We start from the raw sequence: 71,364 nt of genomic DNA, 5'->3' as shown, positions 1-71,364 counted from the left end.
GTATCTTTTACGATCTCTGTTGGGTGGGGCTCCCCTCTTAGAATTCGCTGTAGGGCTGTTTTTTTATTCACATACTCCTTTAGGTTGTCTTTGGTGTGGAAAGATCTGGTTTTTCCTTTGAATGTGAACTCTAATTTCGCTGGATATTTGATCCGGGTTGCATATTGTTAGCCTGAAGTACTTGGATGGTGTTCTTCCACTCACTTCGTGCTTGGTAAGTTTGTGTGGAGAGGTCTGCTGTTATTTGGATCCTCTTCCCATTGTAGAAAATTTCTTTCTTCGCTTTGGCTGAATTCAGAATTTGCTCTTTCATCTTGAGATCTGAAGTCTTGAATATTATGTGCCTTGGGGTGGCTTTTCTGGGGTCTGGCCTGCCAGGTGTCCTATAGGCTTCGGTTACCTGGATGGGGTCCCCTGTGAGATTGGGGAAGTTTTCTGCAATAACTTTATTGAGAACATGTTTAAGCCCTCTGCTCTGGTATTCGGCTCCTTCTTCTATTCCAATTATGCGCAGATTATATCTCTTGTCTTTGTCCATTAGTTCCTGGATTAGTCTGTCCTGAAGCTTCACCGTTTCTTGGAATGTGGTTATTTTCTGGTTGTTGTCGGCTGCTTCATCGTCCAGGCGAGAGATTCTGGATTCCATATGGTCCACTCTTTGTGTTATGGTTTCAATTGCGGAGTTTATGGATGTCAGAGAGCTATTTATGGTTGTCATATCAGCTCTGATCGTGGAAATTTCTTCCTTTAAAGAGTTGTATTTTAGGGGCTGGGGATATAGCCTAGTGGCAAGAGTGCCTGCCTTGGATACACGAGGCCCTAGGTTCGATTCCCCAGCACCACATATACAGAAAACGGCCAGAAGTGGCGCTGTGGCTCAAGTGGCAGAGTGCTAGCCTTGAGCGGGAAGAAGCCAGGGACAGTGCTCAGGCCCTGAGTCCAAGGCCCAGGACTGGCAAAAAAAAAAAAAAAAAAAAAGAGTTGTATTTTAAATCTATTTTTTCATGCATTTCAATTCTCAGGATGTGGAGATTTTCTTTAAAGAAGGCTTGCATTGTATCCATTTTTGCTTCCATTTCTTTCTTGGCTTCCTGGGTGTCCTTCAAGATTTCCGCTCTAAACTCCTGGAATTGTTTTCTCATTTCATTTCTGACACTTTCCATCATTCCTGTTAACATGGCCTCATTTGCTTTTTTATTCTCCATCTCCTCTTCGGTCGTGCTGCTTTTTGGAGCTGGTGAGTTGGCTTGCCCTTTGATGAACTGTGTTATGTTTCTTTTGATTTGCGCATCTGGAGATCTGTGGTTAGCTTCTCAGGTTTGGTTTGTAGCTCTTCCCTCCCTCCTGTGTAGGCGTATCTACAGCAGCAGGTGCTGTCCCAACCCATTGCTTTCAGTTGCAAGAGTTACCTGGTTCCTTTTTCAAACTGAATACTATAATGTATTTGTCTACTCTTTGGTCTAGTCATTCATCTCTCTGAGCCTGACTTATTTCACATAATATTTCTTCCAGATCCGTATATATTTCTGAAAATGATATTAATAGTTGTTTTTATTTCCTGATAGATGAGTGAAATTTCAATGTGTCCTGACAGATGCATAAAATTCCCATTTGTGTGTGTGTGTGTGTGTGTGTGTGTGTGTGCCAAATTTACCTCTAGATTTAGGTTGTCATGAACCTGTTTCTACAACTTGCGTGTAGTAAATCGTGCTACAATAATCAAATGACATGTAATGCAAATTAATTTATTGTATCCTGCCATGTAATCATTTGAATAAATGCCCAATTGGGCGTTATTCAATATTACTGCATCTTAGGGTAGTTCTATGTTAAGATTTTGGGGGAAACACAAAACTGCTTTTCATACTGGTTGCACGAGTTTATATTCTCACCAAGAGTATAATAACGTTACATTTCTCCCACTTTCTCACCAGAAGTTGTTTTTATTTGTTGTGTTTATTTGTTTTCCTAATAATGGAGACTTGTACTTAAGATGGAATTTCAGAGTAGTTCAGATTTGCATTTCCATTATGACCATTAAGATGAGCATGTGTTTGTGATTCTTCTTCTGAGAATATTTAGCTACCTTACTCATTTAGGTTATTTGCCATTTGTGATCTATTTTCTCCTATTCTATAGATTGTCTTTTTTGCTCGGTACCTATGTTTGGCTATAGAAAGCATTTAGCTTGATTCAATCCTATTAGTCAATTCTTTCTCCACTTTGCCTGGGCACTATAATTCTACTTAGATGTTCCCTTTTCTGGCAAATAGGGTATCGGGTCTTACATTAAACTTTTCATTGGCATTAATATTAATATGTACAAGGTAACAGAGAGGGATCAAGTTTTAGTCTTCTACATATTGTTATCCTGATTTTCCAGCACAACTTGTTGAAGATGCTGGCTTTTTACTACATATATTTTTGGCTCTTTTGTCTAACATGAGATGGGTTGTAGGAAATACAATAGACTGTTCTGTTGTTTTTTAAGTCTGGTTTTGTGGCAGTAATCACTGAATAACTATAACCAATAACTATAACTCACTGATAACTATAACATTGGGGAGTTTGTTTATCTGTTTTGGTACATGATTGCTTTTGCTCTTTTAAGCCTTTTGTGAATCTGTAGGAAAATTTGAATCTCTTTTTTATCTCCATGAAGATTTGCATGGAGGTTTTTATGTAAGTTGCATTGAATATATAGATCACCCTTGGCAATATGGCCATCTTCATAATATTAATTTTGCCCATTCATAAGCAAGGAAGGTCCTTCAGCTCTCTTGAATCTTATTCAAAGATTTATTGTTTTTGTTGTAAAGGTCCTTCACTTCTTTGTTTAGGTTATTTCTAGATATAGGTAGGTAGATAGATAATTTTTTTATTATTATTGCCAGTCCTGGGGCTTGAACCCTGAGCCTGAGCATTTTCTATGAGCTCCATATTTTGCTCAGGGATAGTGCCCTACCACTTGAGCCATAGAGCTACTACCAGCTTTTTCTGTGTTTAACTGAATATAAGAGTATCATGGACTTTGCTGCCCAGGCTGGCTTTGAACCACAATCCTCAGATATCAGCTTAGAGTAGCTAGGATTATAGGTGTGAACGACCAGCACCTGGCTTATTTCTATTTTTTGAGTGTATTGTAAATGGAATTTTCTTCCTGATAGTCCTTTCTATCTAGCCATTTACAGAATCAACAATGAATCCAGAACCACCAGAAGTTGTTGTTATTTGTTTTGATGATGGAGACTTGTACTGTACTAAGATTCTAGTAAGATTCCAGGAACTTCTAAATAGAATTATGGGGGCCAAGCAAAGTGGAGTGGGTTAATTTTATATCCAGATAATTTACCAATGGTACATATTAACTCTAGGAGCTTGGTGTGCAGTATCTAGGGGAATTTTGATTTAAGATCATATCTATAAATAGAAATAGTCTGCATTCTTCTTCCCTATTTAGAACTCTTTTATGTTATTGCCTTGTTTTATTCTCTGGATAGGAATTCCAATACTATACTGAAAATGAGTGAAAAGAATAAACATTTTTGTCTTACACTAACTAGTTTGTATGATGTTAGCTATGGGATTGGGGACATAGGTAGCTTGTTATATGTTCAGGTATATTATTTCTATTCCTAACTTTACAAGAGCATTTTTCATAAAAAGATGTTGATGTTTTTAAAGTTTTGATTTGAATTTATAGTGAATATAATCATGGAATTTTTCTCCTTGTCTCTATTAGAGTGCTGTGTTCTATTGAACCAGCCTCACTTCTCTGGAATGAAATCAAATTTATTGTAGTGATTTTTTTCTATAGTTGAATTCAGTTAGCCAGTGTTTTACTAAGGAATCTTCCCTCTCTGTTCTAAAATATTACTTTATAGTTCTTTTTGTTGTCTTCATACAGTTTTGAGATCAGTATAATTCGGTCTTCACAGAATGACTTTGATAGTAATTCCTCACCCATTGTATTTTATTTTTAAAAGTTTCAGGAGTTGATGTTTGTTCTTTTTTTAAGGTATGAAATAATTCAGCTGCTTATCTTTGAATCATGGATTTTCCTTTCTTGGTACATTCTTTTTTGCTATTTCAATTTCATCACTTCTCATAATTCTTCTAAAATGGTTTATATCCTCTCTGTTCAGTTTCAGTACATAGAGATTACTTAGGAATGCAACTGTTTCTACCATAAATTTCGGTTTGTTGGAATAAAACTTACAAAGAATTTCTTATGATGGTTTAAATTTCACATATATTTGTTGTTCTATCACATTTTAATCTTAATTATAGTTAATCAGATGATGTCACTTTTGTTCCAATTTGCTAAAGACTGATTTTGTATTCTTTGAATTACTTTTTGTTTGTTGATTTTTTTTTGTATAGGTCTTTTAGCCTCTAGTTCACTTATTTCTGCTCTACTCTTTATTGTTTCTATTGGTTTGAAACCTTTTTATTATATTGATAAATATAACCTTCCCATTTAGAACTACCTTTGGTATGCCCCCAAATTTGTTATGTTGTGTTTTTGGTTTTTGTGGGTGTGTTTTTGTTTTGTTTTGTTTTGTTTTGTTTTTTGCCATTCTTGGGGCTTGAACTGAGGGCCTGAGCAATGTCCCTGGCTTCTTTTTGCTCAAGACTAGCACTCAACCACTTGAGCCACAGCTTCACTTCCAGCTTTGTCTGTGTGTGTGTTGCTGAAGAATCGAACTCAAGGCTTCATGAATGCTAGGCAAGCACTCTACTACTAAGCCACATTCCCAGCCCCATGTTGTGTTATATATTTTTTATTTTATTGTCAAAGTGATGTACAGGGGTTACAGTTTCATAAGTAAGGCAGCAAGTGCAGTTCTTATCAAACTTGTTACCTCCTCTTTCATTTTTCTCCCACTTTCCCTCCTCCCCAACTACTCCCCCCACCCCAGTTGTATGTTTACAGCATATTGTCTTATAAGTATTGCTGTGCCATTGGTTTGCCTTTTACCCTTTGTCTCTCTATTTTGATGTTCCCCTTCCCTTCCCTAGTTCTGATAAACATACATACAATACCCAGGGTACCAAAATCAGTTACAGTGACATCAGAGGTAAGACTATGGGGAAGAAAGACAAAAGAAAAAGGCATAATCTCACATGGTATGTTGAAAATAACAACAATGATAAACCACTTATGTTCATAACTTGGAGTTCATTTACCTTAGCATCATCTTATGTTCATGTGTACTAGCAATTGAGCTATTGTGATCTTCTGCTAGAACTATCCTAGACATGTAGTAATTATTACCAATGAAGGAAACCATAGAATCTAGCTTACTTCACTTAATATGATTTTTTCCAAGTCTTTCCATTTCCTTACAAATAGGGCAATGTCATTCTGTCTGATGGAAGCATAGAATTCCACTGTGTATATGTACCACATTTTCTTGATCCATTCATCTATTAGATTCTAGGAACTTTTGCATTTCCTCTCATTTCTTTGATAATCTATAGACCATTCAACAAAGTACTGTTCAGTCTCCATGAGTTTGAATATTTTCTGTTTTCTTTTATTATTCTAATTTTACTACATTATATCTGATAGAATATTTTTGCTTGTAACAATAAAAATAGGTGTTGAAGTCTCAAAGTGTCATTTTGCTGGAATTGAGGTGGTTTTTGTTTGTTTGTTCCCAGTTGTGGGACTTGAACACAAGGCCCGGGCACTGTCCCTAAGCTTTTATGCTCAAGGCTAGTACTCTAGCACTTTGAGATATAGTGCTATTTCTGGTTTTCTAGTGGTTAATTGGAGATACAAATCTCATGGACTTTACTACCTTGGCTGCCTTTGAACAGCAGTCCTCAGGTCTCAGCTAGGATTAAAGGTGTGAGCCACCAGCACTTGGCTATTTGTGTTTTTAAGGCCAATAGTATATATTTGACAAACTTGGATTTGCAAGCATTTGGGGAAATGCTAAGAAATGTTATTTCTTGCTAAATAGTTTCTTTTATTGATATGAAATGACATTTACCTCTTATAATGTTGATATTAACTCTATTTTATCCATTGTACATATCACTAGTCCAGCTTGTTTAGAATCATTTGCTTGCAAGTTTTTTTCCCAGCCTTTTGTTTAAGGAAGTGTTTGTTTTTGTTACCTAGATGTGTCTCTTGTAGATAACAGATATTGAATAACATGTCATTCTACATCTTTGCATAAGAGAACTGAGTTCATCTTTTTTTCTTTTAAGTAATTGTGCAAAAGGGTTTCAATTCAGTTTGTCACAATATGAGTATACACCCTTCATGTTCTCCCTTATCTTTCTTGGCCCCATCAATACTGTCAAATTATGTAGTTCCATTTTTACACAAGTATATTGAATAAAATATTTGTATTTGACCACCATTTCCCCTCTATTGATCTGCTCTCCTTCCTTTTGCTCATCAAGAAAAGATATTTCAGATACTTGGTGTTTATTTGTTAAGCTGTTCATTAATTCTTCAGGAGAGTTACACCTTTAGAAATCCCCAGTGAGTACAGTGTTGTATATATGATATGTGCATAATCTTTTTATATAATTTATATCTATATGAAAGAAATATGTGCTATTTATTTCTCTGAGCCTGAGTGAATTCACCTAACACTATTTTTCTGGTCCATCTAATTCCTTGCAAATGACACTGTATCCATTTTCACATATACACACCGAATATTCAGTTTTCAGTTGTTGTTGATTGTGGGGCTGGGCACTGTCCCTGTGCCTCTTTGTGTTCAATGTTAGCACTCTACCACTTGAGCCACAGTGCCATTTCCTGTTTCTGAGTCATTCATTGGAGATAAGAGTCTAACTGGGACTTTTCTGCCCCAGTTGGCTTTGAACCATGACCCTCAGATCTCAGCTATCTGAGTATCTAGGTGGCATGAGCCACCAGTGCCTGGCTTACACTGAATATTTGATGGCATTTGACCATCTTTCTATCTCCTTTTGTTTATCCCCCCCCCCTTTGACTATCCCCCGCCACCTACAGTTTCCTGGTACTCATTTTGTTAAACTGTTAGTTGTTCAAAGAAATTACACTGTTGTCTCATTTCCCATGGATGCTCCAGTCTTCAGAAAGCATATATACTTAAAGTGACACACTTGAGTATGCATGTACGAGCCTGTCATACTAATCATTGGGTTCCATCTGTCTACAAGGGATCCATGCCCATCTCCTCCAATCAAACTGCACTTGTTCTCAAGGACATTTCCAGTTATATATCTTCCACAAACAAGTGAACCTAATAAAATTTGGCATGAAGGTAGTGTTTCAGATCATGGAGGGCTTAAGAAACAACATAAAATGCTATGTGACTTCAGCTCCACTTACAAATTGAGACTAATCAATCAGTTTTTAGATCCAACTCCAAGTGACAATAACAAAAGTAAAACAGCAGTGTCTTGTCAAACAAAGAAACTTGATTTTATCTTGCATAAAATAACAGCTTGATTGTATAGAGATTTTAAGGCACTTAGTTATATTAGCTGCCAAGATAATGTCTATCATGCTTCTCTACCATTTTATCTTGATCTCATGCTCTAAGATGGCAGCACAATAGAAAAATAAAAGATAAAATTTAAGAGTGTGAGAAAGATGACTATTATCTATGGGAAATGATAAGTTCCAAAAAGAATAATAATAATCTTAAGTCAAACACCATGCCTATAATCCTAGCTACTCAGGAGACTGAATTCTATGGATCACAATTTGAATCCAGCCCCATCATAATTCATTCTCTGTCTCTCTTGCTCACTCTCTCTCTCTCTCTCACACACACACACACACACATGATAGAGAGATCCCTTGCCCTTTCATAATGTGATTTTTATATGCTTCCAATCAAAGATGAGATCATTGGCCCTTCCTTTGAAATGGGACATATTTTGTGGCTATTCTGACAAATATAATATATCTAGGTAGTGGAAGTGAGCCCAATAGATCACATGGAGCAGTCTCAAGACCTGCTCCAGCCACTGTCTTCTTGCAGGTGCATGAATGATGTAGAACCAACAATATTTGTTCCCAACCCACAGCAACCACAAGAGATACAAAAATTATTGCTATCATTTTATGTCTCTAAATTCTACAATAATTTATTAGATAAGAGTAGATTATCTCAGTGTTTTTCAGTTAAAACATTTCTGTTACTATAAAGGTAATGAGAGGTTACCATCTCATAGACAGGTAATGAGTACATTACTTTTTGGACTATGTCACCCCATCCTTGTTTCTCTTCCAATTTTTCCCTCCTATCCTGATCCACAAATGATATATTTCATTTTCAACATAGCGTCTAATGAGTAATGCTGCTTAATTTATTGTTTTACTGTTATAAACGTTATATACAGAGAGGTTACAGTTACAAAATTCAATGAGTACATTTCTTTTTTTTTTTTTTTTTTTTTTGGCCAGTCCTGAGGCTTGCACTTAGGACCTGGGCACTGTCCCTGAGCTTCTTTTTCCCAAGGCTAGTGCTCTACCACTTGAGTCACAGCACCATTTCCAGCCTTTTCTGTGTATGTGGTACTGAGGAATCAAAGCCAGGGTTTCATGAATGGTAGGCAAGCACTTTGCCACTAAGCCACATTCGCTTGCCACTAAGCCACATTCCCAGCCCCATGAGTACATTTCTTTTTGGACACCATCACCCTTGCTGTCTTCCAGGTTTTTCCTACCATTCCCACCCACAAATTGTGTAGTTTATTTTCAACATAATGTCTACTGAGTACTACTGCGTCATTTGTTCACACTTTGCCCCTCCATTTCTGTACCCCTCTTATCCTCCCAAAGACAGATTAAACCAACAAATAAGACAAAAGAAAAAGAAAACAACAAAGAAAAACCCACTTGTTTCCATTTCCTGGAATTCATTTCCATACATATTATTTTATATTGATATTTTATATTTATATTGAGGCACATAGGCCTTGTCCCTTTGTATTTCTCCCCTGTGAGTATCTTCTTTTGGTCTCATTATATGTAAATGCCTAGAATCCTGCATAATTCATCATGTCCTGGTATATTTTAGATCTACCTTCCACACATAGGAGAAAACATATACTATTTGTCTCTTTGAGGTTGGCTTACCTCACTTAACATGATTTGTTCTAGGTCAATCCATTTCCCCTGCAAATGACATAATATTCTTCCTAACAGCTGTGTAAAAATCCATTATGTATAAGTGTCACATTTTTGTAATCCACTCATCTATTTAAATGCTGTCTCTTAAAGACATTTCTCCTTAATGCATGCAACTACTGTGTAAGTGTCCAGAACTTAGTGGTATCACCAAAGCTAGCTACAGGAGTCTGGTAAGTAATGTATTTTGCAAGGCCATGTGACCAGCTGCAATCCTGTTACTTGGAGGAAAGGAAGCAGTAGGTATTAGGGAACAGCTTATACTCTGCTATAGAAAGGAAAGGAAATCTTTACTGCAAGTGATACATGAGTACAAAATACTAATTTTAGTGAAATAGTTAAAGATCACTTAACATGCCTCCTAGTCTATATCAATTATTTGTTTCTAAATACCTTGTTCTAATGAAGATTTAAATTCATTTATTGAAGTAGTTTTAGAAGGACATTAAAAGAATAACTTTGGTTCAAACTAGTGAACACAGCTTATTACCTATTGTCCACATCTTCCCAACTTTCCAAATTCTCAACTGACATAGTCACAGAAATACAAGGGGTTGGGGCTGTGTGGGGGCTGTGTTTTCAGGAGACATAACTCTCTGTTTTCTGGAAACCACTGAAACTCAATAGCAACATGTCTCTAATATTGGGAAATGTCAGGTACAGTGGCAGTCATGATAAGATAATGAACTAACCTAAAATTTCTCTTTCAGACTAAGCAGAAAACACCACTTCCTCCTCTCTAGCAGAACACTAACATTCCCAAGCTTGTAGTAGCTTTGTATATTTGATCTTCCTCTTAATTCTCTGGAATACTTCTAAAATCCTTGAATATATGAAATGATAAAGACATACCAGAGCTTGAACTTGGGGTGCTTATAATGGGTATTCTACGACTTGAACTACACTTCCAGGTAAGATTTTTGCTGGTTAATTGGGGATGGAGTATCACAGACTTTTCTTCGTTGGTTGTCTTTGAACCAGGTTCTTCTCTGATATCTTGTTTCCTGAGTAGCTGGGCTTACAGGTATGAGTTACCAATACCAGCAGAACTGTGCTTGGTATACTAATGAAAGGACTAATGGATAGGGCCTCTAAGCGATCCAAGATAGGGATCGTTCACTGAAAAAGCTATGGCATGATTAGATGGTTGTGACTTTTAGCCCCGCTCTTTGGCCTGTAGGAAGGAGAGAGGGGATGAAGTTTGATAATCAGTGGCCAATGATTTAATCAATCATGTCTCCATAATGATGGTTATTCAAAATAAATAAAATAGAATAAGTAGGATATATGAGGCTTCCAGATAACTGAATACATGGAGGTTCTTGGAGTGAAATATACCAAGGGAAAATATGAAAGCACCACAATCCTTGTTCTTTGTATCCTGGGGCTTGGACTCAGGGCCTTGGCACTGTCCCTGGCTTCTTTTTGCTCAAGGCTAGCACTCTGCCACCTGAGCCACAGTGCCCCTTCTGCCCATTTTCCATATACGTGGTGCTGGGGAATCGAACCGAAAGCCTCATGTGTAGGAGGCAAGCACTCTTGCCACTAGGCCATATTCCCAGCCCCCGGCTTTTTCTTTTTATGTGGTACAGAGGAATTGAACCCAGGGTTTCATGCATGCAAGGTGAGCATGCTACCACTAAGCCATATTCCCAGCCCTATATGTATCTTTTATAATTACTTAAAGTATTTCCCTGAGTCTTGGGAACCACTATAGCAAATAAATTGAAGCCAAAAATGCTATGTGAATCCCATTGTGTAACTGATTATCAGAAGCACAGTCCCCAACCTATACATTGGCTAGTATCTGAGATAGGAGTATTCTTAATGTGACTGAGCCCTTGACCTGTAGGATCTAACACAGTATCCTGGCAGACAGAGTCAGAATTAACCTGAATCAGAGGATACCCAGCTTGTCCATTGGAGGATCTCTTATGTCAGAGAATTAAATGATGGCTGGTAGAGGCAAATCTCTTCATTTTTGTGACCAAAAGGACTAGAAGTTGTGACAGTGAAGTTGTTGTGAGAGTACAGAACAGGAAAAAGACATTGATTCTTTCTCCCTATCCTTCCCCATTTCTTACAAAAAGGACTAGAGGTAAGGACTGATAAGAGTGATAGTTGTTGAGATGAATATATCTCCATCCTTCTTTTGGAATTGGACCAGTTTCTTTCACAGGTTGTACAAGGTCACAGCATTGTTTTCCAGATTATGTCTTCATGACACTTAAATCGAGCTGCTAAAATTAACTCCTGCTAAAGGTCTTCATACAAGTCAGTAAGGGAAGCAATATCTGTAAGCTGACCTTTATGGAGGAAGGCTGCATCACAGTAGGTCCCTCTGTACCCCCATCCCCTTTAGCAACAAGTTGACTCTTCCAGTAAGAAGAAGAGGAAGAGGAGGAAGGAGGAAGAGGAGGAGAAAGAGGAGGAGAAACAACAACATTAGCGAGCTAAAGCAATTTCATTATCCCTTTACCTTCTCCAAATAATTTGAAGTCACATTATATAATCTGTAAGATAACTCCCTTCAGTAAAAGTCAGCAGGGAAAAGCTGTTAAGCACATTAAAAAACACCAACAACTATCGCTCCAACACATAAAACGATTTAAACAATCTAAATATTAAAGTAAATACCCACTCCTCCCTCAAGAACAGAATTACTACAAGAAGTGATCAAAAGTAAACAACGACCCCCAACCAATAAAAGCTTAGAAGTTCCCTAGAATTTCCCTTAGTAACCCTACAAGATTCATGAGGCTGCTACATCAATATATTTTTTCTGTTACATCAAGAAATATAAAAGTGGAAAAAGGATCAGATTAATACTTGATATTTCTCTGCTATAATTCCAGAAGGCATTGCATGTCAATACTCTGCCTCTTACCTTGTATAAAAATCAACTCTAAAGGTGGGCACTGATGGCTCACACCTGTAATCCTAGTTTCTCAGAGCCTGATATCTGAGGACTATAGTCCAAAGCCAGACCAGGAGGAAAAGCTCTGGAGACTTTCATCTCCAATTAACTACTTTAAAAAGCTAGAAATGGAGCTGCGGCTCAAGTGTTCATAAAGCACCAGCCTTGAGCAGATAACTCAGAGATAGCATCCAAACCCCAGGACTGGGACACATACACACCAATAAACTCCAAATGGATCAAAGATCAATATCTATAATTGTGAAACTACTACAGGAAAACGTTAAAAAGTTATAGGCACAAAACTATTTTCTGAATAAGTCTAATTGCCCAGCAAATGAACCGACAAACTATACTTAAATTTTAAGTTTCTACACATCAGAAAAACCAATTACCAGAATCAAAGAGACAAACTCGGAATGGGAATTTTTTTTTTTTTACCAGCTAATCAAATGACCAAGGAATAATACCCAGAATACATAAAGAGCTCAACAAACTAAGCAGCAAAAGAACAAATAGCCAAAGTAGGCATCAGTGGCTTGTGCCTGTAATCGTAGCTGTTCAGGAGGCTGAGATCTGAGAATCACATTTTGAAGCCAACACTGGCAAGAAAGTGTGTGATACTCTTATCTCCAATTAACCATTGAAAAGCCAGAAGTGGCTCAACTGGTAAACAGCAAGAAAAAAAGCCACACACCTCAGGAATCAAGCCCAGGCCCTGAGTTCAAACCCCAGGACTGGCATAAAAGAAAAGAAAAGAAAGAAATGAAAGAAGGGAAAGAAAGGGAAAGGAATAGCTTAATCAACTAGGAGAGAAATGAATTGAACAGATAATGCTCAGGAGGAAAAGAACACAAATGGTTAATAGACACTGAGACTGTATGGGGATTTTAAAAGCCCCTTTTTCCCCTTTCTTCCTTCTGCCTTCTTCTTGTTGTTGTTTTCTAAATATAAAACAAGCTTTGCTTCTGGATCTTTCTTTTTCATCCCTTGGCATGGAATGTACCCAGTTCTCTTTTAGTCCAGCAAAGGCTCTTAGACCTACTTTTACAGATCTTTCAAAATGTATGCACTCATGACACCTCCTCCTGCTCCTAGAGAACCTAGCACCTGTCCCCACAGTATGATCAGGGTGTCCCCTATGTAAGTAAAGCACTGACTAGAATATATTAGACTCCCCACCCTCTGAAATAGTTCCAACTCAGGAACTATTTCTACTTATGTTTCTGATGCTGGAACTATGGATAAGCCAGGAATAAAATAGATCTAAGTGTATATATATATATATATATATATATATATATATATGTTAAGTTACACATAAAAATACATAATAAAATACAATTGCATTCCTGAAAACATACTCCTTGCCCTGTTTTTCCAAGGGTGTAAAGATTTGGCTCATCCCACTGTATTGTTGGACTGGTCTGGTACCCAGATTTCTGGAATTCCACCACAACATTCCTTTGCATGAATTATCATTTTTTTTAATCAGGTAGACACTCAGTAACCAACCAAGAAATCAGTGAAAGCTATTCTTGCACTGGTAGAAAATGAGCAGAAAGATGCACAAGGGAGACATCGAACACTGCCTTCTTCTGACACCAACACAACAGAGGCAGTTACAGGATATATACAGAAACAAAATTAAGAGGCCTCTCTTGACAGATTACAGTGTGTTCATAAAAAGTAGGGCACAGATACACATTCCATTTTATAGCCTCAAAGGTATTTGGGCACTGGATTCATCTTGAACCAGGTGCCCATGAAAGTTCTCTCCTATTCTAGCACGCAATTTATGTAAACTTCTCAGACATCTCTATTTCTAGGCTTTCAGATATTCAGTTACTGATCTAATGCCCATCTGTTGTCCAGATGTTGGTGAGTTGATTCTGCCTTCTTGGCAGGATGCCATGGTCCTTGACATGGTCCTTGAACTGAGCATCATTACATGTCATATAGCTCACACAGTCTTAGTTCTTCATTTTTTGGCAGTCTGGGCTCCTATACCAAATTTACATAACTAGATTGTAAGCTTTACAAGACTGAATATCTCATCACATCTTGGTTTCGTGTCTTTAACTGTGAATAATAACATTGTCTGAATCATTGTTTGCTGTTTAGGACAAATGAAACATGAAAGTGAAGCACATAAAGTCACTTCTTTCCCATCCATATTGGGGGAATCATAGTGCATGAAACTTACACATTCTGACATTTTGGGTGGGAGCGTTGAGCTAGGTAGGGAACAATGCATCTGATTAAAATTACTTGGTGCCTGGTACAAGGACAGAAACATGAAAACTGGCAGAGATGGACAGACATGAGCAAACAAACCATAGTAAATGTGTTCTTAAGATGTTAAGACCCTAACATTGTTCATGGCTATGAAAGAAGGCTTCACAGGGGAGCTAGATTGACCGAATACCGAAAACAAGTTGGCCACAGTCTCTCAGGGAGAATGAATCACAGAAGAATATTGGTTTGATTCTGGGGTCAGGATCAAGTTCTGCAGTCAGAAGGACTCTGGATCGCCATATGCCATCTGGGAAATGAAATGTACCTGGCTAAGGTAACTATTTCATCCCTTAGCAGACGGAGTGTTCTAGATGAGTCTAATAAGAAAAGGGAATATGTAGGTCCTATCTGATTATCAGTAAAGCACCCCAGATAGTGGCCAAGTGGATGTAGATGTAAGGGGAGAGGATGTAGGTATAAAGATTATTAAGGCAGGGGCTGGGGATATAGCCTAGTGGCAAGAGTGCCTGCCTCGGATACACGAGGCCCTAGGTTCGATTCCCCAGCACCACATATACAGAAAACGGCCAGAAGCGGCGCTGTGGCTCAAGTGGCAGAGTGCTAGCCTTGAGCGGGAAGAAGCCAGGGACAGTGCTCAGGCCCTGAGTCCAAGGCCCAGGACTGGCCAAAAAAAAAAAAAAAAAAAAAAAAAGATTATTAAGGCAGTAGCTAAGGCAAGAGATAGTAAAAGACTAAGTTTAGGCAGCAGTAAGTGGGAAGGAAAAAAAGATCAGCTCTAGACTCTTAAGAAGACATGATGTGGTAATTATCCGATGTGGAGTGGAGTAAGGAACTGAAGAATGAACAAGGAACAATATTGGCATTTCTAAGCAAGTTTGGGTGGGGAAACTGATGACCTTTGGGGGTGAGAAAATTGTCCACAGAGAATAGAGGTAAAAATAAGGAGCAAGTGCTGTCAGCAGTCTTTAAGGATGACCAGGAAATGTAGCAAATACATCACATACAATATAGACTAAAAGTAGCCAATGGGTCGGCAGAATAGGCAGTTTTAGGGATATACAAATGAGATTGCCACAGATTAAGAAACAAGAGGTGGAGAAAAATCATAATTGACCCTTGAGAAACTTGATTTTGAAAGAAGAAAACACAAGAGTGGTATGTGGAAACATCATTCTAGTTAAATTGAGATAAATAAGCTAGTGGAAGAGAAGTAGAACATATTTATCGTACATAATTTTCTGCAGACCCCATTTTAGCTTCTACTCTCGCCTGTACTCACAGCTCTCACCTCCAATGCCCCAGCTATGCTGATCTTCAGAGATAAGACCGACCTTCACATAATTTGGACAGTCTTCCTGTCGTCCCCTTGAAGACTCTGAGGGTGGGTGGCTGACGCATGGAGTGGGCAATCCTTACCAGGAGGAGGGGGGAGGCACTTGACTCCTGTGTTCCCTAGTTAGTTGATCAATGTTTCTGTGCAGGTATACACTCTACCAACCCAACTCAGCCTGGCATGACTGAGAAACAGTTTATTTTTATTTCATTTTAAGTAAATTGAAACAAGCCCATATGGCCAACTGATTACTACATCAGATGGTAACTCTAACCAATCAAAACCAAGTGGACCCCCTAACAGTGCTCTGGATCTAGGGAAGGAAAAGGAAGGTTGCTCCCTGTGGACATGGTACCAACCTGGAACCTAGCAAGCTCCAAAACCTCCATTAGTCCCTTTTCCTTTATCCTAATCACCATGCAGTTCAGTAGAAGAATCCCTAATTTTTAGAGGGAGAAACTGATGCCAGGAACAGTAGCTGAGTAGTCCAGGGACACATATTGAATATACAGCAGACCTAGTCTAACTCTCAACCCCACATGCTGTCCTTCCCTCTTTCTGACCAGCTCCACTAAAGAAAGGCAGAGCCTCGCAATGAAAACTGAATGTAGACAATGAGCAAGCAGAGGGAGCCCCAGAGGAGGCACCAGCGAAGGGAGAAGAAGTTGTAGCCGAAGCCGACCTGGGCTTTCAGCTTGGAGGCATCCGAGGTGTACGTGGCCTCCTCCTCCAGCAGCTTCTCGCTGGGCTTCCAGTGCACGATGCCCTCCTGGCAGGCCTCGCAGAACTCACTGCGGTGTGACCCGCTGTCTGGGCGGGTGGCCACATGGATGCGATACTGACCCCCATCTTCTTCATAGCACTGCTCGCGCAGGCTGGTGATGAGGTTGTCCACCAGGCTCTCGATGTTCTCCTCCAGCATGCTCGACTCGTCCAGCCGCGCCGTGCCACACTGGTAGCACAGCTGCTTGAAGACACGCATGCGCACGGAGCCCATCCGCTGGGTGCGATCCAGGTGCATGTGGAAGAGGATGACCACGCTGGCCGACTGCCAGGTGTGCCAGCACCAGGAACAGTGGAACCTGCAGGGAGGGGAAGGAGCAATGAAGAAGGTGAGTCTCCCCATAATAGTAAACCCCGGGGAGACCAGAAAGGAAAGGATTATGTACCTGAGCCTGGAAATGAAGTCAAATGTTTACCACTCCTTGAGTTCATTAGTGCTCCAAGGCTGTCTGCTACCACCTCCTCTTGGTGAATCCTCTTGGGACCAGAGCAGCCTCCTTAGACGCCCAGCCCTGGGGCCATCTGGCAACCAGCAGTGCTTAGCTCGCCTTCCTGCAGCCTCAGCAACCCTAAACCTCACACATGCAAAGTTTGCACCTGGATGCTGCACAGGTCACTCCTCATCGATGAGCTTCACTTCTCATCTGAGAAACGAAGTGGCTTTCTACTCAGACCTCCTGTGGTTCTGAATAAGGGGGAAATGCACCCTCTGACTAGTGCATCTCACATTCTCTGAGACGAGATGCCAAGAACAGATTTGAGCACACTGTAGATCCTTAGACTATCGTCAAGATGGATGGGCAGGTGTACTCAGACTGAACAAGACAGGGACTACCAAGTCTGGCCTCTGTATCTCTCCAGTGAACACCCTCCTGTCCATGGACAGTTCATCCCTAGATTCCACTCCAGCCCTGTAGTGAGGATGGGAAAAGTGGCATCGGGTCCCTTAATCCCTCCACTCCTCTCACAAAGCACCCACTTCCATACACACATGCAGCATTATCTAACCTGTACCCCTTGAACTCCAATCTCTAAGCATGTAGGGAGGTCCTGGGGCTCATCTAGCCAAGCCCCACTTGCCCCACCTCTGACACCTTCAGTGACAGAGCTCTCATTACTACAGTAGTTCCCTCTATTCTGGAGATCAACCTCTTCCAGCCACCCGTTACAAAGGCTTCAGACTTCAGAGTGTCTACTGCCCTGATTCTGCCCTCATCACTGTCCCTTTCAGGTATGGTGGTTGTGAAAGACATTTAAGGAACTTGTCAGGCATCTCTCAGCACCTGCTGTATAGCAAGCACTACTCGACCCAGGCTGTGGAATAGAGAAGCCAAGCCACCTCCTGATTCCTGGAGGCCACTGACAGTGTGAGCTCAGAGCAATCCTGAACACCACCCAAGTCAGAGTAGCTGACTTGTTCTGATCCAGAAGTAGGTCTTTTGCCCCATCCCCCTCTGGGCTAGTCTAAGACCCCCCGGGTCCAGTAACCTTGAGGGCTAATTAAAGACAGTACGTCTGTGTACTGAATAAGCACAGTAATCATGCTGAAGTCCTGAGGCCAGCAGGGAGCCACAGCTGCAGGTCACATAGGACCTGAGGCAAGAGGAGCCATGGAGCCTCTGGAGCTCAGTCCCCAAAGTGCTAAAATGCTAAAAGATGGCTTTTGTTGTTGGGTTGGAGGGGGGCGGGGGGGGGTCTCTTGTGGTTGCTGTTTTTGTTTTAGCTGAGAAACATCAGCACCTTGTGTGGGCTCACAAATCAAGCAAGAGTAAAATAAAGGGTAGGCATTTTAGACTCCTCCATTTAGTATCTAAGTCTCCTCCTCTGACCATTCTCCTGTGGTTACTTTGCAGTCATCTTCAAAGCCAAGAAAAAGTGGAGAAGAGACCTAACTACTTATCAAGTGTCAGTGATTTGTTATAACTTGATGCAATGATATATCAGACCACCTCTGAGCCCCTTCTGCTCACCTCTGACCATCTCTGAGCATGTTCGTGGCTGGGAACTGTTTTATCTGCATACATTCTCCCTCCTGCCTCCAAAGATTGCTGTAGATGTGCTGAAGTGCTTTCTGTCCCATGGCATGCCTTTTCCTTGTAATAAATCTTTCTCTGCCTTTCACTATGTCTCTTACTTAGTGATGTGGAATTCATAGATGCTAAAACTCATTTCACCCCAACACAGAAGTGTACAGCTTTTATACCCCTTTCGTCAGATGGCTTAGATGATTCACATTTTGAAGCATCTCCTCCTGCATCTCTTTAAATAGCACCGTTCAACTCATGTATTAAAATGCCTTAGCACAGTTGTTGGGTATCAACCTCTCTTGCCGTGCCTTGCAAGCTGTAAGGAAGATGGCACCAAATTTCCTTTTTTGGAAGGTTTTAGTACACTAATAATATACAAAGTTACTAGTGAAGGACAAAGACTGGATGTCAAGTATGTGTTGTCAATTCTTAGAGTGTAAATAAAATGAGTTATTTTAAAGACCGTTGTATGTAGTGCCTTAAGTTAAAGTAAAATACATCTTGACTATATTGTTTGAGTGCACCGCTAATGATTTATGACTAAAATTTATGTCTACCAATAACTTCTTACTGTAATTTAATTTTAAAATTAAAAGAATCATTTTTGAGGCTTTAAAAAATAAAAATAAGTAAATAGCACAGTTCAGACTTACTTCCTTTTTTGAAAGCCAGACCCCAGATTGTAAATTCGAATACATCATACCTGGGTGAGCAAGAAATTACAAGTCATTATAATCTTGCTGAAGTGGCTCAAATGTGTAGCAGAAAATGGGATGTCAGTCAGTTCCAGGCCAGCCCAGGCAAAAAGTCCTTTATGAGACTCCATCTCAACCAATGGGTGAGTGTGGTAGTTGTGACTGTTATCTCTGCTTTGGGGGAAGCCCACAACTGGGTGCAATAGTACATGACTGTCATCTCCAATGACATGGGGAAACACAAGTAGAAGGATTTGTAGCCCAGGTATAAAGTAGAACCCTACTTCGAAAATAGCCACTGCACAAAAGGAGACTGGATGTGTGGCTCAGTTGGTAGACCTCCTGCCTAGTAATTGCAAAGTCCTGAGTTCAATCCCCAGCACTGCATACACACACACAAATTAGTGAGGCTGGGGCACAGAGAATAAGAGAGCTGTTCTGCTCTCTACTTTTTATCACAATGGGTTGAATCTAATGTTTGCAGGTCTTGAAACAAGAAAGAGCATAATTTGTCTCCATCTGTTCCCACCCCCAGCACCATTCTATGTAATGAGAGGCTATATACACATACATATGTGAACAACCCAGACTCCACATCCAGGTATTTCCCACACCCCAAAACACCGCTGTTTATTGTCCTCCCTTAAAGCCAAAGGTTCCCAAAGGACTGAGGAGGTCTTGTAGGTGAGCCTGAGGGAGTTTGGGTATTCCCTAGCCTTGCTCCCAAATAACAGTCCAGAATAAGCATATGGACCTCGATTACCTGGCACTCAGGAAGGTGTAGAACCCCTAGAAAACAGGGGCCTGTGGGCTTAAGGACAAAAGGGAAGCCCTGCTTAAAACTAATAAGCCTTTTAGCCACAGATAATAGAGATGAAAGATCTTTGAGTGATAATCCAGGACCAGCCCCTCATTTCACAAGGTTTCACCTGAGAGCTAGCTAGGGAAAGGGGCTTAACCAAGTTTGCAGAGATATTTTCTGACTCAAGCATTTGTGTTCAAATCAAGTTGCCATTAATTGACTGAACAAACAAACCCAAAGCACAGATCTACCTGCTTTCAAGGACGCATCATGCTTTTCCAGTGGACCGCACATCCATCTCCTTCCTCCTTAAATATCACCTATGGTCAGAACACTAACAACAACACCGCTCATCACTGAATGTGGAAAACCAAGACCAAAGATGGACTAAACTTGGCCAGGGTCACATAGGAGTGTACAGAACAGGTATGGTTAGAGCCAAGGTTTCTGTGACCCTTCTGGCAGCCTTTGCTCTGTTCTTCCAGGGCTGACACAGAGAGAGACTGACTGCAAGCCCAGGCTCTCTCTCTTTGGAAGGTACCCCAGGGCTGTAGCCCAGGGCCTCTTTGTGTAGCCCTCTCCCACTGGGTCTCTCACCTGCCTGAGGCATGCTGCTCCAGATACTGCTTCCAGCCAGGGGCCAGTTCGTTAGGCTTGAGGTTTGGGTCTATGATGAGTTCCCAGCTGTCAGCTGGCTTTGCTACCTCCATCTTCTCATAGAAGACCTTCTTCCACTCACAAGTCGTCAGGCTAGTAGACATGGTCCTCCAGCAACTGTGGGAATCTGTATCCTGCCTGAGTGAGAACCCACAAAGAACCCAGATAGGTACAGGGCAGTGCAGTTTCTGAAAATCCCCATCCACAGAACACACAGCCTCTGCCTTTGTCACCCTGGAACCTGTTGCTATGGCAGCCAGGCAGGTCCCCTGCCAAGCAAGATGCAGGACTGGGGAGGAGAGAAGCCCTAAGGGGAAAGTCAAGGTCTTTAGCTAGGCTGAAGAAACAAGGTTTGCTAAGTGGAATAAGCAGAGTGGGAGGCCCAGAGCCAGTGGGAGACTGAGAAAGTACCCTTGGCCTCAAGAGCTCTCCACTAGCTAAGGGCTAGCCATTGGTCTACCCTACCCAACTACTCACCCAGGCTTTCTCATATCCTGTGTTATAGCAACAGTGACACCCTAGAGAGTTAAATAAGACATTGAAATATAGAACCTGCTGTTCCCTACCCCAGATGTGCTATGGAAATCATTTGCCCTGTGCCAGACACAGCTGTTTAATCTATGTTCTCCAAGGCAGATCAGGGAACAGGTTTATATAACCACCCAATATAACTGCATCCCTGATTCACTTCCAAACCTTTCAAAAAATGTCCATTTGTTCATTTATTGCAAAACTATTGTGTTCCCAACAGGAAGATCAAGAGAAGTAACTTATGGTCTCTGCTTGAGATCTCAGAGCAGTTGGGGAGATGGCATACAATTGAATATCCCATGGGAAGCACAGCACCATCATTTCAGACTCATAGACTCCAGAATTCTTAGAGTTCATGTTCATTTCTGAGTCTTCGACTTAGCTAAGGCTGCTGCTGGTGGAGAGAGTTTGCTCACAGCTGCAGACTCTGCCTGCTCTCACTACTATTGAACAGGCAGTGGAGGATCCTGTGATCTTGCTGCTTAATTTAGAGACTACAGTTTGCACAGTCCTGGGGAGGGCAGTGCCCTGGTGGAGAAAAGACCAGGCATATGGTTGCTTACTTAGTTCTGCCCTGATGGCTTTCAAGTTTCTTAACCTGGAAAACTGGATCCATGGACATAGGAAGACACATGGGGATGGAGAGAATGCAGAATTATGAAAGGTTTTTAGGAACCAAAGGTGCTGCCTTGCATCTGGGCTTGTTACTTGCCTTGAAAGTTTCTTGTGGGGGAGGTCAAGGACAATGTCACTGTATTTTCTTTCAGAATGGGGAATTATTTCTTTACTAACACTGCACCAAAGACCTAAGAAAGGAAGAGTAACCAGTAGGAGGACCTAGAAAGGGATCTTCACTTTTTAAAAAAAATCTGGTTTCTTCACTGAGCTCTCTATTTCTTAACCAACACCTCTTGGTAAAGGCTCCAAAACTAAGGCTCAGAAATATGAAACTACTTGTCTAAGGCCTCAGGACTGAACTGCTCACATATCAGTGCACACTCGGAAGTCCAGTGACATTGAAGATCCTTGACTTACCTGGGAACTGAGTGGAGCTAAGAGAAGCCTTGGTCAGGCCTAAAGCTATGTGTCAAATGAAAAACACTGTAACATCCTTTCGAGAACAACTGGCAATGAGGGAAAGAGAGAGGATCGTCAGCGTTAACAGCGTTGTTTTGCTTTGTTTCTTGCCAGTGATGCAATCCCCTTAGGCTTACTCTCAGGTTTAATTTAGAGTAGGAACCCTTGGAGCTAAAACCAAAATAATTCAACATTCTGCACAGTAGTACTATTTTTACTCAGAAAACGATTTTATTTTTATTACAATTGATGGACACTACTCCCTCAAGGATCTGGGAATGGCATGAGTTGCTCCAGAACCCACAAGTTACCAAGTGACCATTTCATTGATGAGGGCCACCTCATTTTTTTTCTAATTTGGGAGGGGGGGCATTGGCCTGGGTGCTGCCCCTTAGCTTTTATGCTCGATGCTAGAGCTTTACCATTTGAGCCACAGCTTCACTTCTGACTTTTTGCTGTCTAATCGGAGATAAAAGGGTCATTGGCTTTCCTGCTCCAGTTGGCTTTGATCTCAGATCTTAGCTTTCTAAGTAGCTAGGAATATAGACATGAATCACCATGGCCCAGCAAGGCTGCCTTATTTTTAATATAGGTAGTAGTCTTTAAAATAAATGAAATATAAAATACTGTCTGCCCATATCATACAAAATTGGCTATTCTTCTCCAATCTGGACTGTGGATTGCTACCTACTTTTGTAAAGTACTATTTAAATTTTACTTGTTGGAATAATGTGAAACACACCAATTGGAGCATAAAGCAACAAAATAATGAATAATCAGGAAAAGTAAGTAAATCAAAATCATCTGGGATTTTCACTCCTACCCCAGAGATTTCAATACAAGTTCTTGATGGAATATATTTACCTTCTTCCCCAGTCCAGTCCTGGGAAGAATCCCCACCCATGCTAACCATTATTGATGATAGGAATAGGCTGTATGCACAGAATAATAAGGCCAAAAGAAAAAGATTGGATCACTAAGTTAGTGTTCAAGAAACAAATCCTAGGGGGGAATAAGCCCTACATGCTACCTTCCCTGTCTCTCCACATGTCAAAGAATAAAAGCTGCTACAGACAAACTGTTGGGGAATCATTTACCAGAGCTGTTAGGAAGGCTTCTCCCACCCCAGAGGCAGCACTCTGAGGCAGCATGGACCAAGTTGCACGTATGAGTAGAGCGTGGCCTCTGAGTCTAAGGAGAGTTGTCATGGTCAGAATTCATGGCTCTCCCAATGTGGCTCATAGTCAAGCAAAAGTTGCAGAGAATATTTCATGCTGCTCCATCAGTTAGCAGCATTCAAGGTGAATGTGAGAAGGTAATGTTCTATTGCTGTGTGAGTTTCAGGTTCCAGTGTACATACCACAGTTCCCTGGTGCCATTTTCACAGGGTGCTAGTGGGTCACACCTGTAATCCTAGATGCTCAAGGAGGCTGAGGTCTAATGATCCCAATTCAAAGCCAGCCCTGGCAGAAAAGTCTGTGAGATTCTTGTCTCCAAATAACTAGCATAAAGCTATGTAAATTGAGGTATGGCTCAAGTGATAGAATATCAGCCTTGAGTGAAAAAGTTAAATGAGAGACTATGAGGCCCTGAGTTTAAGCTGCTATTTTGTCTGGTTCCTGGAAGACTTGGTTATATACAAAACAGCAAGTTTTGCATAATTTTTAAAGGTTGCCTTAAATACTATTTATAAAAAAACATCAAGGATAGTATAAGATGATAAAAGGCCATTAAGCTAAAATTACATAAAAGGATCCAGTCACAGGCCTAGCTAACTCCATTTGCCCCTCTTGCTTTTTCCAAGTCTCTCCTCAACACACTCACCTTGAGACTCAGAAAGGATAGGGTTGGGCTGGGGATATAGCCTAGTGGCAAGAGTGCCTGCCTCGGATACACGAGGCCCTAGGTTCGATTCCCCAGCACCACATATACAGAAAACGGCCAGAAGCGGCGCTGTGGCTCAAGTGGCAAAGTGCTAGCCTTGAGCGGGAAGAAGCCAGGGACAGTGCTCAGGCCCTGAGTCCAAGGCCCAGGACTGGCCAAAAAAAAAAAAAGAAAGGATAGGGTTAACACATATGGGTCTTGTGACAAAAAGCAAAATAGAATGTTTGGATAATGACATTCAAACATCTTGGGATAATCTACTTGAGCACATCTTTGGTCAACACCACATAATTACACATACCAATATAACAGTCATTTGTCAGCCACTCAATCCTTCCTGTGATTTTTTCTTATTGTAAGAAACCATCAATAAAAATTTATCCCATCTGACCAATCCAGTGACTGCTGTCCCCCAACATGACCACTGCAGTATAGAGCTATCACCCCTTTCCCTTTCACAGAAGGGTTTTCAAATGTGAAGCCCAATTAGGAATTTTTGCTTTGTTTTGAATTCAGTTTAGTTTTGGTATGGCTTGACTTTGATGCCATTTGAGTTAGGATTTGTTTTCAAAGCAATAGGAAATCACTGAATCTTTTTAAAGTTGAGCTACATGGTAAGATTTAGATATCCATACTGAACCATTTAAACACATTACATTCTCACTTCTCTTTCTCCCTTCTCCCCACCCCCTTCACCCTTTCCTTGCCCTCCTGAATTGCTGGGCATCAACTTAGGACACACTTGCCTTGGTTTCAGGTTCATCTAGCTCCTTACACATGTAGATTAGGATGAGACAGCACAAAGACCCTGTAGCAAGCACTTTCGGTCCATTATCTGCAAGATCCCATGCAATGATCTCTTGTTCCCAAATGAGACCTACTGAATTAAGTGGCAAGGAAAACTTAAAAAATATATATATTTGAAAGTAATATTCAGAGCTGGAATATTAATTTTTTCCAAGTTTTTATTATCAAACTGATGTACAGAGAGGTTACAGTTTCATATGTTAGGCATTGGATACATTTCTTGTACTGTTTGTTACCTTGTCCCTCATACCCCCTTCCCCTCTCCCCCTTACCCTTTCCCCCCCTGAAGTGTTCAGTTCACTTACACCAAACAGTTTTGCAAGTATTGCTTTTGTAGTTGTTTCTCTCTTTTTTTTTTTACCCTGTGTCTCTCAATTTTGGTATTCCCTTTCAATTTCCTAGTTCTAATACCAGTATACACAGTTTCCAATATACTCAGATAAGATTACAGAGATAGTGTAGATACAACCACAGGAAGGTGATACAAGAACATCTTCAATAGTAGAAGCTACAGATACACATGGGACATTGAAAGTAGTTACAACTGTGATATAACAATCATTTCCATAACATGGAGTTCATTTCACTTAGCATCATCTTATGTGATCATAAGGGTATAGCTATTGGGCTCTTGTGATCCTCTGCTGTGACTTGCCTAAACCTGTGCTAATTATTCCCAATAAGGAAGACCATAGAGTCCATGTTTCTTTGGGTCTGGCTCACTTCACTTAGTATAATTTTTTCCAAGTCCTTCCATTTCCTTACAAATGGAACAATGTCATTCTTTCTGATAGAGGCATAAAATTCCATTGTGTATATGTACCACATTTTCCTGATCCATTTGTCTACTGAGGGGCATCTGGGTTGTTTCCAGATTCTCGCTATGACAAATTGCGCTGCAATGAACATTGTTGTGCTGGTGGCTTTACTGTGATTTTGTTTGTGGTTTTTTGGATAGATAGCCAAAAGTGGGGTTGCTGGGTCATAGGGGAGTTCTACATTTAGCCTTCTGAGGAATCTCCATACTGCTTGCCAGATTGGCTGAACCAGTTTACATTCCCACCAACAATGAAGTAGGGTTCCCTTTTGGCCACATCCCCTCCAACAATTGTTATTGTTAGTTTTCTTGATATATGACATTCTTACTGAGGTGAGATGGAATCTCAATGTTGTTTTGATTTGCATTTCTTTTATGGCCAGTGATGTAGAGCACTTTTTCATATGTCTCTTGGCCATTCTCATTTCCTCATCAGAGAAGTCTCTTTGTAAGTCTTCAGCCTACTTGATGAGGGGGCCATAGGTTCTTTGCAGTTTTGTTTTGGAAGAAGGTAATTTTTTTTAGTTCTGCATATATTTTAGATATGAGGCCTTTGTCCATTGAATGGCAGGTAAAGATCTTCTCCCAGTCTGTGGGCTTTCTGTTTATCTTGCGAGCTATGTCCTTTGCCTTGCAGAAGCTCTGCAGTTTGATGCAGTCCCATTTGTCCAACCTTTCTTTGATTTGTCGCATTTCTGGGTCTTTGTTAATGAAGTTCCGTCCTGCGCCAAGGAGCCCAAGTGTTTCCCCTACTCCTTCCTTTAGTGTTTTCAGGGTGTCTGTTTTGATTTCGAGGTCTTTAATCCATTTGGAATTGATTTTGGTGCAGGGTGATATATAAGGATCTAGTTTTAGTTTGTTGCATGTGTTGAGCCAGTTTTGCCAGCACAATTTGTTACAGAGGCTATCTTTCTTCCATACTATTGTTTTAGCCCCTTTATCAAAGATTAAGTAGGCGTAGTTCTGTGGGTTCATTCCCAGGTCTTCAATTCTGTTCCATTGGTCTTCACTCCTGTTCCGGTGCCAATACCAAGCTGTTTTTATTACTATAGCTTTATAATACAACTTGAAGTTGGGTATTGTAATTCCTCCAGCACTATTCTTTCTGCTTAGGGTTGTTTTTGCTATTCTAGGTCTTTTGTTGTTCCATATGAATTTCTGCATTGCTTCCTCTATTTCATTAAAAAATGATGTTGGGATATTAATGGATATTGCATTGAATTTGTAGATAGCCTTTGGCAAAATTGACATTTTGACTATATTAATCCTCCCAATCCAGGAGCATGGGAGGTTTTTCTATTTCCTTAGTTCTGACTTAATTTCATTTTTCAAGCTTTTAAAGTTCTCATCGAAGAGGTCTTTCACTTCTTTGGTTAAGGTTATTCCTAGGTATTTTATGTTTTGGGGGGCTATTGCAAAGGGAGTTGCTTTCCTGATTTCAGCCTCGGTCTTCGGGTCGTTAGCATAGAGAAAGGCCGTTGATTTTTGAAGGTTTATTTTATATCCTGCAACTTTGCCAAAGTTTTGGATCACCTCTAGTAGCTTGGGGGTAGAGTCTATGGGATGCTTTAGGTATAGGATCATGTCATCTGCGAAGAGAGAAAGTTTAACTTCATCTTTTCCTACTTGGATCCCCTGGAATGTTAAATTTTATTAATGAGGTTTTATGGTCCACAAAGCTTTTTCTTTTCCAAATTTTTATTATCAAACTGATGTACAGAGAGGTTACAGTTTCATACGTTAGGCATTGGATACATTTCTTGTACTGTTTGTTACCTTGTCCCTCATGCCCCCCGCCCTCCCCCCTTTCCCTCCCCCCCCCAGGTGTTCAGTTCACTTACACCAAACAGTTTTGCAAGTATTGCTTTTGTAGTTATTTCTCCTTTTTTACCCTGTGTCTCTCAAATTTGGTATTCCCTTTGAATTTCCTACTTCCAATACCAGTAAACACGGTTTCCAATATACTCAGATAAGATTACAGAGATAGTGTAGGTACAACCATAGGAAGGTGATACAAGAACATCATCAATAATAGAAACTACACATACACATAGGACGTTGAAAGTAGTTACAACTGTGATATAACAATTGTTTCCATAACATGGAGTTCATTTCACTTAGCATCATCTTATGTGTTCATAAGGGTATAGCTATTGGGCCTTGTGATGCTCTGCTATGGCTTGCCTAAACCTGTGCTAATTATTCCCAATAAGGGAGACCATAGAGTCCATGTTTCTTTGGGTCTGGCTCACTTCACTTAGTATAATTTTTTCCAAGTCCTTCCATTTCATTACAAATGGAAAAATGTCATTCTTTCTGATAGAGGCATAAAATTCCATTGTGTATATATGTACCACATTTTCCTGATCCATTCATCTATGGAGGGGCATCTGGGTTGGTTCCAGATTCTCGCTATGACAAATTGTGCTGCGATGAACATTGTTGTGCTGGTGGCATTACTGTGATTTTGTTTGTGGGCTTTTGGATAGATACCCAACAGTGGGGCTGCTGGGTCATAGGGGAGTTCTATATTTAGCCTTCTGAGGAATCTCCATACTGCTTGCCAGAGTGGCTGAACCAGTTTACATTCCCACCAGCAATGAAGTAGGGTTCCCTTTTGGCCACATCCCCTCCAACAATTGTTATTATTAGTTTTCTTGATATATGACATTCTTGCTGGGGTGAGATGGAATCTCAATGTTGTTTTGATTTGCATTTCCTTTATGGCCAGTGATGTAGAGCATTTTTTCATATGTCTCTTGGCCATTCTCATTTCCTCATCAGAGAAGTTTCTTTGTAAGTCTTTAGCCCACTTGATGAGGGGGCTATTGGTTCTTTGCGGTTTTGTTTTGGAAGAAGGTAATTTTTTAGTTCTGCATATATTTTAGAGATGAGGCCTTTGTCTGTTGAATGTCCGGTAAAGATCTTCTCTCAGTCTGTGGGCTTTCTGTTTATCTTGAGAGCTATTTCCTTTGCCGTGCAGAAGCTCTGCAGTTTGATGCAGTCCCATTTGTCCAACCTTTCTTTGATTTGTAGCCTTTCAGGGTCTTTGTTAAGGAAGTTCTGTCCTGTGCCAAGGAGCCCAAGTGTTTCTCCTACTCCTTCCTTTAGTGTTTTCAGGGTGCCTGTTTTGATTTCAAGGTCTTTAATCCATTTGGAATTGATTTTGGTGCAGGGTGATATATAAGGATCTAGTTTTAGTTTGTTGCATGTGTTGAGCCAGTTTTGCCAGCACCACTTGTTAAAGAGGCTATCTTTCTTCCATACTATTGTTTTAGCTCCTTTATCAAAGATTAAGTAGGCGTAGTTCTGTGGGTTCAATTCTGGGTCTTCAATTCTGTTCCATTGGTCTTCAGGCCTGTTCCAGTGCCAATACCAAGCTGTTTTTATTACTATAGCTTTATAATACAGCTTGAAGTTGGGTATTGTAATTCCTCCAGCACTGTTCTTTCTGCTTAGGAGTGTTTTTGCTATTCTAGGTCTTTTATTGTTCCATATGAATTTCTGGATTGCTTCCTCTATTTCATTAAAGAATGGTGTTGGGATATTAATGGGTATTGCATTGAATTTGTAGATAGCCTTTGGCAGTATTGCCATTTTGATTATAATAATCCTCCCAATCCAGGAGCATGGGAGGTTTTTCCATTTTCTTAGTTCTGACTTAATTTCATTTTTCAAGTTTTTAAAGTTCTCATCAAAGAGGTCTTTCACTTCTTTGGTTAAGGTTATTCCTAGGTATTTTATGTTTTGGGGGGCTATTGCAAAAGGAGTTGCTTTCCTGATTTCAGCCTCGGTCTTCGGGTCGTTAGCATAGAGAAAGGCCATTGATTTTTGAAGGTTTATTTTATATCCTGCAACTTTGCCAAAGTTTTGGATCAGCTCTAGTAGCTTGGGGGTAGAGTCTATGGGATGCTTTAGGTATAGGATCATGTCATCTGCGAAGAGAGAAAATTTAACTTCATCTTTTCCTATTTGGATCCCCTTTATATTCTCTTCTTGCCTAATTGCTCTGGCTAGGAATTCTAGTACTGTGTTGAAGAGCAGGGGAGAGAGTGGACATCCCTGCCTTGTTCCTGATTTTAAAGGGAATGGCTTTAATTTTTCACCATTTAGAGTTATGCTTGCTGTTGGTTTGTCATAAACTGCCTTGATTATATTCAGGAATGTTCCCTGGAATCCCAGTTTTTCCAGGGCTTTTAGCATAAATGGGTGCTGGATTTTATCGAACGCTTTTTCTGCATCCAGCGATAAAACCATGTGGTTCTTTACCTTGCTCCGGTTGATGTGGTGGATTACATTAATTGACTTGTGTATATTAAACCAGCTTTGCATCCCTGGGATGAATCCAGTTTGATCGTGGTGTATGATTTTTTTGATGACCTGTTGAAGTCGATTGGCCAGAATTTTGTTGAGAATTTTTGCATCTATGTTCATCAGGGAGATTGGTCTGTAGTCCTCTTTCCGTGATGAGTCTCTGCCTGGTTTTGGGATGAGGGTTATACTGGCTTCATAAAATGAGTCTGGTAGTGAACGTTCTCTTTCAATTTCATTGAAGAGTTTGAGAAATATTGGAGTGAGTTCTGTTTTGAAGGCCTTGTAGAATTCTGCGGTGAATCGGTCTGGACCTGGGCTTTTCTTGGATGGGAGATCATTTATTGCTGTTTCTATTTCAATACTGGATATGGGTCTGTTTAGAAGGTTTAAGTCTTCATGGTTGAGTTTGGGGGTATCAATTTTTTCTAGGAAATCATCCATTTCTTCCAAGTTCTCGAATTTGTTGGCATAAAGGTTTGCAAAATAGTCCCTTATTATTTTCTGGATTTCGGTTATTTCTGTGGTGATGCTACCTGTTTCATCTCTTATCTTGTTTATTTGAGTGTGCTGCCTTCGTTTTTTGGTCAGGTTTGCCAGGGGTCTGTCTATCTTGTTGATTTTTTCAAAGAACCAACTCTTTGTTTTGTTGATTCTTTCGATGGTTTTTTTCATCTCTAATTGATTTAATTCTGATTTGATTTTAATTATTTGCTTCCGTCTATTGACTTGGGGTTTGGCTTGCTGTTCTCTCTCCAGAAAATTAAGGTGCTTCCTTAAATTACTGAGTTGCTGTTTCTCCAGTTTGTTGATGTATGTACTCAGAGATATAAATTTTCCTCTGAGTACTGCCTTTGCTGTGTCCCAAAGGAGCTGGTACTTTGTGTCCTCAACTTGGTTGAAGTCCATAAACATTTGAATTTCCGTTTTAATTTCTTCAATGATCCACTGATGGTTCAGCAGTGTGTTCTTTAGTCTCCATGAATTGTGGCATTTTCTGTGGTGGCTGAATGAGTTGAGCTCTAATTTTATTCCATTGTGGTCTGAGAGAATGCAGGGAATGATTTTGATACTTCTGAATTTGTACAGATTTTCTTTGTGCCCTATTTTGGAGAATGCTCCATGTGCTGCCGAACAGAATGTGTATTCTGGGTGGAATATTCTGTAGATGTCGATTAAGTCTAGTTGGTCTATGCAATTGTTTAGTTTTGTGGTTTCTTTGTTCAGTTTTTGGCATGTTGATCTGTCCAGAGGTGATAGTGGAGTGTTAAAGTCCCCCACTATCATTGTGTTTGGGTCTATGAATGTTTTTAGAGCCAGTAGTGTTTGTTTGATGAAGTTGGGTGCTCCTGCATTTGGTGTGTAGATATTTAGGATGGTTATTTCTTCCTGTTGGAGAGATCCTTTTACTAGTATGTAGTAACCTTCTTTGTCTCTTCTTACCTTTTTTAATTTGAAGTCAATTTTGTCTGATACTAGGATTGCAACTCCAGCCTGCTTATGGGGGCCATTTGCTTGATAGATTTGTTTCCAGCCTTTCACTTTTAGAAGATGTTTACTTTTGCTGGATAGATGTGTCTCTTGGAGGCAGCAGAAAGATGGATCTTGATTTTTGATCCAACTTATGAGCCTATGTCGTTTGATTGGAGAATTAAGTCCATTAATGTTGACAGTTAGGATTGAGAGGTGATCGTTTGTTCCTTTCATTATCACTATCTTGTTTAAAGCTGTGTCTTCCCATTTCTTGATCTGATGTTTACTATTTAGGGTTCATTTCTCTGTCTGTGTTGGTATCTTGATTATTTTCCCTGTATAGTACATCTTTAAGGATTTTGTGTAAAGCTGGTTTGGTGGAGATATATTGTTTCAGTTTTTCCTTATTGTGGAAGACTTTTATTTGACCTTCGGCTATGAAGGAGAGTTTGGCTGGGTACAGAATTCTTGGTTGGTAGTTATTTTTATTTAGAGTTTGGTATACTTCATTCCAGGCTCTCCTTGCTTTCATGGTCTCTGCTGAGAAGTCTGGGGTAATTCTGATTGCTTTTCCTTTATATGTGATTGTTTTCTTTGCCCTAACAGCTTTGAGTATTTTTTCCTTGCACTCTGCTGAAGCTGTTTTGATCACAATGTGTCGGTGGGAAGTCCTATTCTGGTCTGGTCGATTTGGGGTTCTAAATGCTTCTTGTATGTGTACAGGCCTTTCCTTCTGGATGTTTGGGAAGTTCTCAGCTAATATTCTGTTAAATAGGTTGCCTATCCCATTAACCTCTTTCTCCAAGTTTTCCTCAATACCTATTATCCTTAAATTGGGCTTCCTGATTGTGTCTTGAATCTCCTGTAGCGATCTGTTTTGTTGCTTGGACTGGATTTGTATTGATTTTTGATCTTTCTCCATAGAATCTAAGGAATCTTCAGCTCCTGAGATTTGATCCTCTGCTTCAGTTAGTCAGGACTGTAGGCTAGCTACTTGATTTCGAATCTCTTTTCCTTCTGACTGGTCTTTCCTGATGATTTCCATGTCATTTCTTAGGTCCTGTATGGACTTCTTTACTTCATTAACTTCATTACTTTGGTTTTGAGTGTTGTCTCTCATATCTTTAAGCTGGGTAGCTATCTTTTCATTTGACTCTTGAAGCTCATTTATCTTTCTATTTGTGGATGCCATGAAATTCTCCATTAATTTTTGCTTTGCCTCCTCACGTTCTAACATAATTGACTGAAGAGTTTCAAACTTTTCATTTATCATGTTTATCAGTAGACTTTGTAGAGCATTTTGGGGGTTTTCTTCATTGCTTTTGATTGACTGCTCTGCTTCCTGCTTGTTTTGAGTGGGGGATAAGACTTCATTATTTGCCATCTTTCTTGTGTTTCTTCTGCCCATTTGAATTGGGAATGCCAGTCTACCAGCACCTGTGAGCACCATTTAAGACCCAAAGCAGCCCTTACCAAGCACTGTTTTGTAAATCTTACAATTTCACAATTATATACAGATAACTTGTATACCTGTCTATAAAGATAGATTTGGTGTTCCTAAAGAATACAATTTCAATATAACAACCGATCCTGGGCCCTGTATTCAGTAGTTACTTATTTACTGTTACAACCCTATATGCAATTCTTGTTTTTATATTAAGTTCTTTTAGGACTGGCTTTCTCTATGAACCCCTTTGATTAACTCGTATTAAGCTGGGATACCCTCTATCCAATAACCAGGAGTCAATGGAACCTGGAGGTCCAGGCAGTAAGTCAGGAGGGTAAGTTGGAGGTAGTAAAGAGAATAGAGTAAAATGTATTGGGGGGGTGGTGATTTTGGTTTAGTTTCAGTGATGTGGAAATGTGGAGAAGAGTAGAATCAGTAGAAAGAACAATGTTAAAATGACAGACACTGGAGAGTTAGCAGAGAAGGGTGGAGGTGTTATTTATAGGAAAGTAATTTTTAAAGGAAGAGGACGCAACGAGAGAAATGAAGTAAAAATACTGGAAGACAGATACACAAAACAGAGAAAAATTGTTTAAAAAGGAAGCATACGTAAATAAAAAGGAAAATAACAGAAAAGGAACAACACAAACAAATAAACAAACACAAAAAAAACTTGATAAAACAAACCGGTAAAAATGGAAAACAAACAAACAAAAAACAAACAAACCAAAAAAAAAAAAAAACCAATGATGTTTCAGATGTGAAAAAATTAAAAAGAAAATTAAAAAAAAAGTTTTAAAAAAATGTTTGGAAAAGAAAAAGAGAAAAAAAAAAAAAAAGGGTCCTCCTTGTTTGGGTGGTTTCTCCCCAGTCTCTGGTTTCCCTGCAATGGACTGCAGTCTATTTTCCTGGTTGGCTGGTTTGACTTGATTTCAGTTGGCAAGGGGTGGTTCTGTTCTGACCTTCTCCATTGTTGGTGCAATCGTGGGTCTCTGAGGTTCGCACAGCTTGCAGGCAGGCCTTGGGCGTCCTCTGTAGATGGGGAGGTGAGCAGTCTCAGGAACTGTGGCTCCTCTGTCTGCTGTGGGGCCGCTGCCTTTGATGCCTGGTCTCGACTAGGCTGTGAACTCAGCAGGGTGGGGCGCCTCTGGCCTGTTTTGCTCCACTGAGAGTTGCTTGCCTGAGGGAAGCGGCCTCCTTGGCATAGGTGGGTATGGAATGCAGCTCCGTTTTGGGCTGGGAATTGGGCTTCCTCTGTGACAGGACCGTTTAGCTGTCCCAGCAACTGTTTGTTCCTCCGTCTGGTGTTTCCGTGCCCCTGGTAGCTGCTCGCAGCTTTTGCTTTAAGTTTAGAAATTCCGGCGGGCAGGGCGGGGCATCTCTGGCTAAGCCCCGGACTCACCTCCTGCCAGGACAGGGGGCGTTCTTCTGGGCGGGGCTGGTTCTCACTGATTCCGCCCCTCCTGCCCTTTTCAAAGATGGCTTTTTTGACCTCGCTTTCCCCAGGCCCGCTTCAGTTCCAGTCTGGTCTGACCCTATGCCAGTGGGAAAGATGGCGCTTTGCTCTGGCGGTGGGGACAGGGATGCCTTCCAGAAGCTGGACTGTAGGCACAAGCGAGAATAATTATTTTTTTTGCGGGGTACTCACGCTGTCTCTGCGATGTCAGGTCCTCCGTGCTCGGCTGCCGTCTGGAGTATTTAACGCTTTAGCTGTGCGGAGTGCGGGGGGCGGGGGCTGTGCCCGGCACTGTGCCGGAGCCGGCGCTGGCGCTGCGGCGGGACGCCGCCCGGAGCTCAAAACTGTGTTTTCAGACCAGCAAAGTCGATTTTTCCTTCCTGTTCAGAATCCCTGTACTGTTAGAACTTACTTTGGCTGTCTTTCTCGGAGAAACAGTTTCTATGAGGTGAGAAACTACGATATCGGAGGGAGCTCTGCAAGGGCTCTGCTTCTCCTCCGCCGTCTTCCTCGGGACCTCTGTCCACAAAGCTTTTATGAGCCATTTCTCTTTATGGAGGATCATGTAAAGAAGAAATGAAGCTTGTAAGTCTACATTTAATGCATCAGCTTTTTGCCAAGTGCATATAGACTGCTATGATTTGAACATGTCTCTCAAAGTTTATATGTTGGAAACTTTGTCTCTAATGCACCAGTGTCAAGAGATAGAACCCTAATAAAAGGTGATTTGGCTCTGCCATTCTGAATGAATTAATGTTATCCTAGAATGAGCTAATGGTCATGAAAGTGTATTTGTTATGGATGTGAGTTTAGTTTCCTCTTGCTCCCTTAGCTTTCATCTAGTTCTCACCCTTCAGCCTTCTACTATAGGATGAGCAGGGCAAAGGCCTTTGCCAGATATGGGCTTAATGCCTTTGGACATCCTGGACACATCTAGAACTTTCTGAGTTACCTAAAACTATGAGTCCAATAAACTTTCATTGTTACAATGGTGAGTTTAGGAAGTGGGGCGGGGGGGGGGGGGGTCTATGTAGATCTCAGAACACAAGTGGGCCAGAGCCCAATTCTAAGCTGCTGCCAGGTGCCGGGCTACAGATGCTCTGTGTCCTGAGAGACAACAGGAAATGAAAATCAGAAGGAAGACAGAACAGGAAGAGAGATGTGGAGGTTGCAGCAGCCACGGCAGCAGAGGCAGGTTCTTAGGCCTCATCCTTTCTTAAGAGACCAGAGGAAAAGTGTGTCCACCTGTTTGAACGAACTCAAGGCAGGGCTGCACTATTCCCTCAGAACAGCAGGGATCCACACTGTGTTAAGGCACCACAGAATGCACCACCTCACTGACACCTGTAGAGACGGCCATCCTTTTACCACTGCTGTGCAACTCTGCCCTGGGTTCAGTAAGCTTTTCTTCCATTGTCCCACATCCTGTGCCAGCTGTGTCTACACTGAATGAGCCAAGAGAAGAAGGCAGGCAGCATCTGCCGGGCTCTAACCCCACCAGGTAAGTACTTAATGGCCCTGTTACTGCTCCATATTGGAAGAGACTCAAGATTTCAGGATGCTGACACCTGGCCTCCACATTTAGGGGTTCAGTCTGCGGCAGAGCCAGGGTTGCCTTTATCAGTTGCAGTCCTGAAACAATGGGCACCGCAGAACATACCAGGCCATCAGTGAAGCAAGGATTCAGTCTAGAAGTGAACTCCTTGCTTTACTTTGACTTGGGAATCAAAATGCCAGAAGTGGAGTTGTGGTTTACATGGTAGAGCACTAGCTTTGAGCAAAAAAGCCAAGGGGCCCTGAGTTCAAGTTCTTATGCCAGCACAGAAGCAAACCAAAGCAAACCAAACCAAATAAATATGTAAAACAAGTAGAGTTTTTGCTGTTCTCTATTTTATTACTGATTGCTTTCAGTGCTAGGAATTGGGCTGAAATTTTCTCACCTAATAGGCAAGTCCTCTACCAACTAACTATACCTACAGCTATATCTTAGAATGTAGTCCATATAGTACAAATACTGAAGTTTTCTGAGGCTGCTATTAATCTTCCTTAAATATGCCATTCTGTATTTAAATTAAAATTTTATATGATGCCTAAAGAAATTGTATTATAGTTAAAACTTGTGACACTAGAGTGAGATTTACCTGTTAATCCTGGCTGTCAGTTACTGACTGCATAAATAGGGTGCAACTCTAAGTCTCCATGCCTGTAGAGTATGGATTACAGGAAAGATTATTGCAATGAGCTATAGAGGACCAAGAGAGCTATAAACAGTTCCTAGAAGAGAATGAATACTCATTAAATGATGTTTATTATTATTTCATGCTTGTTTCCCTTCAAAAAATATTGTCAAAAAGACAAACTAAGTCAAGTGACAGTAGATCATGCTGATGGCTCATGTCTGTAATCGTAGCTACTCAGAACTGAGATCTCAGTGTCATAGTTCAGAGTCAGCCTGGGTAAGGAAAGTGTGAGACTTATCTCCACTTAACCAGCAAGAAGCCAATGGTGAAACTGTGGCTCAAGTAGCAGAGCACCATCCTTAAGTGAAAAAGCTAAATAAAGGACAGTACCCAGGCCCTGAGCTCAAGCTCTGATTCTGGCATGCGCATGTGTGCACACATACACCCACACCCACACCCACACCAAAATTACAGAAATAAAGAACAGATACATGACTACCTTGGATGGAAGGAGTTGAGAAGGAAGGCAAAGTAGCATAGGTGGTGACAGAACCATTTTGTCTCTTGACTGTAATGGTAGTTACATGAAGCTACACAGGAAATAAAATTGCATAGTACACACACACATATACACTTACATAACATTGGTGAAATCTGAATAATGTCTGTGGATTTTACCAACCCTATAACTCAATTCAGAATTTGTGATTTCAACCCCAAGAGAATTCCAATTCTGAAAAGCTAAATTCTCTTGTTCGACTGTTGCGCTATGGAGAAAGCTGTGTACAAGGCTGCATAGGATGGGAGCATAGAGTACAAAGAGTGGCTGGATATCAATGCAAAGGGTTGCTGATGGCAAGCGAGGAGGCAAATACTTCATTCCTGGTCCTGCTTTAGGCATACTCTGTAACCCTTCGCTTCCTCATCTGCCTCATAGAATGTGTTCCTTTCTCTGGAAAGACTCTGGTGAGCATTAAAGAAGCTCTTGGTTCTGTGTTTATTGTACGTTTTCCAGTAAGCTCTGCCTCCCTGATAGCCCCCTTGAGTGGCTGACAGCTGAGAATTGAGTAGCACCTAATTTTCAAGAACTGGTAACCTGAATCTCAAAGGAACGGCAGAGTAGAAATTTATACATTCGAGTTTAGTCTCCAAGGAAGAAATGTGGGGTCAAAAGGATCTCAAATCTCAACTCATCGTCCCCATCATTTACCAGCCAAGTCTGTCCCTTGCATGTTTCCCTTGGAGCCAGAAGAGGACGTGGGGCGCCTTCATTGCTTTGCCTATACTGCCACCATGTGGCTATTTTCTAGATTGCAACAGTGAATTGACCTCAGGAAACCAGATGCCCAAAGGGCTATGTATCAAAACGCTCCACCTATGATCCCAGCACTCATGCAAGAAGATCATGATTTCAAGCCTATGCTGGGATACATATTGAGTGTCTTTATCAAAAACAAACAAAAAACCCAGAAACCTCCATGGTGAACTATTCTCAGTCCGCCACTTGACAAACCTGCAGAGACATTCCTGGTTTGTTTATTCAAGCTGAGAAAGTTCCCGGCCTTAAAGAAGGGAATTGGGAAAAAATAAAGGGACAAAATTGACACTGGATCCTCATAGGTTTGAGAATGGTGCACCTTCCTCTGTGACTGAAGGGTAGGGTGTGCCAAGGAGAAATTATGGGAGGGAAGAGATCATTTCACCATCCAAGAATGTTACATGTGAAGCCCTTACCCAGAGTGCACAGGGAAAAAACAAATAGGCCCAACTTGGCCCAAGTTAAAATTAGCATCTCTGTTCAACAACACATGAAATAGATCCAGACTCCGATGAGGATGGCCCTTCTCTCTTGAGCAGCCAACATGTATACCCTTTGTGATATGCCATCACATGCTAGAGAGCAAAGGGATGGGGGAGGTAACCTGCCCTAGCAGACTCATACTTCTGCAGAGGTGGCTCCTGCCACTCACATCAGGAAGGCAGCTTTTCCCTGACAGAAAGAGGCACTGCAGTCCCACAGAAAGGGCAGAATACGCTTGAAACCCTGAGAAGGCTTCTCCTCACGCTAGCAGTGCAGCAAGGCTGTCTGCTTACCATCTACTACCCAGGGGAATGATTTGAGGTATGCGCAGAATACCTGTTCATACCTGTTTCCAAAGTCCCTGAATTCACTTCTTGGCCATAATTTTACAGCTCTGGTTGTTTCCTTACATATTGTCTATATTGTTTCCCTAATTTGACAGCAAATCCTTTGAAGGCCAGGGCACTGCTACAAACCTAAGAGTTAGGTAATCTCTCTAGGCGAAATTGTTTTTAGGACTTTTTCTGAGCTGTTTTCAATGACTATATGAAAAGATAGTAATCCCTAGATTCCCTCAGTAACAATCTTCTGTGTTTGAGTCCATGAATGATTGCTATTGGAGCGACCTTCCTGAGTAGGGGGCTTGACTCTTCTCATAGATGTGTTAAATATCCAGTCACGTGGAGTGAAATGAATAAAGCAATAAGCAAAGTAGACCACACAAAACTGGGAAGACAATATGATACTCCAGGGCCTCTGAGCCCCACTGAATCCCCATTCTAGACTCTTCTGCCTTAGTATGTGCATTTCTAGAAGCCTAGCCTCATGAGGATCACTGAAGCTCTCTCCACTTCGCGTAAAGACTCATGGCTGCTGGGCCTCATAGTCAAAGTACACTGGGCTCATGACTTCAATCTTCCATGTAGGGGATTAAAGGAACATTCTTTCCAAGGGGTCATGGTAGTTTGGGAAAATTTTTGTGTTTTACCTAGGAGGGATCGTAGACTCTACCATCTAGAAGCTTAGATAGAATCAAAAGACAAGTAAGAATCCTCCTAATGGCAAATAGTCCAGAGGGGCTGAGTGCCTGTGTAAATTAAGGTTTTTGTTGTTGTTGTTCCAGGAAATGGGGACCCACACAGACCAGTACCAATAATTGGAGGTAAGGATATAGAAATGCAAAGACCTTATTGCAGTATAAGAGTAAGAGAGTCTCCTAGAAATTTAAAACCAGAAATCTGGTACTAGAAAATCACTCCAGTTCTGAAGACCTCACTCGTGCTCAGCAACTAATAAGACCCAGCTACTGCGAAGAGGTCAGCTTCTCTCTGCTTCTCTTCCCCATTCCACTTTCCATAGTGCTTTCTGAAGTGTACAATAGTGCTTTCTAAAGTGTACATCTGCTAACACGTGAGATAATGTATTACTAATCACTGTGAACAATACATAGAGAGAAATGCAAACCCATTTCTCCCAGGAAGCTGAAGCCCTGATAGTTGAACTGGTTAAAGTTCTGCAATCTATCAGTTGTGTGAACTCAGATTGTCTGTATGCCTCTAGCAGCATGACCTTGGTCAAGGCCCTGCCTCTACTTCCTTATTTCTAAAATAGAAACTTTGCATCTGTTTTCCATATTTGCCCAGCCACTAGGTGGCATTAAGCCAGTCTCTTCTCTTCTCCCTCCATTCCTCGTAAGTCAGACAAGATATCTGAACTACAGGAAACTTTCTACTCCTTCCCATCCATTCCAACTCCCAAACAGTTCTGCTTGTGTCTGCCCACTCTCAGTGCTGTTATGGTTTGGCTATGAAATGTTTTCCCAATAGGATCGTACATTGAAAGTCTGGTTGCCAGCTAGTGGCACTATTTGGGGAGGTTCTGGAAACTAGGCAGTCGGGTCTAGCTAGAGGATATTATAGGTCATTCAGGGACTGTTATTGGGACTTGTACCTTGTCTCTGGCCTCTTTCTGTCTCTCTGTGTCTTTCTTTCTCTATCTCTTTGTCTGTCTGCTTCCCGCTTACCATAAAGTAAGCCTTTGGCACATGCTCTGGTCAGCATGATATCCAGATTCACCATGGATTCAGAATCCATAAAGGTAAGGACCCCAGACCTCTAAAACCATGAGCTAAAATATAGCCTTCCTTCCTTAAAGCATGTTAGGCATCTGTCACCATAATAACAAAGCTAACCAATACACTTACACTTCTCTGTTCCCAAAGTCCTCCAAATCCTTTCCTCTTAGAGGAAGAAGGTGGGAAGCACATCCTAAATACCTTGTTTAAGCAAACATATTTGTGTGAAAACTTGCATTCATGCCATGCTTTTGTAATAAAATTCTGTTCCCTTTGTCCTGACTTATCTGTTTAGAAATGTTTCCTTTAAACTTCTTATTGATCATCAATTGGCTTTCAGTCACTTGTTCTCTATCTCTCCTTTTGTTCAGACACCACCCCCAGTGCCTGCCCTGGCCCATCTGTCTCTCTATTAAATAGTAATAATACATAAACAGACTTGGAGATGCTCTGGGAGCAAAGGGACCATGGAACAGCCTCCCTTAGGCCTGTGAATTGTCATTCCTGAAGCTGTCTGTTTTGTAAGTTCTTCTGCCAAGTTTCTATGGGAGCAGAGGGATCATTTTCTCCCTTTTCAAAGAGCAGGGTGAGTTGAGGCCTTGAGCTGGCAAGTCCTTTAAAGTCATTTTCAAAGGAAACCTGAGCTGAAAGGCCATGTAGTTGTCCCAGGGTAGTGTGACTTTCTGAAGCTCTCTGGGGCTTTAGGTGGTCAGCCGCCCTGGGCTCCCCAGCACGTGCTCAGAGACTGCTGTAAAGTCACTGCCTAGGCACACCATTGTCCTGCCAGTGGGTCCATGTCCCCTCCCCACCACCACCCAGGAACAACAAAGGAATAAGGTATTTCTCCTCCTGGCCAGCTACCACAACTATACTTGTCCTCTCTGCTCTCCTGGCCTGTCAATCAAACTTGGTCCCTGGGGTTTTGTGAGGTAAACTAGAAATGGGTGCCAAAGCAAGCTAAGGGTGAATTTGTGTCTGAACCGTGGATTATAAATGGTCTACTTAGCCCAATATCTCTCTGGATAAGTTGGGTAGGAGATTCAAAGGGAAAATAGAGGTCCCCAGCCACACAAGCAGGGGTGGCTGTGTTCCTGCAAATAGCTCTGTAGACAGAGAGTACCTCTGCAGGAGTGAGGGCTGGCAAGGCCTCTAATCCAGGAAGCACCAAAGACTCCAAATACAGAAGCCAAGAAATGTGTGATGGGAGCCAGTTACTTTGACTTACTCTAGGTAGCTAAGTGGGGAGAGATTCCTTATGGAGCCAGGAGGCAAGATGAGCCTCTGACTTTATAGAATGGCCAAACCAAAGGCCCAAGGAAGGAAGAGATTCCGATATGTCTGAATCAGAAGAGTGAGGAGTGGTGTTATTGAAAACTCAGCCTAGGGCTGAGTCCATCTGAGTTCTCCACTAGGTCTACATTGGCAAGATCTGGGATCTTTAGACCATCCCTGTGCTGGAGAGCAAGAAAGACCCAGGCAAGTCTACCAGGAGCAAGCCCCCTGCCCCAGCCACATCTCAAATAGGGCTCCTTTCTGTTTTTGGTGTTTTTGTTTTGTTTTGTTTGTTTTTTTTTTGGCCAGTCCTGGGGCTTGAATTCAGGGCCTGAGCACTGTCCCTGGCTTCCTTTTGCTCAAGGCTAGCACTCTACCACTTGAGCCACAGCACCACTTCAGGCTTTTTCTATATATGTAGTGCTGAGAGATCGAACCCAGGGCTTCATGTATATGAGGCAAGCACTTTACCACTAGGCCACATTCCCAGCCCTAGGGCTCCTTTCTGACACAGTACCTACCAGCAGCCTCTCCCTTCTAAGACCATATCCCTCTAGAGTAAGGGTTAAGGCAGCTGGCTGCCATTCCATGTCCAAATCTCATTCTCATGCAAGGAAAGACCTCCAGACCAAGCTGGCTTGACTTTTCAATGTTTTATTCTTCTATTTGTACAGCTATATTTTACAATGCAGTAATGCAGTTTAGACACAGCCAAACCCTGTCTCCGGAGTAGTTATAACACAAGCATGACGCAGAATGGGATGAGACAAACATTCTCAAAGAGAGTTGAGTTAGTGACAACTTCAAGTCCTTGTGTCTGCCTACGCTTCAAAAAGGGATGGCGCACACTCGTCCATCATTGAAAACTTCGTGAAAAAAGGCACCGTGAAGACACGTTGTATATACAAACTAAAAACTAGAACAAAATTACACGTTTTCCTTCTGCAGTTTTTTTGTTCTTTTTGCATTTTTTAATACACACTTTGTAAATTGTAAACCTTCACTTGCAAAAAAAAATACAAATACAGAGGCATCTTAGACAAAATATTTTCTTACTTATACAGATGCAATACTTAAAATATTCTCTTAAGTGCTCTTTCTCAATAAAGATTCTCAGATCCGTGTCTGCCTGCAGATACAAAATCGAGCCTTTGACGCAATTTATATTTTTAATATATCTTTTTTAGGTTTATATATTTATATTATATATATATTTATATATATTTATATATTTACAATTCTGCCATATATTCCTTCACCTTTGGTTAAAAAAATTAAAGCCCTCTCTTGGATAACATACCAAAGTCTTGTCTTTGAAAAGAATAGCACATTTACATACAAAAAAAGAAACATTTGTTCCCACAAAACATATACATTCCTCATTTCTCAGACTGAGGCATGTCAGGGTGTTTGCATACCCCCCCACTGTGATCTATGAAATGATTTTGCTTTTTTTGCTGACGTAGTTTGCTTGTACACACAGGAGAAGAAGCAATAGTATTTTCTTAATGTTTGAATGGCGGTGGGGCAAGGGGAGTGGCTGTGCTCCCCTTTTCCCCGGGCTCCGTCCCCCGCCCCCCCCCCGCCCCCCCAGCTATGATTTGCACTAGTGGATGAGAGAGGCACTACATCATGGGATGAAGGTTGTAAAGTGTTAACAGTATCCTTTGGGTCGATTCTGAGAAGGGGCTGGAGAGGAAAGCATCGGCACTCCATGCTTCTTCAGCAGGCTTTGGGGAGCTCCGGAGGCAGCTCAGCGGTGGCCACACGGTATTGCACCTTGGTATTGGTGATGGCGCCATGCTTCTGGCGCAAATGAAGTCTCAGTTGGCTTTTGTGACGAAAATGCAGGTTACATTTCTCACACTGAAGGGACACAAGAGGAGAACTGTTAGCTATGATCAACCCAGGAAAAATGGCATGACTCAAAGATCCCCCAAGGAAGAAGGGGCTCCCTGCAGCGGCCTTCAGCAGCTCTTCTCACTCAGTCCAGGTGAAGAGCCCTTGGAAAACTGAACTTCCTCTAGAGATAAGCAGACGTTGTGCAATTGTCCCTGTCCCACTTTCCAAAATGTCACTCATGCTTTTGCCTTGCTTGAGACAGTCTTCCCTGACATGAGTTTCAAGTCTTAGCCAAAAGATAAGTTCCCATGCAAACTTCCATAATTGTGAAGGCATTTCTGAAGCAAAGATTAAAATAATAATAATAATCCCTCTCTCCTTGGGAGGTCAGATTTTAGAGCCTTGTCACCAAGCCATTCTTCTAGTGGTGTCCTCAACAGGCAGGGCAAGGAATACTTCTCACTAACCTTTATCATCTTTCTAGAAAAAAAATCATCATCACCCAGGCAAATAATACAATAAGCTGGAATGCATTTAGACAGATGGATTCGGCCAATCTGAATTCATGGAAATGCTCAAGTCTTGAACATATTTTTAAAATACAGTTATTTTCCTTCCTAGGAGATATACCTTAGCTAAGCTAGCAAAGCCTTAGCAAGTAGCATTATGTCTCCTTTGGATGCAGTAGTTTTATTAAGGAAATTCATCTACAAGTAAAGTAGTTAAATGCAATGAGGTAATAGAACAGAAAAATGGGCACTTTGGGGGTAAAAATTATAAAACTAAATTTTGTTTTAAAAAATATAAAACCAAAGTTCATACTATGTTGGGGATTTGTCCTCAGCATAGTGTGAACTTTAGTTTTATAATTATGTTTCTGTATTGGTTCATTAATTGTGACAGCTATATCTAAAAAAGTAGTGTTAACAACAGAGGAAAGTGGTGCATATCTTCACACTCTTTCTATAAATTTGAAACTTCTATAAAACAGTATTATTGGGCTGAGTATAGTACCTCATACTTATAGTTTCAGCTGCTCAGGAGTTAGTGATCCAAGGTCAGCTTGGGCAAAACGTTAGTAAGCCTCCTATGTCAACAAACAAGCTGGGCATGGTAGTGCCTATCTGCAATCCAAACTGTGCAGGAGGCATTGGTAGAAAGATCATGGTCTCAAGCCAGATGGGCAAGAAGCAAGTCTCTAATCTTTAAAAAACATAACCTAAAACAAAAAGGGCTTCAGGTCCAGCAATAGCGACACATAGGGTTCAAATTCAAGTCTTCTTTTTAAAATATTAATAAAGTGACCTATTCAGATAGAAAGAATTTTAGGATAAAAATGGAAATAGATTTAGAAAGTAAATGAATCAGTGGTACAATACAGTCTGAAAGAAGTCCTGGCTCTTAAGAGACCTGGTCTTGAGAGGTAGTCAGTGTATCTCCACTACGCATGGCAGGGTGTCCTGAGAATGTCCTTTCCTCCCTAGGGCCTTGGCTCTTGCTCTGGTAGGACCAGGGCCATAAATACTAAATGGTCCCTCTCAACTCTGATATCCTCTGCCTGCACAATTCTAGAAAATCATGACAGTGGGTGATGATCACATGTGTGCGTGGTACATTCATAAGCTGTTCTGAACAGTCCAATGAATTAACTAAGTTAATTACAATCCATGGGGCACAAGACATTTCCAGGCCCACTTTTACAGATAAAGAAATTAAGGCACTAAAAGGATAACTAATTTTCCCCCACAAATAAAAAGCCAGTATAAAGATATTCACCCCAAGCCATGGAATACGAGAACGCAAACAGCCCCATTTTGCAAACTAACATGTGGGCTATGGTGAAGCATTTGTAGACTGGTTCTTGTGGCTGTTACCACCAAAGCTAATGCATTCCCACTCCTCAAAAGCAGCCATGTATAATACATAAACAAATTAGTGTGGTCCTCTAAAGTCCTCTGAAATTGAAATTCCATTATACTTTGCAATTTCAGGAATTGTCATTAGTATTTTTATAAAGCATTCCTAGTTTGGTCAATGTTCACAATTTAACCTGCAGGCTCTAGTTTTTCTGGACTCTGCTCTAGGACACAATTCCACCAGCCTGTTCATAACAAGGCACTACATAGCTGGTTTCCTGCTCTTGCTTGGAATGGCCTTTTCTTCTTGTTTTTGTTTGTTTTAACATCACACTTTTAGGCCCTCCTTCTACTTCTAAGATGGCTCCTTTTCGAATACCTTAGCTGCTGTGAAAGGTATGCCTAGCACGATATAGGAATGTGCTATAGGTCCCCAGTAAATATTTATGGAGTGAATAAATGATCCTAACATCTCAATTTCCATAGTCTGGACTTCTTATGGCTCACATAACCCAGCTCAATGCCTCCACTTCAAAGATGAACACATTGAGACCTACGATTGCCACACAGGTGTCTTTGACAATCTGGACCAGATCCAGATCTCCCAACCTGATGGGAGTGCCTGAGTGCTTGAGATGGGTGCACACAGTTCCCCGGCTCCACCTTCCACCTCCTCCAGGGACCCCAGGGACCCCAGGTGCTTGCTTACATGGTAAGGTTTCTCTCCTGTGTGGATGCGCAGGTGGCTCTTCAGAGTCTGAAGGTGCCGAAAGCGGGTGCCACAGATTTCACAAGGGTAAGGCTTCTCTCCAGTGTGAATAAGCACGTGGGCACGGAGGTGGGCCACCTGAGGGAGGAGCCTTGCATGAAAAGCTCTGCTGAGGTGAGCTGCAGCCCTTCTGACAGGTGCTTTGTCTGCCCCCACCTGCCAGATCAGTTCACCATGTTCCTTGCTTACCTGTACAAATCTGGCTCCACAAGTTTCGCATTTGTAGGGCTTTTCTCCAGAGTGGATTCTTGTGTGGGTTTTCAGGTTGGCTGGCCGGTTGAACTGGGCCCCACAGATGTTGCAACGGTAGGGTTTCTCACCTATTTTCCAGAGAAAAGGAAAAGACAAAACCATATTCAATGGAGGTCATCATCGGCCCTGGCCCCAGGATTTCAAGGCAAATTGTTCCTCTCAGAGACCACAGCTTTCTCTCTTTCTCTTTCTCTTTCTGTCTGTCTGTCTGTCGGTCGGTCTGTCTGTCTGTCTGTCTCTCTCTCTCTCTCTCTCTCCCTCTCTCTCTCATTTGTTTGGAACTATTTTTCCTATTATCTTTCATCTCGTTTCTCATCTCAGGTACTAAAAAGGTAATAAAAATGTTATTACCTTTAAGTAATTGTATAAAGGAGGTTTCAATTCAGCATGCTGGTTATGAGCACGACGCATCATGATCAATGTCACCCTTTTCATCATTCTGCCCCATCTCTCAACCCCTCATTCCCACAAGTTACCTGGCTCCATTTTCACATGTCTATATTGAATATTATAACTCCATTTCCCACCCCTCCTCTCGCTATTCATCTGTCCCCCTTCCCCAAATTCCCTCCAGTCCTGATGACACATATTCTAGCTTCCTGGAATTTTTGTTAAACTGTAAGCTGCCCAAATGTTACTTTCCTTTCTGTTGAGGGAAAAGAAAGAGAATCCAAAAGCATAGTCTGGGGCTGGGAATGTGGTTTATTGGTAGACTGCTTGCCTAGCATGCAGGAAGCCCTGGGTTCAATTCTTCAGTACCACATAAACAGAAAAAGCCAGAAATGGTGCTGTGGCTCAAGTGGTAGAGCGCTAGCCTTGAGCAAAAGGATCAGGGACAGTGCCCAGGCCCTGAGTTCAAGCCCCAGGACTGCCAAAAGTAAACAAAAAAAAGAGAGAATCTTACAAAAGGGCTAGTCTTTTGTCCCTCTCATTCTCGCTCTCGCATACTCCCTCCTCAAACACACTGGCATATCTTGCAGGGCCAGAAACCAGCAGTGGCATGGTGGGGTAGAAACAAAGTGAGATATAGGACAGGAATGGGAAGTTTCTATAAAGCCAGAGATTCAAAACCAGTGTTTTCATCAGGTTCATCTGCCTGGATTTGGGCAAGACATGATTGTTCTCTGGACCTCAGTTTCCCTCTCTGAATGGGAGGGACTAATTGAGCTGACCTGGAACGACTGTTCTGGCTTTCCCTTGGATAAGACTGATGCAATATCCACTCCCTCACCAGGGAGATACAATCAGGCTGCTCTAGTTTCTCTCTTTCAGAACAAACATACTTTTCCATTTGTGGCAACTACAGCTGTATTCCATTTGCTAGAGGGGCGGGGCACGGATGTGAGTAGAGGCTCAGGCAGAGGAAAGCAATCGAAGGGCTGAGCCTTCCACCATGGAAAGTTTCTAGAAGAATGGGGCCACTTAAAGGTCTAAGAGACAATAAATGCCCTACAACAATCAGAGTGCAAGAAGCTACCTGGATAAAGGAATGTGAGCTGGTGGATGAATCAGTCCTTAGAGGACATCAAAAGGCTTTCATTTTTCCCCCCTGGCTTTAGACAAATTCACTTTGCCTCTGTGTCAGCCTTAGTTTCCTGCAGGATACCGTGGGATTAACACTTCTAACCCCAGCAAAGGCTGAGAAGTAGGACAGTCAGTCTCATAGGAAAGATAAGGAATACAGTGAGTGGAAAAGTCCCTCAGTGAAGACAGGACAGGCTGGGATGGGCCTGCTTCCTGCCTTATCCAGTGGCTTCCAAAGCCCCACACTGCTTCCCCTAGAATTTGCTCCCTGTCCTTCCCTTGAGAATCCTAGAGATCCCTGGAAGGTGAGCCAGGGCCATACCTGTGTGGACGGTCTTGTGGCTGGCAAGGTTGCCCTTGTAGCGGAAGGAGGCCTGGCAGCGGTCACACTTGTAGGGTTTGTCACTGTGAGTCTGCAGCGTGTGCCTCTTGAGCGAAGCCTCCTCAGAGAAGCGGCAGTCACACTCATTGCAGAAGAAGGCCCCATTCTCTGTTGGGGGTGAAAGGATACCACATCAGCATGAGAAGGGGAGACAGGACTCTAAGAACTCCTTCCTCTGGATCCCCCAAACTCTCTCAGCATCACTCATGGGAGGCCACAGCAAAAGAGCTGTGGGACTATAGTTTTTTAAATCAGATACAGAGTCTCAGTCAGGGAGGAGGGGAAAAAGACAAACTAACAGGCCTTGGTGGCCTGTGCCAGTTTGATGAGGTGCTCTTCCTCTTCCCAGGAGCTTGAGAGCCTATCTATTCACTAATTTACATTTATCTACAGCAATAGCTCACTCCTTCCGTGTGTCTTCCTCCAAAGGGAGGCTCACAATCCCTGTCCTGCCTGCCACACAGAAGCATATTACATAACACAAAGTAAAAGAAAGCATTCTAGGGAAGCAGGCTAGAATTCCAAGTCATTCCTGCTCGAAGTCACAGATAGAGAGGGACTGGTGATAAAGACTCAGTGGCCATCCTTGCATCTGTCTGGATTTCATATCTCTGAGACTGGGTGAACACTAGTGATGGTAGAAGTAGAAACAGAGGCCCAGAAAGAAGGAGCTGGAAAGTGGAGCAAGGCAAACAGCCAGAACACAGGAGAGGACAGTCTCTCCTCTTGCTCTCACTCAGAATCTATGACCCTCTGCCAACTCTCTCACTACAAACATTTTTTTTCCTTTTGCTATAATGATTGAATATGGCAATGTTCTAGTGATTTACCCTGACTGTGTTTGAATGGGCTAGGGCTAGGTCAATACTGAGACTTTTTTATCTAGTAAAAACTAAGGATGCAAATTATTAACTATGTAGAAATAATCATTTAATAATTCAGTTTAACTAACTTCAGCTACTATTTTCTGAGTAGCTCCTCCTTACTGGGGACTTTTGAGGACCTATGTAGGATTCAGAAATACATATAGCCAGACAGTTCTCCATAGAGAATCTGTGCCGAGCACAGAGCTCTGTTGCATGGGGCCAGGTCAGGACAATGGTTGTGGCACAGGGAGACTGAGAAAGGTCTGGGAGTTACCATCAGTTCTGCAAGCTACTTTTGCTAGATGTTGTGCACATCTCAGGTACCCCAGATTAACGCCAATACCTACGCCTTGTTTTGGACTAACCCAGTTCCCCAAAAGATGGAGAATGAGGTGATCCACTAGTGATTTTAAGTACTAGCAGATTTCTCATTAGGAGCATTCCCAAATAAATACAGATAAAATGGAAACATACTACCCATGGAACAAAAGAATTCTCCTTTTCTCAACACAAGGAGGGAGTAGACAGGAAGGGACTCACCACAGCTGGAATCGGAGTACTCAGACTGAGTCTCTCCCATCTCCTCAGGGAACGTGGGGCCCGCTGTATGCAGGCACATCTCTGCATGCTGTGGGGACTGAGAACCGCAGGACGTGCACTTCGGGGGGTGCATGTAGAGTGGTGAGTGGCTCTCACTGCTGCTGCGGGGTGAGCCCGTCAGGGACCTGTGGGCAGGAGCCAGGAGACTCAGAAGCCAGCTTGGAGGAGACAAGTCCCCATGCCCCCTCCCCCCATGCCAACCTCTCCTCCCTGCACTCAAGCCTAGAAACCAGAGCCACCCCACTCCACTCTGGGGCTTAGCATCATGCTCAAGCCTACCTTACCTTCAAAAGAGCAGCTGCAGACAACCATTGGCCAAGGTCAAATCAAGGGCAAACCCTACTTCCTAGCCCAATGGCTTCCCCATAGTTCTACTGCAGTACACAACCTTTCTCAATCTAAAGGAAGTAAGAGGGTCCCTTGACACACCAGCACCATAGGCAGTGACTTTGGAAACTGTGGTTGCTCTTCTCCCATGGAAAAGAATGGTCTCTCTTACTTAATGTAAAGACAGACTAAATGGGGGGACCCATGAGGGGTGACACTGACTGAGATGCCTTGTACTTACAGACTATTTGTGGAATTGAAACCCATTTGTACAACTGCTTAACTATAACTTTAAAAATAAATTTTAAAAGTGCTTTAATGTCAGTACTTGCTAATTTAGGTTAATTTGATCAGGTGCTAAATTCAGACAAAAACCAAAAGAACAAAACCAAAGAAACAACAAAAAGCTCCTGCATCCATCAAAAGAAATGACTCAAAACCCATGCCCAGGTAATCTCTAACCAGCTAGCCTCTGAAATTACCTATTAACGAGGTTATTGAGCCGGCTGGCTTGGGGGATGGTAGAGTCTTCCCCACTGGCACTGAGCTTGGTTGGGGATTGGAGATCAAGGTTCTCAGGCTCCATGGGTGGCTGGCAGGCAGGTGGGGCTGGGTAGGCCCTGGGGGAGAGGCGGCTTAGCTCAGCCTGCTCTGGTCCCTCTGGTTTGGCATTCTGGTTGAGGTTGTTGAGCACGATGAACTTGTATTTCTTCCAGTTGCAAGCTTTGGGATCCGTGGGGCTCTTAGCTGGAGGGGAACCAGAAGCCTGAAGGATGCAGGCGTTCTTGCTGCTGCAGGACTCTGTGGGTGAGTTGGGCTGGCAGTCAGATTTCTGGGGACTCTGTGGACTGACCAGACCCTTCCGGTTCAAGGGCGCATTAGGGGGCTCAAAGTGCAAGGCAATCTCATCCTCTGAAGAGGGTCTCTCTTCTTCTTTGCTGGTCTTGTCACAAGGGAAGTAAGGGGCATTTCTAGCTGAAGGGGCAGCAGGCTTGGGGCCCTCTGCCACACTGTAGTGCATGTCGCTCCGTGCTTCATCTGGGACTGCATCCTTGGGTGAGTAGATGTTACTGTGGCACACACTGGGTGGCATCTCCATGGCCGGCCGGCTGTACTCACCATGGACTGGCCTGGCACTATCACAGGAAAGGGCCCGTTCCTTGGGAAAAGGGTTGGCCACAGGCATCCGGGCATCTCGAAGCTCTTCATCAGGGAAGAGGAAGCCATTAACTGGGAGGTGGCTGTACATGGGATAAGAGGCTGGCGGTGTGGACAGACCACTGTACAGGCTGGGGGCAAAGGCTCTGCTCTCACACCCAGGGGTATTTCTTAATGGTAGGCTGGTCTCTACCACCTCCCGCCCCCTATAGGCCATGATGTCTTGGGGCATCAGCATCCGGCTGTTGAGGAAGTCTTCCCGAGGAGGCTTCATGGTAGGAACCATCTCTGCTTCACTGTTGGAGAAAACAAAAAAAGAGAAAATCCACCAGACCCAAAATTAGAACTGTTAAACACATGACCTTGCAGTGACACTTATATAACCACATCTATGCTTGAGTCAGCTAGACACAGGGGAATGTGGCTCTGAAACATAATTACAAGGCATTTATATCAGAAGTCCAGTGATCCAGGCTACAGCTGGGGAAACTGAGGCCTAGAGAAGGCAGATGAGCTACCTATACAATCAGTATCTGATTAGATATGATCCTATAAGTTTAAGGCACTTATATATGTATGTATGTCCATGGGTCTATAATATTCTGATGTTACATACTTTTATGGCTTATCTAAAGCTTTCAAAGCCATTTTCTCCTGTCTGACATGCAGAAGATTCCTACAAGGAAGGAAAAGCAGGTAGTTGACACACATAGAACCAGAGAGGAGTGAATTATACAATGCAGGTATGACATAAAACTAGTTCCTTATTAAACAAAGGAGCTGCCCATATGCTGAATGGACTCACAGGGTGGTTAATGGTGGAGAATGAATAGAAAATGCCAATGTAAGAAGCCTGGTTCTAGAGCAGACAGTCCTCATTTGCCAAACCTATCTGTGCAATTTAATGGCTAAGGGACCTGTAGCAAGTTAGCACTCAGAGAACAAGACCTGGCCTATACAAAGTACTCACAGATGACAACAATGCTGTGCTTGCCACCATGAAAACCCACAGAAGACCAAGAGCTCTGACTGCAAGGACTTGGAGGGACATTATGTGGGCAAAAAAAATAGGCCAGTTCAACATGACCACAGTGAACAGAGCTAGAATCAACATGTTGAAAGCTAAAGGAGCTAGATTTTCCAAATGGACGTAATGAAGGGCCATCCACCTCCCGTGTGGAGTGTGAAGCTCTGGGAATCCTGGGTTTCTGGTCACATGTTGGAACATACAGCCCATGTTGAGTAAGGATGCAGTCATTCTAGATCAGCTGGCTTAAATGGTTCCAAAGAAGTTAAGTCCTCTGTTCCATTGAGCAAAGCATTTTACTTCTTTGGTTCTCAGAATCATTCCCTTTCAGTGATAATCACTTCTACCTTTGCTTGGGGGAGAAGTTTAGACCACTAAATCAGTCAGGTTCAATAAATGCTCTCTTTTATAGGAACAGAGTGATATATAAGTTGAGCAAGGCAGTTCCTCATCAAGTTAAATAGTCCACAGTTTGGTAGGGAAATTGGGCAAGCATGTGGATAGTTGTAATAGAAATCTAAAGAACAAAAATAGATATGCAAAATTTTTAAAAGGAAGGTCTAAAGGACAAGCAAGATGCTGCAGAACACAGAGGAAGAGCTGAGGAACCGAGTGGTAATCAGGGTAATGTCTAAGCTGATCTGTAGCTACTGAGGCCTGTAATCCTAGCTACTCAGGAAGCTGAAATCTGAGGATCATGGTTCAAAGCTATTATGGGAAAGAAAGTCCATGAGACTCATATCTCCAATTAAGCACCAAAAACCCAGAATGGAGGTGTCATTCAAGTAGTAGAGCACCATCCTTGAGCAAATAAAGCCAAGCAAGACGATGAGGCCGAGAGGTTTGGCTGTTGAAGTATCCTGGAAGAAACAAGGAGGAGATAATGTACTGGATTCATCTTGACAGATGTAAGGGATCAAGTCTGCCTAAAGTACAAGACTTAAGAAAGGCAAACACTGACTGTGGTGGCACATCAACAAGGAGGATGATGCAGGAGGATCATGAGTTCGAGACTAGACTGGGCTACACCTTGCTGGGTGCTAGTGGCTCACACCTGTAACCTTAGCTACTCAGGAGGCTGATATCTAAGGATCATGGTTTGATGCCAGCCTGGGCAGGAAAGTCCATGAGACTCCTATGTACAATAAACTACCCAGAAAAGTCCAGAGGTGGTGCTATGGCTCAAGTGATAGAGTATTAGCCTTGAGCACAACAGGTTCAGGGACAGGGCTCAGGCTGAGTTCAATCTTCAGGATGGACCAAAACAAAACAAAACAAAACAAAACAAAACTGAAAGAAAGAATAGAGAAGAATAAGAAGGGCAGAAATGTTCAACAATAGTGGTAATATACACTGGTGCATATTATATTAGATTTTTTTTTAATGCATGAATTCTCAAGGGTTTCTGATCCAGAAGCATCTCAGCTCACCTAGCTTTGATGAACTTCCGGCATGTGTCCACAACGTGCTCCATCTGCAGATACATAGCTGTGGCCATCACAGCCATGATGTTGCCTTCTCGCAGATTGAGCCGAGATGTGTACATGAAGTCCAAGAGGATACAGAACCCTTCAGGGTTGATTTCAGGATCCAGATTGATCACGCTGAGGTTACATTTCAACTGGTCTGTGAAGATGCTGTAGAATAGGCCACTGTAAAAAAAAAAAAAAAAAAAAGCAAATGCCTTACTATAGTAGACAGAAAGAACCTGTGGATGCCTATAGTAGCACAGATGAGCTCTTCTTCTCAGGGCCTACATTCCGAACTTCCATGGAATTAATAACAACTTGGACTTGGGAGAGCCTACCAAATACCAGAGAGTCCTTAGGCACCTTACGAACATTTGCCTGTCTTCTTCACAACCCTGCAAGGTCAATATGACCGTGTTTCATTTTTACGAAGTGGTGACTGAGATGATAGAGGTTAAGTGATATTCTCAAAGTCACAGTGCCTGCTGTTCTTTGAGTCTTAACTTCGTGGATTATCAAAGTTAAATTTAGCATTCATTTGTAGTATCTATTCTTAGTCTACATTTCTGGGATAGTTCCCCTCTTGTTCTACCACATTATTCACTTCTCAAAACAAAAAAATCTGCTGTATGCTTTTAAGAGAGGAAGTTGGGTATAGATGAGAAGCAAATAAAATGATGCCTACATATACATCCTACTATGTTTCCCAAAAGCCCAGAGATAATCAAATAAATTGTTCCTAGAAGAATCAAGTCAAGCTTCAGTCATGTTCTATGTCTAGTATTCAGTTAAAAACCTAGAATGCTAGGCTGTCATCTTACTTCAGGTTGTCACCTATAAGTAGCTATGCAGCCTTGTCTAAGATCAAGTAGAAAGAATAATAGCATCACTTTGGAGGTTTGTGGCAAGAAATGAGTATGTTAAAGGCATAAAATGATGCCTTCCTGATAAGCATGGTAAACACTTACTGAACATAGGCTATCATTGTTGGACTGCTATAAACCTCTATTCTCTGCACTATTTGTTTTGGGGTTGTATGTTTTCTGGTACTGGGAGTTTTAACTTGAAGTCTCACACTTTTTAGGCAGGTGCTCTACCACTTGAGCCACATCCCCAACCCTTTATTGCTTTTCGTTCTTCTTAAGATGAGATCTTACAGTTTTGTCTGGAGCTGGTCTGGGACTGCAGTGTTCCTAGCTATATCTCCTGTGTAGCAGGAACTACAACTATGCACCACTGTATCTGGCTTGTTCATTGATAAGGTGTCTCACTAACTTCTGCATGGCTATCCTCAAACTGAGACTTCTGCACTATTTTTTTAAAGTGCTGGGTAGTAGACCTTGGCTATGTTCTCTAATTGCAATAAAGACCCTGATTCTAGGTGAAATGATATAGAATCAAAGCGAGTGCTTGGTTTTGTGTTTTTTTTGTTTGTTTGTTTGTTTGTTTTTTGCCAGTCCTGGGGCTTGGACTCAGGGCCTGAGCACTGTCCCTGGCTTCTCTTTGCTCAAGGATAGCACTCTGCCACTTGAGCCACAGCGCCCCTTCTGGCCATTTTCTGTATATGTGGTGCTGGGGAATTGAACCCAGGGCCTCATGTATACGAGGCGAGAACTCTTGCCACTAGGCCATATCCTCAGCCCTGTGGGTTTTTTTTTTTAATCATCTACTAAAATGGAGTTATAGCTTAGCACTGGTGACTCATGACTGTAACCCTAGCTACTCAGGAGGCTGAGCTCTGAGGATCCCTGTTCAAAGCTAGCACACACAGGGAAGTCTATGAGACTCTTATCTCCAATTAACCAGCAAAATGCCAGAAATAGAGCAGTGGCCTAAGTGGTAAAGCACTAGCCTTGAGTAATGAAAAGCTCATATACAATATCCAGGACCTGATCTCAAGCCCTAGTACTGGAAAAATTTAATATTAATTAAATGGAGGTATAGTGCCATCTTAGCACATATGGTGACTAGAAAGATCTAAGGAGACAAATTAATATAACACATCAAAATCGAAAATATTAAAGAATTAGCCACCTCATTCTTTCTCGACTTTAAATGCCCATGGAAACACAGTCCCAAGATAAAATAAACACAATTATAGCACAAAGAAAAAGCACAAGAGTTCAAATTAAATTGCTAACAGACCCCTCCTTTTTCCTTTCTCATTGGTTAACTGATGTTATTCTCCCTGCTCTCACTAAACACACCCTTGCCTGTCATAGTCTGTGATTTCCTCCCTCAATGTCCACAGAACAGAAAGTGTTTCTCTCCTGAAAGTGCATGCATGCATTTGCATCCTGGACGGCGTCATTCCACACACGGTTTTGCCTTGCTGGCTGCCAGCATTGCCGGCCCTCTTTTCTACCACCACCTCCACCTTCCCTTTCAGACCACTCACCTGCAGGCCATGAGAACTGTCTTATGGGCTCTGAACTGCTCACGGCTAACCACAATGACAACATCTGTCAAGATGTCACGACTCCGGAGGCGATTAAGGTTCAGAAGGACATCACTGGCATGGCGGGTGAACTGTATACAGCTGTCAGCTGGGGAAGCCATTTTGTCTTCACCTGAAGAAAAGAAGTCGAAATGCTATTAATCCTCAAGAAACTGTTACTTGCCTACCAAGACTAGCAGAGCAGGCAGGTGGTTTAACCTGAGTAAGTATGGAATACAAGCCAGGTCTTTTGTGTTTCATCTTTGATCAACTCATCACCCAGATCTGAGCGTTCTTCAAAATGAGAATAATCTCTATCAGAAGTTGGCATAGAAAGTTCTTTAGGTGGAAGGGAATAATTATTTGTTGAATGTTTTCCTAACATACCAAATACCTTGCCAAGCATTGAGAGGCAGGTGAGTATGTTGCAATGGAGAAAGGCCATGAGGCTAACTTTTCCTTATGCTAGCTGGGTGGCTTGGAGCCTGCTACTGTTCCTGGACTTTGCTTTTACCAAATGGAAACAGTAATCCCTGTGTAGATGTAAAACTTAAGAGATTTGTGCCAGATCATAGCAGGTTTTCAAAAAATTGCAGCTAGAGCCAGGCGCTGTTGGCTTGTGCCTCTAATCCTAGCTACTCAGGAGGCTAAGATCTAAGAACAGGAGTTCAAAGCCAGTTCAGGCAAGAAAGTCCATGAGACTCGTATACCCTATTCAATACACACACACACACACACACACACACACACACACACACACACACTCTCTCTCTCTCTCCAGAAGTGGATCTGTGGCTCAACTGGCAGAGTACCAATCTTAAGTAAAAAAGCTAAGGTATAGCCCCAGAAAAAAATAATCAATTTATATATATATATATATATATATATATATATATGCTAGTTTCAACAGTACTTTATTTTATTATCCTGATCATAATCTATCTCTCTGCATGACTTGGATTCAGACTTGTTTTGCTTTTCATTTTAGCACTGAGCCATTGTCAGGGCATAGCAAGTGGCTACCTTCTCTGGGATAAAGGAATAAGAAAAGAAGGAATCACCATGCAACAGTGTGAATGAAGTCTAACTGTAGGAGTAAGAGCTAGTGGCAAGATTTTTCCTTTGTCTCATCCAATGCAAAGCTCACCAAAAAGCATGCATTTGCAAAATTAAAAAGAAACTATTTGTCCACAAAAGTATAAAGCATAGAATTCCATCCACTTACCCAAGGCCTTGCTTCACAGTCCAAAATTTTGCTTAAAACCTACAGAGAAGAAAGCCAAGAGAAATCAACTTAATGAATGTTAAGGTTGTCCACTATAGTCTTATTTTAGGATACATGTAGTTAGTTTTGCTTTGATAGTTGCAGCCTGCCAGCTGGTGTGGTTTTACCACAAGCTAGCAAACATACTCCAGTTCTGCACTTTTCAGAAACAATGGGCCCCTGAAGCTACACAATAATAATCTTTACCCTCAGTATTTAAAATGCAATTGCGTACATTAATTACAAATACATGTACACATATAGTTCCTTTCTCAAAATAAAAAATTTATACATCCAGAGGCCACTTGAGTTTATGGGAAAGAAAAAAAAAGTAGTTCTTTCAATATTAATGATAATGATCCTTCAGGGACCTAAAAACACTGGACACTATTCAAAGCCTACTAAAAATATTATCTTTCAAGTCTTAAAGTGATTCCACGAAGCTGATAGGGTCAATATCTCTATCCTTCCTTCACTGGTGGCATAACTGAAACTTGAGGGTTCAAGTGTCTTACTCAGGACAAATAGCCAGGCAGTATTTCTGAATCTCTGGAACATTGAGGACTAAATACAGAGTCTACAGAATATAACCGGAGAAGGCATGTCTATGCATTCCTTCATTATCTTTGCCCTCTTTTTCAAGTTTCCTCTCCCTTCCCTCCCAAGTCTAAGGCTGTACACAATGCCCCAGCTTCCAAGTTTGTACTTCTTCCTGCTAGGAAAAGATTTAACTGTGTAGTTAACTGAGAACTAGCTGGGGAGCACTAATCTTTAAAGAGATTTAATGAAATATGTGCTCTGTCCAAATTGGTTTCTCTAAAACAAAAATCACTAAGAGCCTAAATGTAAGACTCTCATTTAAGGAGCACATGTAGACAGCAAAACAAAACAGACTGGAACTCTCTTCCTTCATTTTAAAAAGCAGAGCCCTTTGGAACTATTTTTCTGGGTAAAGGGGCCTGACGAAGGCCAATGAGGTCATGTTGGGCCACGTAGATGGCTAATGGCCTGGCCCTAGGTCTTCTGGCTCAAATTCCTGTCCCCTTTCCAAATCAGCCTACGTGCTGTGGAACAGGCGACACAGCACCCTGAGGTGGGTGAATCTCATTTTTAAATTCCTTCCCCCACACAAACTTTGCCCCATTCCAGGCTGCTGAGTCTTACCAAATGAGCACTCTAAAATGAGAGGTTTTCTTGAGTCTGTAACCAAACACTGACATTTCTCTGTGGTCCCAAGTGCCAGTCACTCAATCTCATCAGCTTCAAGGTTAGTGTGAGCATGTGCATGAGAGGGGATTGAAGAAGGAAATGGGGGGAAAGGACAGGAAAAAAACAAACAAACGGAACCTATCTCCTCCTCTCCTCATTCCAACTCAAAGGTGGGTAGGGAGAGATACACTAAGCCCTAACGGGGGTGTAATGACTATTTCCTCTGAAAAACAATGCTGAAGACAGTATGAAGTTTATTTATAAGCTTTCTCCTTCCTCTTCCCTCATGGAAAAGATTCTCAAGCACTACTAGAATACCCAGGCTGTCCTTTAACCAGCTTTAACCACCAGCTCACTTGTGGATTTCCAGTCGCTGACTTTTGGAACCACAGGAAGCCGGGATTTGCCATTTCACCATGGCAAGTGGCAATGACTCACTCAAGATTCGGACTGTAGCAAACAAACAAAGACAAATCCCTGGGTCAGCCTCAGGCTTGTCACCTTGAACCTCCTCCTGGCCTGAACAAAAACAAAGGCACGTACAGGAAGCCTGCTTCCTTAGCAAGTTCACTCCTGTGGAAGATAAACTAATTCTGGCTTAGTAGCCCACAACTTCCCAAGGTGGGAGCAAAGATGGATGGGGACATCACAGTCCTCCCTCTATCTCTGCACGTGACAGTTGTAGAAGCATCACCAGTATTCAGTTTCTCTACAAAACCAGGCTTTGTCCCATCTACTACTACATCTTTTTAAACTAGCCCTGATTTAGTGCAGAGTATGACTTGTCCGAGATCTCAAACCCAATCTCTAACCGTTGACAAACCTTGGTTACCAGGTGCAGTCACACCAATGCCTCTCCAAGCCTCAGCCATGCAAACAACCACCAAGAGAGCGGGACCACCAAGATATCAGGACCACCACAGAGAAACTAACTCCTGCAGAGGAGTCCAGCCCTGGACCCCAACCAAACTTCAGTGCTGGGTGCGGTAACCACCAAAAAGAAAAGGAACGAAAAAAACAAAGGGTTGTCAAGTCTACCTTCCCACTGCGACCCTCCTTTTGCACTTTCCTTGTGTGTATTCAATGGGACACAAGGAGATGCTCCAAAGGAGCTTCCCTTGGTTGAGGGAGGAGGAGACAGCCAAAGGAAAACAACCACAGAAAACACCAAACAAGATCAAAGAGGAAAAACAGCAAAAGCAAGAGGGGAAAAAAAGAGGTCTGAGAGGCGAGGTTAGGAGCAAGAAAGTGAGTCACTAAGAATTAACACCCCGTCCTTTTCGTCCTTTTCTTCCCTCCTCCACTGGGCTAGCAAGACACACACACACACACACACACACACACACACACACACACACACACACACACACACATACACACACACACAGTGCACTGGCAGGGCCTGAGCAAGCCTGCGCAGACTCGCCCACCCCACCTTACCTCACCATACCTGTCTTCCAAGGACCGCCCACCCCCAGGCGATCGGCCGGCGCGGGTGGGGAGGCTGCCCATTCGCCTCCAAGCCCGGAAAGGCGCGGTGGAAGACGAGTGGTAGGACCCTGGCGGCGTTTAACTTAGTAACCTCCAAATCAAAGTTTTCATGCACCTTGGTAGCTACCATTGTGCATGTGCCTTTCTTTTTTCCTGTTAAGCCTTCAAGGCAGGGGGTACTGAGGGGAATGGCACAGCCCTCTCATTCCCGGAACCTAGTCGATCTCCGCTCAGTGGATTTCACAGAACACTCTGCCCATTGCCCGGCTCCAACCAGAAGTAACTTTCCAGGAAGCTGCGGGTCCCAGAAGGCCGCCAGGATCGCAGCGCCCGGCGCCGGGATTCACCCAGGGGCGGGGGGTGCGGGAGGGAGGAGGGAAGACTCCAAGGGAATAACTACCCCTTTCCCCTAAATCCCCAGTCGGCTCCGGTTTCTGGGCTCTGGGTTCATCTAATCCTACCCCTCCCCGGCACAATTTACAAGTAGGGAAAGTCAGACAAGTTCATAGACCAACCGGGGACGGAACGCCGGAGTTTGGATCCAATCAGAGGCTCCTGTCTAGACTTAAGTTGCCCAATTCTGCAGTTTGCAGCTGCGTCCTGTTTCTCTCTTGGTGCTTGCCTCCTCTCTTTCCCTGCTTCTGGAAAGGGGATGTTTAGAAGAGGCGCTACAGTTTAAAAGATGGAGTTACCTAGAGTTCAAAAGGGTCTCCATCCTGGGATACCCGGATGAGGTGGAGAAAAATTCATATAAAACTCCCGTCCGCCTATGTCGGCCAGAAAGTCTACGGTTTGGGATCTACCAGGCCGATCCTGGCTAGGTTTCGGGATTTCTGAATCCTATTTCCCCGATATCCTAGAAATATGGTTCACAGTACGCAGAGGCCCCGGCGGGCGCGCACTCCAGTCTGCTGGCTGGCAGGAACACTCCAAACTTGCCTCGTCGGTCCCAGGAATTAAAACCCCTGGGTTCAGCCTCCTAATTGATCTCCACAGCCACTCCAGGAGAGGCTTTCAGGGAGTTTGCAGGCTCTAGGGCCTCAGCCCAGTCCCCAAATTAGGGGATGGCGTCACATTGTGCCGGCGCATCCCTTCTGAGGTGGAGACAGAATCAGGGTTGGTCCTCAAAAGACAGGACACTGAGACCTCAAGATCTGTGTTGTGTCTGTCTCATCCTTGTGCCCAGAGGCTAAAAGGGAAAAGGGGAGGGGAGAAACGAAAAGGCTAGGATGAGATAAGAACGAGAATCTACGGCGTTAAATTTGGCTTTTATTGGAAATGAGGGGTCCCGTGGTTCCCCAATCATGTCTTTACCCCTGCCTAACACTAGAGAGAGCCCTCCATCAAGTCTTGAAAAGACAAGCCTTTCCTGGCCTGCGTCTCCCTTTCATTGACCTAGTTTGTCCAGAGTCTTGATTTAAAGAGTGCTGGCTCCTTCTTTCCCCCTGCTTTCTATCCAGGCCGGTTGTTGGATTATTGGTAAACTAATAACTCCAATAACTCGCTGAAAAATCCAAGGGGGAATTTTGAAAGTGCAAAGCACTGTTTGGGGACAGAGACAAGGAATTTTAATAAGGTTAGAGCTGCTGCAGTGAAACGCCCATCAGGGCTCCTAGTGGAGGTTTGCAGCAGCATCTCAGCCAACCGGCAGCTGCAGTAGTCGCCCAAGTCTTGGCAGTAGGGGGTAGGGTCAAGCTGTTGGGTTGCTTTTGTTCTAAGGCGAATGAAGGACACCTTGTGCTCCTGGCTAGGGTACCCAGGGAAGGCAGAAGAGGTGACAGTAGATAAAAGCACGTTTGATAGCACAAGGGTCTTGATGAGCCACTTTGGGGAGCCAAGGTGTTCGGGGACTTAATGTCCTGACTTGAATTTCGATCACGTTTCCTGCCTCAGCGCACTTGCAAGCCTACAAGCTTCTAGGAAATGCAATAAAATGAAGGGATGTGTTTTATCAGCAAGATCTGAAGATGGGCAGCAAAAAGAACGCTCCCTCCCTCTCCCCCCCCCCCCCATTCACCCAGTTGAAAATCGCCTTCCAGAAGGCCTGCAGTTAATACCAGCAAACCACGACCCTGGACAGAGATCTCCTGGCCATCCTGACTGGACAGAGCTCCGCCTTTGCAAGGGAAAAAAAGAAGATTGAAGAGGGAGGGGCGGGAAGCATGATCTCCACAAGCAAACAATGCCGTTTAAAATTCGATCTGGACAGAAGTCAGCCAAGGTCTTTATTCACGTTAATGAAGATGGAAGGCACTAACTGTCCTTGGAAAGCGATGAGTCAAACTTGACCGCGCTTCAAACACGTCCCCAGATTCTTTTCCAACCCGAAACAGAGGGGCATTTCTCCGACTCGGCCTCCGACAGCTCCCGCAGAGGGAGAGGCTGAACTTGATTCCGGCAGACTTGGACCCGGGAGGGGGGCGGGGGACAGAGGAGGGGGTGAACGGTTGTGTCTCGGGCTGTGGAGCTCACAAGCCGCCACTAGAGGTCGCCAGCAGGCTGATGCGCATTTACCATCTTAACATCAAGAACTCAAAAAACTTCACTGAAACGCTGTGGCACAAATTCCAGGATGACGATCTGTTGGTCCATATGACTCCCTCCCCCCCCCCAACAAAAGAAAATCCCACCCACGTGCACACACTTGTTTTCTCGCCAAGCGACTGAGCAAAGGATAAAGGAATTGGGAGGAATGATTTCAGGGTTCAAACACGAATCTTTGGAGGAGTGCGGTGCACCTTTGCAACTTTACATAGTTAGTAGGCATTAAGCACTCACCCCCAACTCCCCAAGCTTTGAGACATCTCACTCCTCAGTACCATGGCAACTTCTCTATCCAACACTGAAAATCTTAGGCCATACTTTCTGAACAAGTCCTCCAGGAGTGCTAGGGAGCCGTTTGCAAGGTGTACTGCCTACTTACAGTGACCTAACAGGTTAAAACAAGGGTTCTGGTTCTGAGCTAGACACTGGCAGTTCAAGCCTGTAACCCTAGCAACTCTGAAGGTCGAGATCTAAGGATCACCGTGCAAAGCCAGCTTGAGCAAGACAGTCTGTGAGACTCTTATCTCCAATTAAACACCAAAGCTGGCTTCAGATGTAGAACACCATCCTTGAACAAAAAGCTACGGAGACAACACCCAGGCCTTAGGTTTAAGTCCTAGCACACACACACACACACACACACACACACACACACACACACATTTAAAGGGAAGGGCTGTTTCTTCTTCCACTTGGGTACTTTAAGGAAGCTCAGGTAAATTTTGCCTGTAACTTTGTGCCACTGCCTGGTCCTGGTTAAGTTGCTGTCAAGCCTATTTCCTCAACTACAAAATAGAAGTCGAGCCCTTAAGCTCCTGGGTTTTGGATGACATCCTTGCATCATCTGGTAGAAGGGCCACAGCGACAGGTAGATATCCTCACAGAGGGTTCTAGTGTTTCTCTTGGTTGAGATAAATGTGGATCACTGAGTGATTAAGGACAGAGAGAAGCATCTGGAGCCTTTCTAATTTTTATCAATCCATAAAAAATACTCTGATACCTGACACTGTCCCCGGTGGAGGGTCTCCTTGCTCTGAGATCTAGCATCTATCTGTTCAGGGCACAGAAACCCCAAGGTGAAAGGGTCGACCCCATTGCTCAATACAGAGGCCGTGACCATGATTCACCACTAGGTGGCGGACGCAGTCCGTCCGAGAATCATTATTCGGCCACAGCCTTCCACGCTGGGGATCCACTTTTTTTTTCTTTCCCTTCTGTCTCTTGGGGGTGGGGATAGAGTTGCTTCCAAAACCAAAGCTGGAAAACAATTTAGTGAATGTAATTCCCTTCTTCCTGATGCTCATGCCTCTAGCAACCACCACGCAGTTTCTGGAGCTGCTTTTTATGCATCCTACGTTGATCTCCCCACCCCCATAAAAATAGCTATATTGGAAAGGGAACGGGTGCACTTTTCTTCAAATAGAACTATAGGTGACGGTGTTACGGGAGTTTTTTTTTTTTTTTTTGCAATATATGCATGTATTTTTTAAAACGCTATCAAAAATGCAGCAAAGAAAGTCGGGGAGAAACTCCTGCTCTCTCTCTCTCCATAAAGGAAAGGGAGTTAAGGCAGGCAGGCTGTCCCATGGACTTACAGCTCACGACGGGAGTTGGGGAGCAGAATCTGGCCTTTTGGAGGGTGGACAAGGAGGTGGGAAGGGTTTAGAGAGCAGTTCCTGGCTTCCTTTGGGGCTAAGAGAAGCCAGCCAGCTGGGCACGGCGCTTCGCGCTGGCTCCTCGCAGCGCGGCGGTGGCTTTCCCACTTGTTGCGCAGTTCAGTAAAGAAACCTGCGTGTGTGCACTGAGCTACGTGGACTCTCAGGACTCTGCCACAGCTCCACGCCATCCACAGCCCCATCCCCAGGCTCTACCGCCACCGCCAGCGAACTACAACAGTTTCTGCAGTTTACACACACACACACACACACACACACACACACACACGCACACACACACACCATGCCCCTTTCCCTAAATTTTTTGGAACAGCATCTCCAAATATGACACTATCCTAGCTGGCAGATAATGCTTTTCTTCACTGTTGGAGAGATCACTCTGCAAGGCTTTTCCTCTTAAAAATTTTGGCACCCTAGTATTTTTAAATCTCTCCAGATAATATATGTATATATGTCCCCAATAAGGTAATTTCACAATAATTTTCCCAGTATTTGACTTTTGCCAATAGTGGTACCCACCGAGGGGTGGCGCCGCCGCACTTTCTCCTCTGAAAGCTAAGTTTTTCACAACCGAGTGGGTTGTGAGTTTTGCTACCCGGCAGGGGACAGAGAGAGGGAAGGAAGGATTTTGACATCTGGTCATGGCTACCATTTACTCAACCCATAACTGGAACTCTTTGAAGGGTTCAGCAAAGGACAACTTAAGAATTTAGAGATCTGTCCCTGTGCACCAAACCCAGAATCAAGTCTTTTCAAGAAAGCATTGGGGTAAAACCCTTTCATAATGAGCAGAAGAGGGAAAGGACAATTGTAGAATCCATGCTTTCCCTCTTTCAAGTCACCTAATGTTTGTGTGTTGTATCTAGCTGCCCTTATCATCCCTAGTAAGACCCTTAAAATCAGCTAGTGCTTCAGCTTGCAACATTAGAAATTCTTCCACATAGGATACTGAAAACTTTTACCTCCAAACTTGGGAGGAGGGGTATTTCCATAAACAGGTTCTTTTCTGGCCTGAGGACTCAACTGTAGTCATCTTAGCAAGAGAATGCCAAACTCCTGGCGCTCTCTCTCTCTCTCTCTCTCTCTCTCTCTCTCTCTCTCTCTCTCTTCTCTCTCTCATATTTGCTCTTCCAGAGACAAATACCTTTCTTTTTCTTCTTAAGAAAAAAGCATATATACTTTAAAGCAAGAAATGTGATTTCACCTCGCTGCTTTGAGCTCAAGTTTGCTACCTCCAGGAATAGTGTGTGGACTAGGGCCAGATGAACTTCAACTTGGGCTGCAGATTTACGAGTTTCTGTTCCAGTGCCAAAAGCTCTTGGTAGTAAATAGTGAGCAAAATAGATACCTGTCTCCTGATGAATGTTGCGGCCCTTTTATTATTTTTTCCAAAAGTTATTAAAACCACACACACCTTGCAAAGAAAAAGGGAAACTGGCAGTCTCTGTTGAGGAAGCCAGTGGCATCGCTAAGAGCCACAAACTGAATTTCTAAACAGCTCTTTCCCTGGTTCTCTCTCTCTCTCTCTCTCTCTCTCTCTCTCTCTCTCTCTCTCTCTCTCTCTCTCTCTCTCTCTCTCTCTCTGTCTCTCTTACCCCTGCCCCCTCCCTTCTTTTTTCTGGAGAGTAAAAAAATCTACTGACATTTATTTTTTAAGTAAAGTTTTACAAGGCTTTCCTCCTGGAAACTATAAACTGATTGAAAAAGAATCCATAAAGGATTATATCACTTTTCTATGGGGAATGACTGGCTCTCGCGGGGCCATCAAGGACTCTGTAAACAGCCATGGACTTTCAGCACTCAATTTGGGGGACATTCCCTCTCCCCAAGTGCCTGGACTTCCACTATTCCCACAAGACATAACCTTTGTGGGAGGGGGGCACAACCACACAGAGAGTCCTGTTCCCCTTCCCCTCTTAAAAAAAAATCTGCTGGGTTGTGTTTTTCGTGGGGGAGTTTTAAAACTTATTATTGCAACACTAGTTCCATTTTCCCCCCTCCTGGGTTCCAATAACACAATATCATAAAAGCAACGCAACCCACAGTTTTCAAGACATTTCCCAGTGTCGCTGCGTCTGACAGAGTGGGGCGGGTGGCCCCTCGGTCCCGCTGCTCCCCGCTCCCCAGCAACCGATTTCCCCGGCTCTAACTCCCGGCCCGCTCCCCCAGCCCCCACCCTGGGCCGCCGCCGCCACTACCTTCCCCGATTCCAACTCCCCTCGGGGGAGAGCCACAGGTTGCACAGCCGACCAGCCTCACAATCTATTTTTGCAGTATCACTCAAAGATTTCCCCCCACTTTCGCGCCCGCTCCCGCGCTCTCCCGCGCTGGGTCCCCCAGCCACCGAGCCGAGGCTGGCACGCACGGCCGGAACGCGGGCTGCTGCCCGGCCTTTTCCCCGGCCCGACTGGAAAGACCTCGGGAATCTGGAGCCCGTCGTCCGCTACGCTCAGGCCCACAGTTGCCTTTCCAGCAGAGCTTGCACCGCGCGGGGAGGGGAGGAGGGAGATAAAATGTAGGAAGAGAAGGGAACAACCGTGGAGATCCAACTCCAGAGTCACGAAGCGCCCAAAATACAAACGCCGCGACCGCCAGCAATCCCACCACCTTCTCACTCTCCTAGGCTGTCCTGCCAAGGCTCCCCGAGTGTCCCCACACGGAAAGGCGCCGCAGGTGCAAACGCGCACCCCTTTGCCACCCTCCCCACCCCTCAGAACCCCGTCCCGCCACCAGCCTCTCGTCCTCGGAATGGGCAGGCCAGGCACAGCATGCGGGGATTCCCGATTCCCTAGACTACAACCAAGAAAGACTAATTTTCAAAGTATTCAACAGCTCCGCTCCCCCCACCCACACCCCATGCAAGCTAAACCTCTCCAAAACAGGGGAAAGGGACATCAAAACATTCGTCTCTTCCTTAGAAAGATCATGATTCTCAAAAGAAACAGCAGACAAGATATTTCATCTTGGGTTTATGACCAACAAGAAGAGAAAGAGAGAGAGAAGAAAAAAAAAAAAACACCCAAAGAGTTCGCTTGCATATTTTCCCCCTTCCAAATCTCGGCTCGGCTTAGAAGGCAGGGAATCTAAAGGACCGAGGCCGGTGGAAGACAGCCAGCGGGGCGAGCGAGCGGGCCAGCTTCCCTCCTCGCCTCCCGGAGTTACCCAGAAGGACACGAGAGGGGAAGGGAGGAGAGGCGAGGGGAAGGAGGAGGAGGGAGGGAAGGGAGGCAGGAGCGAAAGAGAGAGCAAAGAAGGCAGTTTGCAAGCGAGAAAAGAGGGGGGGAAAACACAGCCGCATGAATCCAGCGAGATCACAAGCCGTACGCAAGCAGCAGCAGCAGCAACAGCAGCAGCCAGAGCCAGAGCGCGAGCGCGCGTCCTCTCCGCCGTCTGAGGCCAGACAGCCCCCAGACTTGTCCGAATCGCCCCCTAAACACTGTCTCGTCCTCTCGGCTCCGGCCGCCCCCTAACTCCCCTCCTTCTCTCCTCCACCTCCTTTAAAAAAAAAAAAAAAAAGGAAAGAGAAAAAAAATCCAGAACAACATAAGGGAGGATGGCAAAGCCTCCCCAAACCGGCCGATGCACTCAAAGATAACAAAAATAATAATAATAAAGATATTTAAAAATCTATATCCTAAAGTGGGAGAGACGTGGGACTAATCTTCGGCATTTATTTTAACACCTGACAGCTAGAATAAATAAATATATACATTTATATCAATAGATACACATAGGAAACTTGGAGCCAAAGCATTTGGCAAAAGCGGAAAAAAAAGAATTAAAAGGTAAAATAATGATTATGAGCAGCGGCGGCGGCAGCGGCACCAGCGGCAACAGTGGCGGCGGCGGCAGCAGCAGCAGCGGCGGCAGCAACAGCAATAATCACCTGGTGTCCGGCCTTTCCTAGAAACTTCTTGCATCACCACTTCTAAGAACCCCAGTTCTAAGAATCAACAGAGCTCAATTCTCGGAATTTGAGCTGCAGACTTTACCACTGAGAAGTGGAAGGGGAGGGCTCGGTGTCAGCTCTCCGGAGACTTTTCCCCTTTTACCCCTCAAAATGTCCTCAGAGCCACAATATTTCCCCACCAGTCGTCATAATTAATGGTCTTCGCAATATATGTGTCTCGTATATGAAGGTTTGTGCCCGAGGCTGGAGGTGATGGACGGTGTTTCCCCCTCTGGGACCGCTGCAAGATGGTACGGCCTGCTCCACCACCGTCACGTGGGCGCCTCCTCTGTGACGTCGACATCTTCGCTGTAGCAAAGCTCGGCCTCTGGAATTCTGAGAACTAATTTGCTATTCGGTGACATAAGAGGGGGAGTGCGCTTTGCTTTCCTGGGGTCTGGGGCTAATTCTTCCTCTTTTACCCATCCACTCACTCAGCTCCTCGAATAAATACACCGAACGGAGCGAGAGACTTGAACCATTGGAACAAGCATGTGTTATATATATAGTATGGTTAGAGAGAGAAGTAAGGGGTGGGGGAAGCAATAAACACAACAGCTCTTTCCAGCTAGAATATTAGGCACCACGAGAAAAATATTTGCCAACCAGTTGTCGGTGGGTTCGTTTGCTTTAATTTTATTTTGGGCAGAAGTGTGTATGTGTGAGAGGGGAGGTTGTTTTTGAGGGTTTTCTTTTTCTTGTGGTGGCTTGGGATTTCTGATTGTTGTATTTTGAGGATTTGGGGGATTTTTGCTCCTGACTTTTGCCTTTTGCAAGTTTGTGGTGTTACGTAAATCATAGCATCTGTCAGCGGTTGGTTTGTGTTTTTATTTTTTCTTTTCCAATCTGATCTCTCAAGCATCTCAAAGAAGATGATTCTCCCCCTCCCCCCCAATACTGATACTATTGCTAGAAGCTTAAATTTGGGGACATATGTGACAATCATAACCCCCACTTTTTTCCTGCCCCTTTGGTGCAGTTTCTTTCTTTCTTTCTTTTTTTTTTTTTTTTTTTTTTTACCCTTGGACTATTCCTGAAGGGAGTCTTTTCTGCACTTAAGAGAACTGTTCAAAGGATTTATTTTGGTTTGGTTTGTTTCTTTCCAGAACAGCCACTGGTGGGTTTACTCTTGCTCTTACTGTTGATTCTTAGGAATTTTCTCCTTGCAAGAAACGTGTGTATTTGGGTATGTGTATGTGTGTTTTCTACAAATTTCTGTGAGCCAAATACATGTTTGTGTTTTGCTTTTCTTAAGGTCATGATTTTTCTTTTCTGGGCTTTTTCTCAAGGTCGTTGTAAAAAAAAAAAAAAAAAACAACAAACACAAAAACCCACCTCTTTAGTCTGTGTTGAAGGGATCTGCTGAAGAGAATTCTAAGGGCCTGTGTGCCGGTATCTCAGATACTGCGTGTATTTAGAACAGAGTGTGCTACCACTAGACTCACTGCACGCAGCAATCCTTCTTAACTCTGGAGCTGAGTTGAAAGAAGCGAGCGGAAAAGTCTTCCTTTTCTTTTTCTTTCGTCTTCTTTTTAAAGGCAATTGCAGTGCAGAATCATAGCACTGTGGGCCCTGGTTTGTTTGTTCAAAGCTGCCAGTTTCCCTATTTAAATGTTGGTTGGGGTTTTTTCCCCTCCTACTCATCCCTGAATGAGGGAGACTCTTGTTTCTTTTATGTCTCTCTCTTAAAAGAAGGGTGTGAGGGGAAAATAATATTTCAGATTCCTCAAGAATTAACCCAAAGTGTTTGGACCAGGAGCAGCTTTCAAAGGTCAGGCTGTTCTGAGCTTTGGCTCAGTGAGTCCTTCAAACGACTCATTAAATCACAGATGACTTCTTAAAGGTTCCATAAAATTTCTTCACATATTAATTTCTAATCAAGATGTATACAGAAACAAACTATCTATCACAAACCCAAATTGGAGTTCCTAATGGTGAAGGGAGCAGAATTGGGTAAGACTGCTGTTTCTTGCTAGGCTATTTGGGATTTCTATTGCTGACAACCCCATAAGAAGTTTCAGCTGTGACCGAGAGTGCAGTGTCCATGCACAGCAAAAGGCTCTGTCACAGGTTTTAGAGCTAGAAGTCCAAGAAGCTGATTATTTTCCACGGGGGCTGGAGCTTAGAAAATATGCCTAAATATCTGTCCTTGTGAAATTTGAATATTTTAATACGTATTGACAGATGGATTACTGCAGCCTCTACAGAAAAGCCTGTCTTGTGAAGGATTTTTGAAAAATATACATAGGCCTAATCCTGTCTCCGTTTGTTGAAATGAACATTTTACTCCCGAAGACACATGACTTTGTCAAGTGCGGATTCATGCTGCCAGAAGGCAGAACCTCTTTTGTAAATTTGAGTCCCCCTCTCATTTTAGAGAGTTTACAATGAATCCCATTGGACTCAAAATAAGATCCCAATTTTGCTGAGGTGATTTGCTTTGTGTATTTGTGTATCTGATTTGTCTTTTATAAGCAGTGACACTTAAGGGATTCTCAGATAGATCTGTATGTTGGATACATGAATTTTAAGACTCTGCTATGTTGTTGGTCCTATAAGAAGGTTGCTCTTATGATTTGTGATCACTTTTCTTGTCAATGCTTCCATCTGCCTCAGTTCCCTACCCTACCCCCAACTTTAAACACACTCAGTCGCTCCTATGTTCCCTCTGCTATTCCACTCTTGGCCCCATGGGGGCGCTGCAGAGCAAAGGGAAATCTGCTCCCTCAGGCAATAGAACCAGCTAGAGTGGGGGCTGGGAAGAATTCACCTTCTACCTCAGTCCTCTTAATTCTCTTAGTGAGCCTAAGAAGCAAGAGCTCACCAAACCTGCTTTATAAGATAGTTAACCCCCATCACCACGGACATCAAACCTTCTCAATATATTATTTCTGAGACTATGTACCAGACTCCCTCATTTCTATTCTTTTTTAACTAAATCAATATGTTACACTGAGAAAGAAATTGA

General features: G+C 42.9%; 2 protein-coding genes across 6 annotated transcripts; both read right to left on the bottom strand.

Moving 5' to 3' along the window:
* Positions 1-16,231: 16,231 nt before the first annotated feature.
* On the bottom strand, positions 16,232-20,728 carry Rtp2 (receptor transporter protein 2). The gene is made up of 2 exons (XM_048346004.1): positions 20,565-20,728; positions 16,232-16,742 (listed from the first exon to the last, which is right to left on the bottom strand). Exons 1-2 carry the CDS (start codon positions 20,726-20,728, stop codon positions 16,232-16,234), a joined length of 675 nt encoding a protein of 224 aa, XP_048201961.1.
* A 21,660-nt stretch (positions 20,729-42,388) lies between these two features.
* On the bottom strand, positions 42,389-68,483 carry Bcl6 (BCL6 transcription repressor). 5 transcript variants are annotated; one of them, XM_048346975.1, is made up of 10 exons: positions 68,334-68,483; positions 57,489-57,527; positions 56,225-56,396; positions 53,788-54,009; positions 50,655-51,626; positions 49,786-49,970; positions 48,320-48,487; positions 46,411-46,541; positions 46,162-46,299; positions 42,389-43,620 (listed from the first exon to the last, which is right to left on the bottom strand). In XM_048346975.1, the coding sequence occupies exons 3-10, from the start codon at positions 56,383-56,385 to the stop codon at positions 43,477-43,479; spliced, it is 2,121 nt and encodes a 706-aa protein (XP_048202932.1). In that variant the 5' UTR covers positions 56,386-56,396; positions 57,489-57,527; positions 68,334-68,483; the 3' UTR covers positions 42,389-43,476. The 5 variants fall into 5 exon arrangements, with proteins under 5 accessions (XP_048202932.1, XP_048202933.1, XP_048202930.1 ...); XM_048346976.1 differs by lacking the exon at positions 68,334-68,483 and adding an exon at positions 60,187-63,290 and having other exon boundaries at positions 56,225-56,419; positions 57,253-57,527; XM_048346973.1 differs by lacking the exon at positions 68,334-68,483 and adding an exon at positions 60,187-63,290.
* Between the last annotated feature and the right edge of the window lie 2,881 nt (positions 68,484-71,364).

Source organism: Perognathus longimembris, chromosome 5 (genome assembly GCF_023159225.1).
Source record: "Perognathus longimembris pacificus isolate PPM17 chromosome 5, ASM2315922v1, whole genome shotgun sequence".
In the NCBI taxonomy this organism is placed as follows: Eukaryota; Metazoa; Chordata; class Mammalia; order Rodentia; family Heteromyidae; genus Perognathus; species Perognathus longimembris.
Note: the sequence above shows the minus strand (reverse complement) of the source record. Positions and strands in the feature narration are given on the sequence as shown.

Excerpts from the sequence above, each read along its gene's own strand:
- Rtp2 (XM_048346004.1), bottom strand. The coding sequence starts at position 20,728 with ATGTCTACTAGCCTGACGACTTGTGAGTGGAAGAAGGTCTTCTATGAG. Across the intron at positions 16,743-20,564 it reads GAGCAGCATGCCTCAGGCAG|GTTCCACTGTTCCTGGTGCT; the intron begins GTGAGAGACCCA and ends CCCTCCCTGCAG.
- Bcl6 (XM_048346975.1), bottom strand. The coding sequence starts at position 56,385 with ATGGCTTCCCCAGCTGACAGCTGTATACAGTTCACCCGCCATGCCAGT. Across the intron at positions 54,010-56,224 it reads ACAGTTCTCATGGCCTGCAG|TGGCCTATTCTACAGCATCT; the intron begins GTGAGTGGTCTG and ends TTTTTTTTACAG. Across the intron at positions 46,542-48,319 it reads CCACAAGACCGTCCACACAG|GTGAGAAACCCTACCGTTGC; the intron begins GTATGGCCCTGG and ends TCTGGAAAATAG.